Genomic DNA, 60,948 nt, shown 5'->3' on the forward strand with positions numbered 1-60,948 from the left:
AAGGCAATTTTAGTACCAGGAAAAGTTTTTAGCAAACAGCTTTAGACTTTTGTGTCCTCTGCTGGCAGCATTAGGACTGATGACTGTCTTGCTGTCCTCTGTGTCTTTCTATCCACAAGCCTCCTGAAGGCTACCCTAGATGAGGGTTAGAGGGAAATCCAGGGACTGGGTGTCTGATCTTGGGAGATTTTGTCGTTCAGACTTAGGAAAACACACCAGATACATGTCCACTGTCAGCAGTGAGCTGGAGTGAATTACATTATAGGACACTCACCATGCAAAATGGTAGGCTCACTCGTATGCAAAACCCTCTATGGTGTGGACATAGATGGGGGATAAACAGAAAGAGAAAACAGGGCAACTATTCTAGGAGTATGTGGCACGTTTGACAAATCTCTCTCTCTCTCTCTCTCTCTCTCTCTCTCTCTCACACACACACACACACACACACACACACACACAAACACACAAACACACATGCACATGTATAATAGAGGCCACAAAACATTTAAAGGGAGAAGGATATAAGATACTATAACACCAAAGACAGAGATGAGGGGACAGAGTCACGGAGGTGGGAATGTGGGGGAATAAGACCATTCTGAGCAGAGCTCTGAGACAGAGTTGAGAGACAGATGGATAAAGTAGAAGAAAAACTGGTCAAAAAGAAGGAGAAGCTTAGATGAGAAACCCTATCCTGAGGAGCACAGTAGTCAGGTGGGCTTGGCTGGACTGAACACTCTGTGAGGAGAAATGATGAGAAGCTAAGAAAGTCAAATACAAGAAGGAGGATGTTTTGTGGAATTTTAATCTTATTCAAACTCAGGTTTGAGGCCACAGGAACTTCATAGGTAGGATTATTACTACAGGTTTGGCTATTGGAGAGTCTGACCCAGAAGTTGGTTAGTTACCCAAGTGCCAGGTTAGCACAGGACTCTTCTGTTCTAGAAAGTGGCATAGATGGAAAACTAAGGAGCTATCAGGGCTGTGACAGTTAACTTTATGTGTCAACTTGTCTAGGCCATTATACCTAGTATTAGGTCAAATATTATCTTAACTGTTTCTGTGAAGGTATTTTTTTAGATGTTGATGGACCTTTATTTTATTCATTTATTTAATGTGATGCTGAGAATCAAACCCAGTGCCTCACACATGCTAGGCAAGCACCCTACCACTGAGCCACAACCCCAGTCCCTTGTGAAGGTATTTTTAAGACAAGATATTTAATTTATTAAAATAATTTTAGTTATAGTTGGGCACAATACCTTTATTTTATTTGTTTTATTTTTATGTGATGATGAGGATTGAACCCAGCGCCTCTACTGCTAAGCCACAACCTCAGCCCCCAAGATAAGATATTTAAATCAGTAGACGTTGAGTGAATTGGATCACCCTCCAAAATGTGGATAGACATCATTCAATCAGTTGAAAGCATTGAGAAAAAAAAAGACTGACCTGTCCTAAAGAAGAGATACTCCAGAGAGTAGACCTCTGGACTCCAACTAGAGCTCCCCTCTGAATTTCCAGGGAACTCTTCTGTTGGCCTACCCTGAAGATTTTGTACTTGCCAAGTCTCCATAATCACGTGTGTGTTATAGGCTGATTTGTGTCCCTCTGAAGGTCATATGTAGAAGTCCTAACCCCTAGTACCTCAGAATATGGTTGTATATGGAGATGAGGCCTTGAAAGAAGTAATAAGATTCCATGGAGATGCTGGGCATGGTGACACACACCTGTAATCCCAGCAGCTTGGGAGCCTGAGGCAGGAGGATCATAGTTCAAAGTCAGCCTCAGCAACTTAGTGAGATCCTAAAGCAACTCTGTAAGACCTGTCTCTACATAAAATATTTAAAAGGGCAGGATATGTGGCTCAGTGGTTAAGCACCACTGGGTTCAATTCCTGGTATCAAAAAAAAAAAAAAAGTGACATGGAGGCAACCGAATGGGCCCTGCTCCGATATGACTGGTGTCCTTACAAAGAAGAGGAAATTTAGCAGGGTGTTGTGTCATACTCTTATCCCAGCTACTCAGGAGGCTGAAGCAAGAAGATCACAAGTTTGAAGCCAGCCTGGGCAACTTAGCAAGACCCTGTCTGAAAACAGAAAATAAAAAGTGGGCTGAGGAAGTAGCTCAGTGGTAGAGCATGTGCCTAGTGTGCACAGGCTCTGGTTCAATCCCAGCACAGGAAAAAAAAAGATAAAATTTGAACACAGACATATACATGCACAGAGGAAGGACCACATGTAGACACAGGAAAAAGTGACCGTCTACAGAAGAGGTTGCAGAAGAAACCTTCCAGCCTCCAGAATGGTGAGAAAATAAATCTTTGTGCTTTCAAGCTGCTGCCCACTCTGTAATACTTTATTCAGGCAGCCCTAACTGACTAATAGAAGGACTATAGAGTATAAATCCCTTGAATTACCAGGTATGATGGCACATGCCAGGAATACCAGCAATTTGGGAATCTAAGGCAGGAGGATCACAAGTTCAAGGTCAACCTGAGCAACTTAGTGAGACTCCGTCTCAAAATAAAGAAAAAAGATGGGCTGGGGATGTAGCTCGGTGGTAGAGCACCCCTAGTTTCTACCCCCAGTGCCACTAAATAAATAAATTCCTTGACTCCAGGGAGCATGGGTTAGACATATGTCGCAGCTCATGCCTTACACATGGTGTGTGCTCACTAAATGTTGTGCTAGATGGGCTAGGAAACCTTGGCACTTGGGATCTCCAAGGCACAAGAAGACAGAGGAAGGGATTTAGCTGCAATAGTGGAAACATAAGCTTCAGAAAGATGCAAATATGGTGAGAGTTTTGTGTTCTGGTTGGTTCAGAGTTGACCATAGGAATCCAATCAAGAATGTTCTCTGTGACTGACTTCATATTCTCTGGTGTTCCTAACATAATGTCTAGGACTTAAACAACACTCAATAAAGGTTTTGTTGAATAAATGAAAACAACTAACCAAGTCAGAACTGAGAGATGGAGTGATCTTACATTTAAAAAAAAACTGTTTAAACACAAATATATGCATGTATGTGCTTTTCAGATCTCTTTCTGAGAAGGCTAACAGTGGTTACTGGGGAATGAAGGCTTGTTTGGTGGCTTGTTTGTTCTGTTTATACATTTTCATCATAAATATAGTGGTGCTGGGTCCTTCAGTAACCCATAGGCTGTGTGTACCTCGACTCAATGAAAAGAGGCAATGGCGGGTGGGAATCATTTAGACCCACTGTTCCTCCCCTTTTGATCTCCTCACAGCTTTCCTTAAGTGTGATAGTGCATTGATTGAGACCAGAGATTCCAATTTTCACAAGCCACTCCACAGTGCCCAGAGAGAGCACAGGGTGACAGCATAGAGCCCCAGCATGACAAGGTAGCTTCGGAAGAGCAGTTGGTCAAAGCGGTACAGGAGCGCCAGCCACTCAACTTCCTGTTGGTCCACCTGATCCTGAGTTTGGAGGTAGTTGTTGATGGATCGAATCTGGAACCAGACTTCCTTCAGGGTTTCTGACTGGATCTGGTGTTCTTGACAGACTGGGGATTCTGCATGATAGAGGAAAATACTTGAGGTGAGCCAAGGGCTACCAAGGCCCACTGGAACTTTCTTTTGAATCTGACAGCTTCATCCTTCAAGGAAAGTTGTGGGCAAAACTAGGAAGAGAGTTGGGTGGGGTTGTGGACTGTCACCCTACTTGCTTGTTGAGGCATGGCTGTGCTGCAGGACAGAGACCATGGCAGAGCTATATCGTGAAAGTAGGGTATGTGTAGTGACCAGATCAACTCAATTGGAACTTTAGGGGCTGGGATGATTCTTTTACTTTCCTTTTTCTTTTTCTTTTAGGTTGGGGGAAGTAAATCCAAGTAGCTCACATGCTAGAGCTTTACTATTCTAGGGTGGATGAGTCACTGTGGGTAATTGAAAAATTAAACAAGCTAAAGCAACTTCCCCCAGCAGAAGGTGGACTTCAGTCCCCTGAGAGGTAATATAAATGTGGTGCAGGGACTATGAAGCAGGTGCTTCAGATTCTCCACAAAGTGCAACAAAAGGCCTGGTGCTTTGCTGATGGGCACTGGTGCTGAGGGGGACCCAGAAAGATGGGAAAGGGATCTCTAGACTTCTCACAAACCTGTTACTCCAGCATCCTGGGTCCTAGGGTCCATTCTAGACCCATCGGTGCCAGCATCGCCTTGAAGGCACAAGAGGGGTAGTTCCTGGCCACTTCTCCACTCATCATGGAGGAATCTGACCAACAGAATAGACTTTGATAAGCTGAGAACCAAGAAGGCCATGCAGACTGTGAAGAAGACCCCTGGGAGAAGGCACCAGAGCAGAGAAGTTAGTTGTAGTCTCTAAGGTTTTTCCCTCCTCCAGTTTGAAATGCGTCACCAGATCTTTGGCAGGAATAAAATAACACTGGCATCAGGTGACCCTGAGGATGCTTACCAATCAAAGAGGCGCTCCCTGAGCTCCTAGGTACCTCGTTAGACATGTTGACTCTGAAGACTGTATAGCCCACCAGCACACTGGTCTTGAACACAATCCTCGCCCGGCAGTTGGGTGGCAGGTAGAAGCTCCCCAGATCCACAAGCATTAGGAAGATGCTGGGAATCAGCAAATTCACAACATAGGCCAATGGGCATCTGCGAATCACCACCTGGCCAGGAACAAGGAGTTTGTTGAATCTAAGCCCATGGACTAACATTTGACCAAATCCATAGCCAGGAATACTCACGTAAGTCCCAACATGCAAAGCCTTCATATGCCATGTGAAGTCTGTGTAGTTTATCTTAGAAGTATGTTTGAGGTTATTTTGTGGTTTAGAAATGAAGGAGAAAAATCCTTTAAACTTTTACATAGCCAATATTAATATTATTGATAGTTATAAGAAGAAGAAGTTAGCATTTATTTCCCACTTGCTGTGTGCCATACACTAGACTGTTTCATATGCTTATCATAGTCAATCCTCAAAACTTTAAGGGCTAGATATTTTCATCTCCATTTTACAAACTAGGAAAGTAAGGTTCAAAGAGGTCGAATTATTTTTCCAAATTCACATATCTGGTAAGAAACTGTCTTAAAATGAAAACCCTCCTTCTCTTAAGCCACTTATACAATATTGGGTATTATTTTCAGCCTCTCTTCTTACATGGAATGTGAGCCTCTTAACACCTGAGGATCTATAAATATCTTGGCAAGAACAAAGAGAACTATAAAATGGGGAAATTGCAAGAGGGCTCAACAGACTGTTTGCAAGGTGCGGGCAGGGTATAAAGAAACTACAAGGTTTGTGATCCCAGTGACTCAGGAAGCAGAGACAGGAGGATCACAAGTTTGAGGCCAGCCCCAGCAACTTGGTGAGACCCTGTCTCAAAATAAGGAATAAAAGGGACTGGGGAGGGACTGGGGCTGTGGCTCAGTGGTAGAGCACTTGCCTCTCACATGTGAGGCACTGGGTTCAATCCTCAGCACCACATAAAAATAAAATAAAGGTATTATGTTCACCTATAATATATATATTAAAAAGGGACTGGAGAAGGGCTTGAGTGGTGGCTCACTGATAGAGCACTTGCCTAGCTTGTGTGAGGCACTGGGTTCAATTCTCAGCACCGCATATAAATAAATAAGTAATAAAGGTCCATCAACAACTAAAGAAATATTTTTTAAAAAGGTAGGGGGGACTGGGGGAAAAAGAAAAGAGAAACCACAAAGAGGAGGTCCATGTAGGGATTTCTGGGGACTGAGCTGATACAACCCTTATGCCTGAAGGGCCCAAGTGCTAGGGATGGTGGCCAAACCTGAGGAAAGAGAAAGCTATGCAGAGCAGGAACTGTAGCTTTCTCCTAGGAACACAGCAATCTAGCAATGATTTCACCAGAAGCAAATGAAGAGGTAAGTACCCCCTCCCTCTCCTCCCCTCCCTCCCTCCAATCTCCTGTCGCTGCCCCTGCCCTACCTCCCATTGGCCCAACATGACAAGGGATCCCATCTCTGCAGGCCTCAGCTTAGTCTCCAGGAGCACAAAGAAAGGGGAAGAAGTGGAAAGTGGGGCCCCCTGGAGCGGGGACCAGCTGAAGCTACTCAGCTCCGCCTGTGTTGTGGAAGCCAAGTGGATTTTGTAGTTTGGAATTTGAATCTCACAAAATCACTACTGTTGTTGCCATTCTGTACTGGGATTGTGATGTCTTTAAGAAACATATATTCTATTCTAATCTTTTCTGAAAGAGAAACCAAAGAATGGCAAGGTTGCCTCCCTCACTCCACTGTGATCTCTCATCTCATCCCATCTCTGGCTGGTGAAAATCCCCCCAAAAAACAAAATAAGACTTGTCTTAAAAATGGGTGTTCAATAAATGTTTGTTGAACAAATGAACATCCTTGGCCCTTTGCTATTGGACTTGGACAGAAATAATGCCTAGAATCTCTTTATTTTTTGCATTTGCCAAACAATAGAAGGTTTTCTGTGCTTTTATTCGTATGATATAATTTATTTAATCCTTACTGCCAAGTCGTTAGTAGGTAATACCCTCCATTTTATAAATTTTCAAAATTAAAGCTCGATCCTCTTAAGTGATTTAAGTGGCACCACTGGGATGTGTCCCCACATCTTCTGATGCCCAGCTCTTTTCCACCACAGCATAGCTACAACTGTTGATCAGATTGGACCTCTGACCAGAGTGCAGGGCTCTTCTCCCTCATCTCCAACTCCTGCTCTGCAAAAGAATCACAAAGAAGTCTGCAAAAGCCTCTCCTCCTGCACTTTGGTAGAAATGTGTTTTCTACCAAAAAAGGTAGAAAAGGCCAGGGATGGAGCAGAAGGTGGCAGGGAACAACGTGGCTGGGGGAGTCCAGATGCTGCCCTGGTGGTGAAAGTGGGGGCTCCCCTGCAGCTGGATCCAGAAGCATGTCCCAACTCAGTGGAGCTTCGCAGGCCAGAGCCGTTGGCGGATTATAGTCTGGCTGTTCTCTTTCACATTAAACATAATTGGCTGCAAATATCTAAACCAGAGCAACACTCACTGCTTTGCAATAATTTGGTTAAAACACATTTCTACCAAAGTGCAGGCAACAAGAGAAACAACAACAGAATTAATCGTCATCAACCTGCACCTTTCAGCTCCCCTCCTCATGCTGTGACTAAGATGGCAAAGGCAGGGAGAGGAGAAAGGGGGTCAAGTGGTTGGGGTCCATGAGGGTTTTGTGTTGTAACCTAGCCTGGGCTATTGGTGATCCGGCCTCATGAGGTAAGGGGTGGCAACCACACCTGCTGTCTCTGGAGGGTAGAGATGTGAATACCCCCTAGAGATGCTGTGGCAGAGATTACATGAAAGAGAAGAAGTCTAACAATATCACTCTAAGGAAAAGCACAAGTAGGCATGTTGGTTTAGTGAAAAGAGCCTAGACGTGAAAGCCAAGGGCACAGAGTCCCATAGTGCCTCCACTGTAGCCTAGATAAGCAAGTGTAAGTGACCTTGCGTGAGGGAGCCAACCTCTCTATGGCTCAATTCACTCACTCCCTCCCCACAATTTTTTTAAAAGTAGTTTAATTTTGCCTTGCCATACATCTTAGTACAATTGAGATGAGCTATTGTACTCTTTAAATAAAGTTTGTATGTAAAAAGCACAAGCGGCAATGATTCCTCTCTACCCAGAGGCTGATGCAGACAGTGAATGTAAATCTAAGCCAGAACCAAAGATGGGTAGTGTGGCTCCTCAAAGCCCCTGATGTCTGAGAAAGTGCTGTTTTATCAGCCCAAATGATCCCTGAGATGTCAGGGGAGAGGCATGGGAAGAGCTAAGAAGTTACGTGGCTTCTGATGCATGCAACCTAGGCAAGCACATATGATTCTGAACTTGGTTTAATGCTCTGTAGGTGCCATTTAGAAATTCTTAATAATTTTTAATAGGGGGTTTGCATTGTCATTTCCCACTGAGCCCTACAAATTAGGTAGCTGATCCTGTCAGAGGTCATTCCTCGCTGTACATCAACAGAAGCTTAAAGCAGAAGGGAAAGACCTAGGTACAAGGAGAGACAATTAGCTTTTACTATGACATAACAGAACTTCCTTGTCTTAACTAGCATGAACAGGTTGCCAGGCCCTATCATACAGTCTGGAGTTAGGACAGGTCTCTGCCCTTGTCCCCTCCACATGGTTTCAGGAACCAGACTTGGGTGGTTGGGTGTTTTATTAAGTCTGTGATCAAAGAGGAATTTTGCCCCAGAATAGTCATAACCAGATTCTATACCTGATCAAGATGATGAGCCTTGGGACTTTCTAGTTTATATTTAGATGATATTTTGGATTTAGAGTCAATGCTAGAAAGGGCTAACTTTAGGGCATATTGGGAAGGGCAATTGTATTTTGCATACAAGGCAGATGCCACTATTCTACTGGGTTGAATACTGTCCCCAAGATATCATTCCTGGGGCTGGGATTGTGGCTCAGCGGTAGAGTTCTCGCCTAGCGCAAACGGGACCCGGGTTCAATCCTCAGCACCACATAAAAACAAAGGCATTGTGTTGTGTCCATCTACACCTAAAAAATTAAAAAAATAAAAAATTAAAAAGATATCATTCCTTCCTGGAGCCCCAGAATGTTTCCTTATTTGGAAACAGGATCAATTAGTTGCAATTAGTTAAGATGAGGGGTCCGGAATTTGTCTTAGTACAGCATTCACCAGTTATACTGTGCGAGGCCCAGGGTTCCATGCCCAACACCCATAAGACAAGGTCATACTAGGTAGGATTGGTGTCCTCAGAAGAGAAGAAACATGCAAAAAGAAGACCATGTAAAGATGGATGTAGAGGTTCAAAAAATACATCTACAAGCCAAGTAACACCAGTGATTGCTGGCAACCAGCAGATATTAGGTTGATTTTTTTTTTTTTTTTTTTTTTGGTGGCACTGGGGTTTGAACCCAGGGCCTTGGGTGTGCTAGGAAAACATTCTACCAACTAAGCTATAGTCTCAGCCCTAACAGCAGATATTAGGTGAGGCATAGAACAGATTCTGCCTTGGAGGGCCCAGAAGTTTGGGTCATTCTTGATTTCAGACTTCTACTCTCCAGAACAACAGAATAAATTTCTGTTGTTTAAAACCACTCAGTTTGGGGTACTTTGTTGGGGCAGCGTTGTGAGACAAATAAAGGTGACTTTCCCAGTAATATATACTGTGTAGATAGCAAAGAACAGTCTGAGATGTACTGCATTACATTTAGTTGTATGTCAGCATGATGTAGGATTAGGACATGGTTTCTGGAGTCAGGCTGCCTGGTTCAATCCAGGCTCCACTAGTCATCCAGAAGCTTTCAGTAAGTTACATAACTTCTCTGCATCTCAATCTATCCATTTGTAAAAGTGCAGATACTAGGAGCACCCATCTGATGAATATAAACTCTTTTTTATTCTATTTTTTGGTACTGGGAATTCAACCCATGGGGTACTTTACCACTGAGCCACATTCCCAGACTTTTTTATTTTTTATTTTGAGACAGGATCCAACTAAGTAGTTTAGGGCTTCGCTAAGTGGCTGAGGCTGGACTCAGGCTCTCTTGTCTCAGCCTCCTGAGCCAGTGGGATTACAGGTGTGTGCTACCATGCCTGGCACCAACTCTTAAAATGGTGCCTGACATGAAGTGTTCCATTTTGAGATTATTCTTATGTCTTCCCGTGCAGATTTTTAGGTTTATGATAGATATAAAGAACCTTTTTATTTACCATGGTGTCTTAAGTGTTTACCATTGAGGGTGGCACATGCTAACAGCTAAAAAGATGTTTGTTGAATTGTATTAGAGTCTTTTAATAATGCTACATTTAGTTACAAAAGGAGTGTGAAGTTAGCTCAAATGGGGGCCAATCTATTGAGGTCAGTTTTTCTGAGGGCTGCCTTCATAGTAACCCCTGCCTCTGCCAGTGTGTCCCAGGCTCTCTACAAAACTGCCCCTACCTAAAACCCAATCATTTCTAATGGACTAAAGAAGCTGGTGCCTTTAAATTCCACAGAAAGGGAAGAAAAAGCACTTTAGTTTCAGTCCGTGTTCTCCATTAGACACCCTTCAGGTGTTAGCAATATTATGCCACAATTTCATTATCCATTAAAGCCAGGTAATAATAAGTACACAAAGGTATTTGGAGCCTATTGATGTTAATGAAAGAGATCAATCTAATTCAGAATGTGTGTGTGGAGAGCTCCTTGGAGATGGAATAGGCCCCAAGGTTAGCCTCTAATTGCCTCCTTGATGGTAGACCCCACCAGTACTCAATTTTGCATGACCGTCTTTATGACATAGTTGGAATTTTGACGCCCAGACTCACGCTTCATACAGAAGCCCATTTTCCTCCTTTCTGAGGCCCCTCCCAACATTCCCAGTTCAGAAAAAAATGGGAAAGTTGCTGCCATTTAAGCAAGTTCCTCGTGCCAGACTGAGAGCTTCTTGGATCTGGACTGTGGATTGGGCTATATTAACAGGAAGTCTATGATTCTCACATTACTTGAGAATTTCTAGGATTTTAAATTCTCATTCTCTCTCTCTCTCTCTCTCTCTCTCTCTCTCTCTCTCATGCGCGTACGCGCGTGGTGCTGAAAAGAATCTTCTATCAAGTTTACAGTATGAATTCAATGGACATCTCAACAAAATTACCCTAATCTAGAAAGGAAAATTATGATGGAAAAAGAGGTTAGGGGGTGCTAGGGTTGTGGCTCGGCAGTAAAGCACTTGCGTAGTACATGAGAGGCACTGAGTTCAATCCTCAACACCATATAAAACTAATAAATAAAATAAAGGCATTGTGTTCATCTACAACTAAAAAAAAATTTTTTTAACTTTTTTCTCAGATACCCCTAATTCATTTTTGTAGGACTGCTCTAAGGGTACCCCAATTCCTGCCTGAATGAACACTTTGCTCAGTGTGAGAGTATCTGTGGTTGGGCTGGTTTAGTTCCCACAGCTGTCCACCTTTTCCATCCAACATGAATTTCTAAATTGTATCCCTACCTACTCCCACTCTACTCTCATTTCTTTAAAAAAAAAAAATCGCTGCCTTACAGAAATCAAATGCTTACCCTGCTGTTTCTGGGAACCAGCCCCTCCATTCGTGTATTGGAAGAAATCTCCCCTCCCAAGGCCGCTGGATCAGGTCCCAGGCTGCACACAGATTCCTTGTAGGGAGAAGTGCATTGCTCTGGGCCCCCTGTGGAATGAAGCCCGACTCCAAAATATCAGTGGTGCCCTCTGATAAACCGTACGTGTCCCAGAGCCAGCAGCTATGATTGTACATTAGCTGGAACTAAAGGGGCATCTGGAGAATGTGATTTAGTATAAATGGCAGCAGTGTACATCAGCCTAGGATGATAATGTATTTAGAATAGATGATTGTTTTTTCTGCCCACCCCACCTGTCCCTGACCTCCTGCTGAGCAGCCTGGGCTGAGATACCAGGTGATTAGATTAAGAGAGAGATGGCCCTTTGTGTCAGGACCTTGGCAGGCCTAACATTGGCATGGAACTACTGGCCAATGGTTGCTGAAGGACATCCAGATGCCTTGGATGGTGGATTCATAATGGGATATATGGTACAGAGAAAGATAACTATGAATCCAGGCATGGTACACATGGCAAGAATGGAAGGCATGGAGGCAAGAGAGGTTGAGAGAGACAGAAAACTGATAGATGTGGAGCCTAAGTTAAGTCATAACCAGAGCTGCAGAATCACTCCTGAGTCTGGCTAATATGATCTGTGACTACTCAGGATTCTTTCCCCACTCTGTTTCTGAGGAGCAGGTGGAAGCCAGTTCTGCTATATACCCACCTTAGCCTCCATGGCAAAGAACCAGGGAAAAGGTTCAAGGGCAGGAAATCAAATGCCTGCCTGCCTGCCTCCAGCCTGCCTCTGTGGCCGTGAACGGAGCAAAGGAACTGAACCACAGTTTCGAGACCCAGAGAAGACCCCAGTCACACACGGTGACGCAAACTTTTACCATCTCTGTTCAGCACATTCGAAATGGTGGTAGTTTGAAGGAAAACTTCAGCTGCTGCTGAGAAAACAAATTAATATTTAAGGTGAAGGGTGACACATAAGTATAAGCAGTCACTTTGTGAAGAGAAGGGGATGGGGGGGATGAGAACGCCTGCGCATGTGCATATGTGTACTCTGATCGAGTTACCTGCCCCATCTCTTGCCTGTTTGTCTCCTCCGTGCAGCGTAGGTAATGGTGTGTGCAGCTTTCTCTGGAGCACTTGGTAGGTGACTATGTTCCACCTTGTACATGCTACTCCCTCACATTTCCTTTAATGTTCTCCATTATTTGGGCTGCATTAATAATGTTTGCAGGCTGATATCTTTAAAATTAATGAGGTGTTTACTCTTAGCCAAGAAGCTCATTGAAATTAAAAAAAAAAAAGAAGAAGAAGAAGAAGAAGGCTTCTTTTTTCCCCTCCCTTTCTCTCTCTTTCACACACACAAAGTGGACAAGCAGACCACAGCACAAGCTTTGCTAAAAAACAAGCAAAATTCCAGGCAAGAACCCAAACCCCACCCCACTGCTAAGAAGTATAGGAAGGCATGATTGCAATCAGCTGCTAGCCAGTGTTATACATTACTTAGGTTCAAACTCCAATGGTATCTTAGAGGCCCTGGTTTAACTAGTTTTGCCAGAATGCTGCAGGAAACACCTTTTAACCAAACAAGGAATATCTGTGCCCTCAATTATAGCCTATCTTACCACCACCACCCTTAGCATATCCATCATAACTATAGTTCCTAGTGTAGTCTAAATGTACCTTTCTATTCCAAAGCTGCATTTCTAGGAGAATTTATCTCGTGGCAGTCCTGACTTGCCAGTTAGTCTCTATTTTTCTATTGGATCCATTTCTTGGCATGAAGGCCCCTAGCCCCAAACCACTCCTACTAACCAACTTTGTGCAGAAAAACAGAGCACACTGTAGCATATTAACACTGAGTCTGCTGGTTATGTGAACCGGCTGCTGACCATATGTCAGGATGGTTTGCCAGGAAAACCAGAGAAGAGAGAAGGGCTACCTCTGGGGCACAAAGCAGTAGGTTTCATTGTCTTGTATCCATCACTCCCTAATCCCCCACAGACAGAATAAAGGAGCCAAGAGCAGTCTCAGGGATACATCAGAGGAATGTGGGTCCTTTGGGGCAGTTGTTCCCTCTGATCCAGAAGCCACCAGTGGTTTCTGTGGGTCCTGCAGGTGACCGCTGGATAATTCCTTCAGATATTCAAGTTAATAATATGATCATTTTATGCATCTGCATCTGGAATTAATGAATAATTTACTCAGTTAAAAACAGGACAATAAGATTGATGAGACAGTCTTCCCAATTTGTTGTAGTGACAGGGTAGGGGGTTTTGTTGTTGTTTTCAGTAGCAATTAGAAGTGATAATGTTAGTATGTGCTGAAAGGTTTGAGGACTCCTGCTGTAGTTGTTGATTCAGGCCTCTGATGCCTGAATATCATTCTTTCTACATTTCCTTATGGAATCTCTACAGCATGAGCCCAATATCTCTCCCTGGACCTCTGCCCCCTGTCATAGCAAAATGCAAGTAGATGTTCGGAGCCATCTGAACCAACTGCTCCTGAGTGATAATGAATGAGAATGTGCAGTGGGAGTAAAGATTCCTCAGCCCAGTAAAAAAGGCCAAGGACTGCAGAGAAGTGGGCAACAGGGGCAGGAAGGAGAAGAACCTACATTAAACTGAATCTGTGCAAAATCTCCAGTGTTGCTCTGCAGGATGCTGTATGTTGAGGACACAGAAAGAACTTCCCACTCGCTGTCATTCAAAAATGTTTTTTTGTCATGCTTAATGTCTTCTCTGTTCCTCAGGAAGCCCAGGTCTACATCTTCCACTGAAAAGAACAGAAACAATTGACTTCCCAGGAGAGAAAGAGGTGCCAACATCATCCCACTTTTCCACTCCCAATTCAAATCTTTTCTCCTGCCACAACATGCAAAGTCTAATTGGTCTTATTTGAATTAGGTGGTAGAAGTGGGGAATAAAATCTTTCTAGTCATTAAAAAAAAACTATGAATTTAGGGTTTGGAGTCAACTCTCTACAAAATGGTGGAGCTTGTCCTGCAATTTCTATAACATTCTCAGTGGTGGTAGAGTCCTAATGTAATCACAATTTAACAGCAGCAGTGGACTCTAACATTGTACCTGATCTGAAGTATAGCAGGAGCCACATAACTATAGGAAAGAGATTTAGATTTTTAAATAGACAATTATATTATATGCAAGAATGACATAAGACATGAAATTATAGTTTCACCTATGTATTCTAACCCAGCATAGTTGGATTTTCCAACTAATGGACTATTTCTCTCATGGTTTACCTGTGTGCAGAATGCTATTGAAGGTTAAGCTGCAATTCTGGATGTCAAAAGGAAAAGCATATGTCTGTAAACTGCAAGCAGAAACCACCTGGATGGGCTTAAAGTTCTTAATGCTCCCAGATGAGGTCACGTAAACGTAGGAAATGTCAGGGGATCTTTCAATGTCCACACTATATAAAACACAAGAGAACTTGTTACAGAGAGGGCATTAGTCATTTCAAAACATACACAGAACTGACTAAAGGATGGTAATGACCATGAGACATAGGACTAGCCTAGCACTGCAGAGGCAGAATCCCATTTCCTATGAGATGATTTACTGAGGCAAAAATGGGCTTAGCAGTTGTAGTCTCATAAGTTAACTCATTTCCTAGTGTCATGGACCTGGACATGAAAAGTAATCTGAAAGCCAGGTGTGGTGGCGCACGCCTATAATCCTGGCTCAGGAGGCTGAGACAGGAGGACTGCAAGTTCAAAGAAGCCTTGGCACCTTAGTGAGGCCCTAAGCAACTCAATGAGACCCTGTCTCTATATAAAATATAAAAGGGGCTGGGGATATGGCTCAGTGGCAAATAACCCCTGGGTTCAACCCGTGGTTCCCAAAACAACAATAACAAAAAGTAACCTGAAGTACCAGCAATCAAATATTATCTTAAATGTCAAATCATGGCATTTCAAATTCCCAACAATATGCCTCCCTTCCACTTAAAAAATAAAAAATAGCAACAATGACTAAAAGTAAACAGCCACTGGCATGAATAGTGTCAGCAGTCTAAAACCCCACATAAGTATAACCCTGCACACTTACAACTCATTGATGATGATATCAGGGGCCCAGATGGCACTGAGAGGTAGAGAGATCTCTCTAATCTCATCAAACATGCTGGAGTTCCAGGATAAAAACTCATCATCCCAAACCTGTTAGGAGTAGTCAAAAAGGGAACTTATCAAAGTGGGACAAGATCCACCCCACTAAAGAAATGACGAGAAATTTGAATTAATGATCCAATTTATCAGCCCCTTGGTACTCTCTGTTAGGGAAAAGGACTTAAGAAATCACGGCCATTCAAGAAACCATGGCCATTCATCTTGCAGGGATTCTAATAATTTATGTCTGCTGCATATCTAAGGAAGTATAAATGCAAAGATAATATCTATTCCTTAGAATAATTACATTTTGAAGCAGATGCAGATCAGAAATCCAGCATGCATAGAAGGAAACAATCATTTACCTCACGGTACCATACACTTGTCTTTAACTTTTGATTCTGTATATCCTGCAAAGCAAAAAGGAAATGTACACCAAACCATAGGATGTCAATAAGCCAAAGGCACATTCAACAATATGACAATTCAGGTAAATAAAATCCAATCTAACCAAATAATGCTGATTTTAAGAACATTACCTAGAGTCTTCAATACTTGGTAGTCTCTGTTCCTATTTATTATGTACACCTGTCGCTTTGAGCTTACTAAATTATCGATGACAAAATTACACTTTGACTGCACTTGACATCTTGAATGATTTGCTAATCTCTTTTCCACTCTAATTAGTTACTCTTTCATTAATCAAACTAAAAAATGATATAAAGTCTTAGTCAATTCCTAGCTAAAAAGATGAGACCAAGCTTTTATTTGTAATCAAGATATTATTCATAATCATTCAGTGAGTGTTATCTCAACTGATGTTGTAAACCATTTCTGTTAACTTACCTTGTGTTTAAATTTCTCTGCTTATAAAAAAGACTGAATGGGCTTAATATAAGTGAGGTATGTTTTACATGATATATAATAGGTGTGATTTCCTATATCTGCTGTGATTTGGTGATTTTTGTTAAAGATCTCCAAAAACAGCAAACAACAAAACAAAACAACAACAGCAACAACTCCCTTACCAATTTGTTTTGTAGTTAATCTAGTAAAGAACATTCCAAAACTAGGATGTTCCTGGGGATTAAAAGAAAAGAAATATCTCACATCATATACAAATATTAGCTCAAAAGGGATCGTGCCTGGCTATTAAGAGGTAAGACAATGCAACTCTAAGGCGAAACCAGAGTTGAATCTTAATGAATTTGAAGTGGGCAATGTTTTCTTAGATATAACAACCAAAGCACAGAAATAAAAGAAAAAAAAACAAATGGGGTTTCATCAAAATTAAAAACTTTTGTGCTTTAAAGGACAACATCAGGAAATGAAATGCTAACTCACAGAATGGGAGAAAATATTTACAAGTCATATATCTGTAATGGGCTTGTACACAGATTATATAAAGAATTTCTACAACTCAACAACAAAAAATGAAGAACCCTATTTAACAATTGGCAAGGGACTTAAATAGATATATTTCCAAAGTGGATACATGGGTTCCCAATAAACACATGAATAGATGCCTAAAATCACTGCTATCAGCCAAATTGTGTGCCCCCAGCCCCATTTAAAAAACACTTTTACTTCAGCAGCTTGAAAGGCTGAGACAGAAGGATTTCAAGTTCAAAGCCAGCCTCGGCAAAAGTGAGGCACTAAACAACTCAGAGTGACCCTGTCTCTAAATAAAATACAAAATAGGGTTGAGGATATGGCTCAGTGGTTTTGAGTGCCCCTGAGTTCAATCCCTGGTACCAAAAAAAAGTTGTTTTTCTCAGGTATTTGTCACTGCAATGGATAGCTGACTAACAATAAAGAATATATAAAACAACCATGAGAAAATCAAAAGAATGACAGGATTATGTCTTTGCTTATCAGTTAACCCAACCTTGAATGTAAATGGATTAGATTCAGGTTAAAATATCTAGATCAACTAAATAGATTAAGGAAAAAATTTTTAAAAACTGCACCCAACATCATGCTGCCTACAAGAAACTCACTTTACCAGTGGAGACACACATGGACTAAAAGTGAAGAGAAGGAAAAAGCTATACCATGCAGATGGAAACCAAAAGTGAGCAGGTGAGCAGGAGTGGTTATATTTATATAGGATAAAATAGATGTTGAAGTAAAAAATCTATAAAACGAGATAAAGAAGGTATATAATTATAGAAGGATCAATTCAACAAAAGGAAAATAAAGACCACATATATATGATATACATTCATCCAGTACTAGAGCACCCAATTATATAAAGCAAATACTGTTAGACCTAAAAGTAGACATAGACAAATCCAATAATAGCTGGGGACTTCAACACCCTACCTTTATCAATGGACAGATCATCAAGACAAAAAATCAACACAGAAATATCAGAATTAAATTATTCTATAAATCAAATTGACCTAACAAAACTTACGAGACATTTCATACATGCATATATGATTACATGACCCATGTAACTCTACATCATGTACAACCAGATGAATGAGAAGTTATAGTCCATTTATGTACGATGTGTCAAAGTGCATTCTATTGTCATACGTAACTAATTAGAACAAAAAAAGCTATTTCATCAAATAGCGGCAGTATTCATATTCTTCTAAAGAGCACATGGAATGTGTTCTGGGACATATATATATTTAGCTATAAGACAAGTTTCAAAAAATTAATGAAATTAATTAATTGCATGTATCTTATCTGACCACAGTGGAATAACATTAGAAATCAACTTCAAGAGAAACTAGAAAAATGGTACAAATATGGGGCTGGGGTTGTGGCTTGGTGGTAGAGTGCTTGCCTAGCAAATGGGAGGCACTGGAATCAATCCTCAGCACCACAAAAAAAAATAAAGGTATTGTGTCCATCTACAACTAAAAATATTTTTTTAATTTGGTACAAATACATGGAAATTAAACAACATTCTCTTGAATGACCAATGTGTCAATAAAGAAATCAAAAGAGAAATTGAAAAATATCTTGAAACAAGCTGGGGTGGTGATGCATGCCTATAATCTCAGTAACTCAGAAGGCTGAGACAGGAGGATTGCAAGTTCATGGCCAGCCTCAGCAACTTAGTGAGACCCTCAGCAATTTAGTGAGAACTGTCTCAAAATAAAAAAAAGGATGGGGATAGTTACCTTAGATTGGGTAGAGGGAAGTGAAAGGACGGGAAGGCAGGGGATGTAGGGATAAGAAAGATAGTAGAATAAAACAGACATTATTACTGTATGCATGTATGTGACTGTATGACCAATGTGATTCTACAATATGTATAATCAGAAAAATGAGAAATTATATCCCATCTATGTATGATATATCAAAGTATATAAGTGCATTCTACTGTCATGTATAACTAATTAAAACAAATTTTTTTTTTAAAAAAAAGGGCTGGGGATGTGACTCAGGGGTAAAGCATCCCTGAATTCAATTCCTGATACCAAGAGGGTAAAAGTAATAATAATAATAATAGAATTATTAAATTGTTCCTAATATTTTGTCTTGTTTTTTGTATCTGTGATCATGTTTGAGTTTGTAATATTTTTTTTCTTACTGTCATTGACAGATTTTTATGTGTACTGTTATGTACTGCTATTCTAACTTCCTAAAATGAGTTGAATACGTTCTCCATTCTGTAGTTAGTGACTGAAAATCTGTTCCTTGAATGTTTTATTTTGATCAAATTTTTTAGGATAATAGAGACTATACTGTTTAACTTACAGGTGTGGGGTTTATTTTTCAACAAACTTATGGAGGCCCCAAGCAACTCAGTGAGACCCTGTCTAAAATTTTTTTAAAAATAAAAAGGGCTAGGGATGTGGCTCAGTGGTTAACCACTCCTGGTACAAAACAAAACAGCAAACAAGCAAAAATAAAGACCTCCCATGTTCTTAGATAGGAAGATTTAATTGTCAAAATAGCCATATTACAAAAAGCACTATACAGATTCAATACAATAATCCCATCAAAATTCCAATAACATTCTTCACAGAATTAGGAAAAAGCAGTTATGAAACTTATTTGGAAAAATAAGAGACCCAGAATGGCCAAAGCAATCCTTAGCAAAAAAGAGCAAAGCAGGAAGTATCATAATACTAGACCTCAAATTATACTACAGATCGATAGTAACAAAAACATCATGGTACTGGCACCAAAACAGGCATGAATAGAAGACAGAGACAAAAACCACATAAATATAGTTACCTGGTATACTAGATTAAGATGCCAAAAACTACATTGGAAAAAAGACAGACCTTTTAACAAATGGTTCTGGGAAAACTGTAAATTCATATGTAGTGGAATGAAATTTAACCCCTATCTTTCACCCTGCACAAAACTCAACTCAAAGTGGATCAGAGACTTAGGAATTAGACCAGAAATCCTGTATATGCTAGAAGAAAATGTAGGCCCAACACTCCAACATATTGGCTCAGGAACTGACTTCCTTAAGAAGGCTCCTAAAGTGCAAGAAGTAAAATTAAAAATCAATAAATGGGTTGGCATCAAACTAAAAAGCTTCTCCACAGGATAGGAAACAATCAGAAGCAGGAAGAGAAAGCCTATAAAATGGGAGAAGATTTTTACCACTTGCTCCTCAGACAGGACATGAATATCCAGGTTATTAATTAAGAATATTAAGAACTCAAAAAACTTAACTCAAAAAAAATAAAACAAAAACAAAACAAATAACCCAATTAATAAATGGGCAAAGAAACTAAACAAACACTTTAAAAAAAGAAGAAGAATACACCTGTATTCCCAGCAGCTCTGGAGGTTGAGACAGGAGGATTGTGAGTTCAAAGCCAGCCTCAGCAACAGCAAGGCACTAAGCAACTCAGTGAGACCCTGCCTCTAAATAAAAATTACAAAATAGGGCTGGGGATGTGGCTCAGTGGTCAAATGCCCCTGAGTTCAATCCCTGGTACCAAAATAAATGAATAAATACAAATGGTCAAGAAATATATGAAAAAATGTTCAACATCTCTAGCAATTAAAGAAATGCAAATTAAAACCACACTGAGATTTCATCTCACTTCAGTTAGAATGGCAATTATCAAGAATACAAGTAACAATAAATATTGGTAAGGATATGGGAGGCGGGGTACATTCATACATTGCTGGTGGGACTGCAAATTAGTGCAACCACTCTGGAAAGTAGTATGAAGATTCCTCAAAACACTAGGAGTGGAACCACCATTTAACCCAGCTATTCCACTTTCTCAATATATGTCCAGAAAATTTACAATCAGCAGCCACATCAATGTTTAGAGAAGCACAATTCACAATAGCCAAGCTATGGAGCCAAACTAGGTGCCAAACAGATGAATGGATAAAGAAAATGTGGTATAAGGGCTGGAGTTGTGGCTCAGTAGTAGAGCACTTGCCTAGCATGTGTGAGGCACTGGGTTCAATTCTTAGCACTGCATTTAAATAAATGAATAAAATAAAGATCCATCAGCATCTAAAAAAATTACAAAAAGAAAATGTGGTATAAATACACAATGGAGTTTTCTCAGCCATGAAGAAGAATGATTTTCTGGCATTTGCCAGTTAATGGATGGATCTGGAAACTATCATGCTAAGTGATCTAAGTCAGTCCCCAAATAGTCAAAGATAGAATGTTTTCTCTGATACGCAGACCTTAATTCAAAATAAGAGGGTGCAGCCAGGTGTGGTGTGCAGGCCTGTAATCCCAGCAGTTAGGGAAGCTGAGGCAGGAGGATCTCAAGGTCAAAGCCAGCCTCAGCAATTTAGCAAGGCCCTAAGCAACTCAGTGAGACCCTGTCTCTAAATAAAATACAAAATAGGGCTGGGGGTGTGGCTCAGTGGTTGAGTTCCCCTGAATTCAAACCTGAGTAACCCCAAAAAACAAAAACAAAATAAGAGGAGAGAGGGGTTGCCATTGTGGCTCAGTGGTAGAGTCTTGCCTAGCCCACATGAGGCACTGAGTTCAGTGCCTCATGTGGGCTAGGCAATAGCCTAATATCAAAAAATAAAGATATTGTGTCCTCCTACAACTAAATATATATATAAATAAGAGGGAGGATAAGAAAAGAATAGATGAAAGATCAAGGGAGTAGACAAAGGGGAATGAAGGAAAGAGAGTAGGGTTGGAATAGGGAAAGATGGTGCAATGAATCTGACCTAACTTCTAACCTAACTTTCCTGTGTACATATATGAATATATCACAATGAATGTCATTATCGTGTACATCCATTAGACACTAATTTTTAAAAAAACCTCTAAGTAAATAGCAGAAAGACCAGTAGAGTAAAGGGAAGAGAACAGGGGGAAGGAGGAAGGAAGGGGAAGGAGAAGTAGTGGGACCTAAATTAGAACAAATTATATTCCATGCTTTTATAATTATGTCAAAATTAATTCTATTGTCATGTATATCTAAAAAGAACCAATAAAAAATAAATTGCTTGTTCCTCTAGAAATTAAAAAAAAATGCTGGTGAGGGATACTCTCGTACACTGTTGGTAGGAATGAAAATTAGTTCAGTCATTATGGAAAACTGATGGAGGTGTCTCAAAAAAATAATTACTTTATGATCTGGCAATCTCACACTGGGTATGTATCAAAAGTTATTGAAATCAGTATAGTTGAAGAGATATCTGTACTCGTATGTTTATTGTAGCACTATTAACAGTAGCCAAGATATGGAATGGACTTAGATGCCTACTGACAGATCAATGGATAAAGAAATTATGGTACATATCCATATGGAATGCTATCCACCTAAAACAAGAATGAAATGTCATCATTTGCTATTACACAGGTGAGCCTGGAGGACATTAAGGTAAATTAAATAAATCAGCCAAAGAAAAGAAAGAGAAGTGCTATTTGTTCTCATTTATATGTGGAAGCTAAAAAAGTTGATATTGAAGTAGAGGTTAGAACTGGGAAGGGTGTGGGGGAGGGAGAGATGGAGAGGATGGTTAGAGGGTGACGAGGGTGGTGAGTGTGTACTAAGGAACATCTGGATAGGAAGAATCATCTAATGTTCTACAGCATAGTAGAAGGACTATGGTTGACAACAATTAATTGAATATTTCAAAATAGCTAGCAAAGAGGATCCGAATATTCCCCTCTCCACACGCACACACAAAATAAATGTCTGAGGTAAAGAAATACCAATTACCCTGATCTGATCATTACACCTGGCATACACGTATTGAAATATCACACTACATCCCATAAATACATGTAATTACTCTGACTCAAAAAATATATGTCTTAAAGAAGAAGAATAGAGAAAGATATCTCTTGGCCATATGAGAATACAGTGAAAAAGTGCCCATCTATAAGCCAGGAAGAGGGCCCTCACCAGGACCAAATCAGTCAGTACCCTGATCTTGGACTTCCAGCCTCCAGAACTGTGAGAAATAAATTTCTGCTGTTTAAGTTATTCAGCCTGTAGCATTTATTATGGAAGCCTGGATCGACTAAAATAACCCCTAGTAAGGAAATGCAAGTCAAAACCATAATGAGATACCACCTAACAATCATCAGGATGACTACTATTTTAAAAAGACATAAAATAACAAGTGTTGGCAAGAATGTGGAAAAATTTGAACCCCTGTACATTATTGGTGGAAATATAAAATGGTACATCTGCTGTGGAAAACAGTATGGTGTTCTTTAAAAAAATTAGAATAGAACTACTATATGACCCAGCAATTCCACTTCTGAGCATATACCCAAAGAAATAAAACAAATTCAGACAAATGTGTTTGCACACTCCTGTTATAATTTGGATGTGTGGTGTCCCCCAAAAGCTCATGTACAAGACAACACAAGAAGGTTCAGAGAAGAAATGATTGGGCTTTGAGAGCCTTGACCCAATTGGTGAAGTGATACCTGACAGGACTGAGTGGTATCTGAAGGCAGGTGGGGTGTGGCTGGAGGAGGTGGGGTAATGGCGGTGCAGCTTTTGGGTATATATTTGTACCTGGTGAGTAAAGTCTCTCTCTCTCTCTGCTTCCTGATCATCACATGAGCTGCTTCCCTCTGCCACACTCTTCCACCATGATGTTCAGCCTCACCTGGAGCCCTGAGGAATGGAGCCAGTTGCCTATGGACTGAGACCTCTAAAACTTCGATCTCTCAAGTAAACTTTCCTCCTCTACAATTGTTCTAGTCAGGACTTTTAGTCGCAGCAGCAAAAAGGCTGACAACAATTCCTGTTCACTGCAGCATTAATCACAATAGCCAAGGAGTGGAAAAAGCTAGAGTGTCCATCAATGAATAAATAAACACGATTTATATACATAAATTGGGATATCATTCAACCCTAGGAAGAAAATTCCAAGCTGGGCATAGTGGCACAAGCCTGTAATCCCAATAACTCGGGAGGCTGAGATAGGAGGTTCACAAGTTTGAGGCCAGCCTCAGCAACTTAGAGAAACTGTGTCTTAAAATAAAAAATAAAAATGACTGGGAATGTAGCTCACTGTCTGCACCCCAAATTAAGAAAAAGTAATGAAATATTGATATAACATGTATGAGCCTGAAGACATTATGATAAGTGAACAGTTATGTATATGAAAGCAAATAACAATTCTTGTTTCCTTTCCTGGAACTAGGTTTACTAAATTAATTGTATATCAATTCCCTATCAATATTTAAAATATATATTCTTTGTGCACAGGGTCAAGACTGACACTCTGAAGAATTCAGATTGGGTATGGGATATAGAAGATTTTAGTCCATGACAATGGTGTATCTGAAATTGTACAGTTCATGGACTAGATGGACATGTTTAGGGGCTCTTCGCAGGGTGGCAGCATTTGGAAGAAAACCCATAAACTTTTCAGATTAAAATTTCCCTGTTTTACAATCTAGAAAGGAAATTGCAGCCAAGTGTAGTAGCATGCACCTATAATCCCAGCTACTCAGGAGGCTGAGGCAGGAGGATCACAAGATTGGGGCCAGCCTGGGCAACTTACTGAAAACCTACCTCAAAACAAAAAAATATAAAGGATTGGAGATGTATCTCAGCAGGAAAGCATCCAGTATTTCACCCCTAGCACAACAAAAATAAAAATAAAAAAGAAGCAAATTGCTGCCCGCTACTGTATATGGCATTTCTAGGTTCCTTGAGAAAGAAAAAGAAATGGTGAGCAGATGTGAAGTGACCCTGCTTTGGCGCCTCAGCAAAAGGAGGTTCCAATGAACTTGTTCTACAGATTTTTATGGACATTTAGCAGATACTTGGGAAAGGCAGGTTTTAAAGTGATATGCAAAGTGAAAAGATTGAGTTCACAAGTATTTCCCTAAGGAACAGTTTGGAGGGGGACCAGAAGAGACTCCCAGTCAAGAGTGGCTCAGCAGGGGTCCTGGTGGTGGAAAAAAAAAAAGTTCTCTATTGGAAGTTTAAGATTAGGGGACACCCTAATTTTCTTTGCAAATTTTACTAGCCAACAGGTCATGAAATATATATCATGTTACTCAAGCACAAAGGCTCAGTTTTTGGCTTAGTTATCATCTTTGAGAATTCCTGCAAATAGGGGGGAAAATGGGTCCAAAATGCAGTTTACATTACTTGGAAATCTAGCAGTTATCTATGCTTAAGAATTAAACCTTTAACCTGGGCATGATGGTATGCGCCTGTAATCCCAGTAATACAAGAGGCTGAGACAGGAGAATCTCAAATTCTAGAACAGCCTCAGCAATTTAGTGAGACCCTGCCTCAAAATTTAAAAAGGGCTGGGTATATAGTTCAGTGGTAAAGTGCTCCTGGGTTCAATCCCTAGCACCAAAAAGGAAAAAAAAAAAAAGAAAGAAAGAAATATACCTTTAAATTGCCGTATTGATGCCTTTCTCTGCTCACCAATTCTTTGTCATATCATATATAACAATAACATTAAAAAATTTTTCCCCTAAAATCTTATTGGGGCGGCTGAGGGAATTCGTCATTCAGCCCTAAAGAACACGGTGTCAAAAAGTAGTTTGAGGCAAAAACTAAAATCTTTTTTTGTCAAAGGAAACAAGTTTCTCAATGCCAGCTGGTGAACATAATTGGTTCTCTGGTGGCATTATTCACAGCTTTTCCCTCTGTGTATCTCTCTCTCTCTCTCTTTTTCTTTAGATACCTTCCATCTTGCTTGTTAAAAGCAAAGGATATTTCAGAGAATTGGAATTCATTAGTCTTCCTAACAGAGGGAGTCTATTTAGATCTAAATTGGTGGTTAGCAAATATACAGATAATTCCCCCACATTCTTATTTATCTCTCCCAGTTCCGGAGACTATAGAAACAGATGCCTCAACGTCTGGCTGGGAGGCTCTAGTCAATGGACTGGAATACAAAGGTATCTGGGATTCGGAATTGACAAAACTCAATAGAAACAAATTGAAACTCTTCACTGTTGAGTAGATTATCTCTATAATCAGATTTCCCTAAGGTACTCATAATACCCAGAAATTCTAAGACTAGACTGTAGTCTTTTATATAAACAAAACAGGAGGCAAAAGATTATAATGGAAGAGAGGTGCAGAGATGAGAGCGGGCCTGGAAGCTCTTCATTCCAAATACAAGTTGCCAGCAGCTCAGCGGTTGGCAGATGCATCCAACAAGTTCTCTATTTACATGGGGAGTGTCCTTGTCTGTGCAGAATCTGTGAGCGATTTTGTCAAGTCCTTCAAAACTGTCCCTGCCTCTGGAGTTCACTTTAGGCTTAGCTCACCTAAATGAAATTGAGAATTCTGCAATGCCTGTGACAAAAATAATACTGGGATTCAAAGTAAACTAGCCTGTGACAAAAAATAATACTAGGATTGATATTTTATTTTTAAATTCATTTGTTCATGTAACCAGTATTGATCCAGTGTCTTGGGAGTAAAATATACTGGACTGCAATGTTTTGGGAAATATGAATATCAGTAGCCAGGATGGTGGAACATGCCTGAAATCCCAGCAATCTAGGAGAGTGAGGCGGGAGGATTGCAAGTTTGAGGCCATCCTCGGCAATTTACTGAGACTCTGTCTCAAAATAAGAAATAAAAAAGGCTGGAGATGTGTCTCAGTGGTTAAGCACCCCTAGGTTCAAGCCCCAGTAACCCTCCAAAAAAAAGTCTTCAAGTAGTTTATAATAAATTAGGAAATATGACATTTTTAACAAGTAACTATGTGCATTCAATACTCACCATCAAACAGAAAGAAAGAAAAAAACAGATTTTTAAAAGCCGAGCACTGTAGTACATGTCCATATCCCAGTGACTCAGGAGGCTGAGGCAGGAGGATCATAAATTTGAATTTGCAAGTTCAAGGCCAGCCTCAGGAACGTAATGAGATTCTGTCTCAAAAAAATAAAAAGGGCTGGGGATGTAGTTCAGAGGTAAAGTACTCCTGAGTTCAATTCCCAGTACAACAAATCAACAACAACAACAAAAAGATTTCAGCCAACTATCTTGGAGAAATTTCTTTTAGGAGCTGAGATTTGGAGGACTATGATATTGCACAGATGAAGAATGAAGAGGAGAATGTTCATTGGAGGAAATGGAATGAAAGCATACAGGCAAGACACAACAAGGGGTCCAGGTTCCTTGTAATATTGAGTATATGTAGATAAGACAGTAGAGAGGAATAAAACTAGAGGGATAGGACACAGAATATTCCAGGGCGTGCTGGGGATGTGGTCAAGTGGTAGTACGCTCTCCTGGCATGCGTGAGGCACTGGGTTCAATGCTCAGCACCACATAAAATAAAACAAAGGCAAAAAAAAAAAAAAAAACAAATACAATATTTAAGGGGGAAAAGAAGCCCTCTGTTAAAAAAAAGAATATTCCAGGGACTGGGGATGTAGCTCAGTAGTAGAGCACTTGCCTAGTGTATACCCTGAATTCAATCCCCAGTCCCTAGCACTGCACAAAAAAAAGGAAGAAATATTAAAAATATACTTCAATAATATCTAACATATTGTAGTAACAAGCATATTCTATAATGGAAGAAAAACCTCATTCTTGAAAAAAATAATAGTGTTCTCCTTACCTACCATACAGAATCAGATTTTGCTTTCTTTTATCAAGATAGGAAGAAAGAGATAAAAATTTTTCAATTTGATACACTTCTTCCAAGGAAAAACATTAATATAAAGACTCTACTTCTTTCCCATATTTATCTCCAAATAAGCTCTAAAGGAAAGCCTAAGCAATTCTATTTTATCTTAATCAACATGAAGCAGAAAGTAGAAGGATAAGGAGAGCCCTATAGGTCGTCTGCATCACTAGCTCAAGGCTGACTGCCCCTCAGCCCTGGGGTTTCATATGACACACTTCATATTGTATATCTACTCAAAATGTCTTCACCACTTGACAACCTCTGGTGAGCAGAACAGTCATGATAACCCACTGGCAACTAGATGACAAGGAATAATATCTCTTTTAGCCAGGTGAAGAATCAGCCCCAGGAAACTGAATCTCAAAAATTCTAGTTCAGTATTCAATTAAAAAGAGAATAAAGGAATTTTCTATTAAAATTTGAGAGACTAGGCCTTTTAGCGTGGGGGTATTTCCTGGCATTAAATTAAATAATATTTTCTAAGGTCTTTTGGCTTTTACTAGCAAGGGTGGTAAAATATAAATAAGAAAGACACAATTTGTTGTTAAAAGGAAGAATTTGGTGTGTATCTCTTAAATATTCCGGTTTACTAAGAAACAATTGAATAGGTATTTATCTAAGCTGGAGGAAAATTATACTAAAGCAATCTGCATCAGTTAAAAGAAAATGTAAACCCTATACTCTGTTTCAAATTTATTTTTCATCAATTGCAAGGCCTAATTGTCAGCTGAAGAATCCAGATGCTATTACTCACCATATAGCACTAAAATATTAACACAAAAAACCCATTAAAACAAAGAGGAATCATTAAATTATTTTAACAAAGTACATTAAAATACTAACATGATATTGTGAGGTATATTATGCATGTGAATATAAAATTGAAGATAAAAGTAGCAATGAGAATGCAACAGGTTGATAGATTATTATTATAAGTTTCATATATTTTATGAAAAGTATCATAATGTTAAATCTAAGTACACTGGAATAAAATAATGATAAATATGAAACTCCCAAAGGCAAACTCTTAAAACAACAAAGATGGAAAAAATAATAATATGAAAAAGGAAAGCTTAAAAAGCCAATAGGTAAACTAAAATAAAATGTTAAAAACATTTTTTAAATATTTTGTTATTTTTAATATTTGTTAATAATTTTAAATCTACCCAAAATAAGGTGGGATATAAGGAATAGAAGTACAAAAAACACATAGAATAATTACAAAACAAACAGCAAGATGGTGTTGGCAAATGGACTAAACACTTCAATTAAAATGCATAGATTTTTCAGACCAGTTAAGTGAAGCAAAAACCAGGAATCCTACTCAGCAATAAAAGGGAATGAACTACTGCTATGCACACCAACATGAAAGAACTAAAAAACTAGGCTAAATGAAAGATGTCAATCTCAAAGGTAATATATTATATGCTTCTATTTACACAACATTCTTGAAAAAGCAAAAAGATTGAGATGAATTGTTGCTATAGGTTAGAGATTAGTGGGGAGAAAGTGATGTAGCTAGCTACCAAAGAGTAGAGTTGTATAACTTGATTATGGTGGTGGTTACACCAAGTTAGACTGCTGTACTTTGGAGGTTGAAGAGCCCCCACAGGTACATGTGTTAAAGGCTCAGTCCCCAGGGCAGCCCAATTGGGAAATGATGGAACCTTTAAAAGGTGGGGCCTAATGGAAGGTCCTTAGGTCACTGGAAGCATGCCCTTAAGGGGGATTATGGGGCCCCCGGCTCCCTCCTCAGTCTCTGCTTCCCACTCATGAAGCAAGTGGTTTTGCTCCATTATGTGCTCCTACATGATGTGCTGCCTTGCCACAGGTCCAAAGAAATGGGGCCATATAATCATGGCCTGGAACCTCCAAAACTGTAAGCCAAAATAAACCTTTTCTCTTTATAAGTTAATTATCTCAGGTATTGTGAATAGTAATAAAAAGATGCTCAACACATATACTCATGTAATAAATGTACCTAGAACTAAATATAGAAATGTACATAGGTATACATCAACTGGAGAAATCTGAACAATCCCAAATGGAAATAACTTACATGTCCAGAAATTGGGAAATACATAAACAATTATAGCACAACTACTGAAATATGAAAAAATGTGTTTGAAACTCAAAGGCATTATGCTAAGTGAAAGGAGCCACATTCAAAAGATAAAATACTATATTATTCAATTTGTGTGACATTCTGGAACTCAAAACTATAGGGGGAAAAAAAATAAGACCAGTGGTTGCCAGGACAGGGATTAGAGAAAAGGAATCAGCTTTAGAAAGATGAATTTCATCCTATGTGATTTATACTTAACTTTTAAAATGTATCAAAGTTTATAGGGTGCAACTAAAATAATGTTTAGAGTGAAATTTATAGCTTTAAATGCTTATATTAGAAAATTTAAATGTCTAAAATTATTTATTCAAGATTTCGCTTTAAGAAACTACATAAAAGGGACAGATTAAATCTAAAGTGAGTCGAAGAAAATAAATAAAGATAGCTGGGGATGTAGCTCAGTTGGTAGAGTGTTTGCCTCCCATGCACAAGGCCCTGGGTTCAATCCCCAGCACAATAAATAAATAAATAGATAGATAGATAGATAGATATCAGTGAATTGGAAAAAATAATGAGAGAAATGCAAAGCCCATTTGGTTATATTAAAAAAAATTTTTTAAACCTGATAAACTTTAGGCAAGATTGGTCAAGGGAAAATAAGAGAAAATACAAGTTACTAATATGAAGCATGAAGAGCCATATCACCATAAATCCTATGGACATTAAAAAGTAATGAAAAGAGAAAAATATGAGTAACTTTAAGTCAATAAATATGACGAACTGGATGAGACGATCAAATTCCTTTAACAACAACAACAACAAAAACAAAATTGCTGGACTGGAAACATATGTCACCAGGTAGTGTTTGCCTGGCATGAGCGGGGCTCTGGGTTCAATCCTCAGCCTCCCTTCCCCTAAATAAGAGTCTACCAAGAAAAAAATTTAAAACTAAACATGGGTCCTATGACGGACGTTCTAGAACTGACAAAGTTAATCACTGATGAAAGAAATTAGAACAATATTTGTGTGGGATGGACTCGGAAAGGAATGAGAGGTCTTTCTGAGATGATAGGAATCTTTGCTATCTTAATGGAAGTATGGATTATATGAATATGTAATTATCAAACCATCGATCAGACTCTACACCTAAGATCTGTACATTTCAATACAAGCATGTTATACCTCTCAACTTTTAAAAAGTGGATTAGAGATGTACTCAGTGGCACAGTGCCTGCTGAGCATGCACAAGGCCCTTGGTTTGATTCCCAGCACCACATAAATGAAGGAAGAAAGGACAGATATAAGTTTTTGAAGTAAATTGAAAAACAATATTAAACCACTTTAACCAAGCTTTGTAACGTCTAGGATTTTTTGTAGGGAGATGGGGCAGGGTGTGGGGGGCACTCATACCAGGGGTTAAACTCAGAAGTACTCAGCTTCTGAGCCACATCTCCAGTCCTGTTTTGTATGTTTTTTTATTTAGAGAAAGAGTCTCACTGAGTTGCCTAGCACCTCACTTTTGCTGAGGCTGGCTTTGAACTCGCAATCCTCCTGCCTCAGCCTCTGGAGCTGCTAGGATTACAGGCGTGCACCAAGGCACCGGGCTTGTAAAGTCTATTTTTTAAGAGGAAATCTAGCCAGGTGCAATGGCGCATGCCTGTGATCCCAACCACTTAGGAGGCTGAAGCAGAAGGATTGAAAGTTCAAGGACAGTCTCAGCAACTTAATGATACCCTTTGTCAAAATAAAAACTAAAAAGGACTGGGATTTAGCTGCGTGGTAGAGCACTCCTAGGTTCCATCCCCAGGACCTAAATAAATAAATAAATTTATTTTATAGCACAACATTTTGATACATTTTAAAAGTTAAGTATAAATCACATAGGATGAAATATTCTCTTGGTATTGAAAACTTTGTAATTAGGGAAGACAAAGGAAATGAGAGGATCGTCAGAGCCAGTTCTTACTGAGAACTCTGCTAACTGCTTTACATGCATGTTCTCATTTCATTCCCATGACCCATCTCTCAGAAACAGGAAGAAAAGAATGCATTAATAAGCAAGTCCTCCCTACCATCCTTAGCAAACACTTTACATATAAAAGCCCTCTTATAAACTCATGATACCAAGGCATTTCCCCCCTCCCAACTTTCAAATTTTAGGTAATAAGTAGTGAATCTTTTCTTTTCTTTTTTTTTTTTTTGTTTTGTTTTTTGTTTTTGTTTGTTTGTTTTTGGATCTTTTCTTAAATCTACTATTATTACTAACAAACATGAGCATAGGGCTGGGGATATAGGTCAATTGGTAGAGTGTTTGCCTCTCATGTACAAGACCCTGAGTTCGATCCCCAACACCACCAAAAAATAAAAAATAAAATAAAATGTGAACTGCAGGAAGATACCTGTTACCATTTTTAGTGTCAGCAATAAATCTGTACTGTGACCTATGACCACAATTCCTAAACTATCTTAATTCCATGAAACTTGTATTTCTAGCCTATTTGCCTAAATAGAGGTCTAGAAAGCACAATTTACCAAATAAATATTTTACCTCATGCTAACAGCTAATATGAATCTAGCAAATTTCCCAAATAGTTGAGTCATACTCTCAAGAATAGGGCCTCATCTAAGCTCCTGCATAAATCACAGATAGTTTTCCAAGAGGGAAACAAAAATTAGAAATGGCAAGATGGTCCTTACCACATCCAATACAGCTTGGACAAATAGGTCCAGGTAGACGGTGGTGGCATCATGCCAGTTGTGAACAGGTCTCACTTCCTTGTGATATTGCTCTAGTAGATGTTGGGTGAGATGATGCAGAGTAGAATTCCTGGGATGAGGTGTATCTGTAGCTAGAATTCCTGGGGGGTTAAAAAAAAAAAAAACAATCACTGTGAAAATGAAATTAAGAAGCATCTTTAGGAGATTTCAGATTGTTCCGAACTTGGCTATTAGTGGAATAGCCCACAGCTAGCTGGTGAGCTCTTTGGCAGAAACTTATTTAATAAGTAAGTGGATTGCCTAAGTGCCCAATAGAGAAATAGAATAAAGATAAATAAATCAAACCCATCTCCAAGAATGCAAACTGTACCCACAATTCCATTTTATAGCAATCATGCATCTTGGAGACAGAATTCTTTCTTTATTCCTGTATCACTGGCTCCTATCATAGCAGATACCCACCTATATATATAGCCAAAATTTAACTACCACCTTGGTTTCTTTCTTTTGATTTTCCATTTATAATAGACAGACCACTGAGCCCTAAAAAATCTGTATGAGTTTTCAGATAATGGAATGAGTGAGATTTCAATTCATACTTTTATCCCCAAAAAAATCTCTTCTCCTCACACTATCTGTCTTTAAATAAAATGCACTTGTCAGAAAATGAGATCTTTGTTTTGGGAAAATTCTTTCTGGTTCCAGGAAACAACCATTTCCTCTGGCCCAGGAATCTTGATTTGTAGAGGAGCAGTGATTGGTGGTGAGGCAAGAGAAGCCAGGGGACAGAAAGCAAGAGAAATGAACACCAACAATTGGAAGTGACAAATTTGTGAGGGCTCTCTCTGAATTGCAAAAAGATATTTTGTTCACAAGCTTCACCAGCCCTTAGGGAATTCAAACCTTCGCTAAGTCATTGGACTGAAGCAAATTGCACACCTCATGACACAGTGCGTGATGAAATCTATCTGCAGTGTCCTGCGTGTGAATTTGCCTGGGCTCTCAGTGGTTTTGATGGTTATTTTGATGAGCTGCTGAAAGTATAAGGGATCCAACAGGAAACTGTAAATGAGATCGCTTCTCCCTGTGCGACAATCCTGTTTATGCCCATTTCTTTATGAATGATGTCGTGTCACTTGCCGCCACAGGCAGCAATTTCTATGATTTATCAGTGTCAATGTGACCAAAATGCTAACAACGATGCTGGAGGTGCAATCCCAGACTCACTGTGGGCAGTGGAATATTCACTTTCATTACCATCAGAACTGAGAATCTAATGAGCATTTTAACTTCTTAACTATCCACCCAAGAAGATGCCTAAAATGGCATCAGCCATTGAGGCATGCAGGACTAAGGTGGGTGGCTTGCATCAGGCTTCGGTTTTAAGGTTTTTGTGAATGGTTATTGTCAAAAAGTGTGCTGCTAATCTCTCTACCTGAGAACATTTCTCACTGGCGTACCCCAGGGGAGGGAAGTCAGGAACATAAAGCAAAGCTGGCCCGATGCTCTTCCTACAAACTTTGCTTTGGGCAGCTTCATTTTTACCTCGCTTGGAAGCTCCCAATTCAAGTCTCAGTTGGGGAAATGCTGAAATGTTCATGATTCAATACAGGAAACTATCAGAAACAGAGTTAAAACATAATTCTGAGAAATGAATGTGTATGGGTTCCCTCTACTCTCTGCTCATAAAGACTCAAAATTTCCTTCTGCTGTCTTTTCTAGGAAACAATCCATGCGTCCCCTGTGGATAAACATATTTTCAAAAATGTGTCAAAATCTTTGGGTAAAAAGAGAAAGTTCTGGAAGCTAGGACTCAGAACAAAAGAGAAACAGTAATGAAATGAGAAAAATAATAAGCATGGAAGTGTGCTTAAATAAACCAAAAGGGAAAGAGTTCTTTGTTTAAGATGGGAAGAAATAATAAATTACATTTCTACTATGAATGCAAATGTGCCTGAGGAGAAAGATCAATTACAGGAGAAAGATTAAGGATTTAAGTGACCATTAATTAACAGTAAATGATGCCCCTTGAAAGCTAATGTGACATTCACACAAGCACTAAATGACTCACAGTTCAGTGATGTTTCAACAGACACTGATGGAAGCTATCAACAGACCCAGGAAAGATTCCTCGCTAACACTGAATGCTAATAATCACTTTAAATATTTCACTTGTATGATTTATAGAAAGTATAATGTGTTGGGGATTGAGCTGTGAAGCACTTGTAGTAAGAGATTTAAAAAGAAGATAAGAATACAATAGAATTATTCCTTTGTGGGTTTTTTTGTTTGTTTGTTTTAATGAGTTACTCCCTCACATACACTCATGTTAAAATGTCTGGGGTACTTTAAGGGAAAGAGCTATTCTTGACTTAGTATATTCTTTAGAATACTGAGAGTAATATACACAACTGAAAGTTTACAAGGAAATAAGAGTTTCAGGTGTATGGTTCCAGCATCTTCCAAGTACTAACTGAATACTTACTGTATGCCAGGCAGTAGGCTAAATCTCATGAATGTTCTCATTTAACATCCCCAATAATCTTGACCTAGGAATTCCACAGTCTGTAGGAGTGCACAATTACTCTAAGTGAGAAACTACAGGCTTGAGGTTGGTACTGTCCAAGGTCAGATAGCTCTCACAAACGAGGGGGCTGGAATTTAAACACGGCTGGTCTGGATCCAAAGCCCAAACTCTTTCAGCATGACAGTATACAGCCAGTATTATTTTCTGCGTAGTATTTTGAGGTAAATAATATCTTATAATTGTTTTGCACTTCATAATTTCACATTTTATTTATCTTCATGAATATCAAAAATTAAAGTTAATCTTGGAAACAGAATGTGTAAGAGATTTGCCCAGATTATATGGTGAGTGAGTAGGGAAGTTGGAGCTAAATCCCTCTCCTCATCCAGTCCTCCTCCTGCCCTGCACACCCTCCACATGCAGAGAGCAGCCAGGCAGTGGTGATCAGGTCAGCATTCGGATATTTACTGTCTTGATAATTAACAGTTAAAATCCCAAATGCAGATCCCTTTGCCACAAATATCTTCAATGTAATTTATGGTAAAACACTGGTTTTTAGACATTGTTAAAACACCTTTCTGTTATATTTAGAACAAAAATTAAGCATAAAAACAAAGAGATAGATTAGAAAGAGGTATCAAGAAGAATTTCTTCTTATTTCTTTATTTTCTATTTTTCTTTCTTAATTGTGACAGTTATTTTTGCTAAGAAACCCATTTGGCATCCAGTAAAATTTTTTTTAATTAAGATATGCTTTTAACCTTTAAGTTAAACATCCAGGCTTTTCATACTTTCATAAGAGATTATTTTTCTTCTCTATCTAACAGAAAAATTATTTCCAGATTTTTAAAAAAATTTCCAGCTTCATGAATACCAAATTCCTTACTCACCTCTGTAATTGACTCATTTCACTTTCAGTTATGTGTTAAAACTTGAAAATTTGGATACAGGCTCTAGAAAAACCCTCAAGAAAGTGGGATGCTGGGAAACACCAGCATAAACATAAATTCTTGGGTTTGTGTGCATATACAAAGACTCTATTGTATTATAACTTAAATAATTCAATACAGTAGAGTTAATGTCACCAGGGAAGTATAATTTGAGAAATTTAGAAAAGATATACTAGTTTGTAAAGTGCTTTTTCAAAGGAATTGTATACTCAGAACTTGCAAATTTTAGTACAATCTTTAGAAATAAACTCATCTCTATGTACATTTTATAAGACTAGATGTTTACTTACATACTATAATACTGAAATGATACACAAGCATCTGTAGCCATGACAAATCCGTGGAACTAAAAGCTTATAATGAACATAAAACATTTTGGATAATAAAAATATATTATTATACATAAAGGTGAATCTGAAAAAGAATGCCACAAACAGTATAAATTGCTGCAGAGAGCTTGATTTCTAGAAAAGGAGAGATTTATCAAACACTCATAACATTTTGGAGCATACTTTCATCTATGTGTAAAAAGTCCTATCATGTGACACTATACACATGTGTATGATTGTAGGAACAAAGTTAGAAACAAATCATTGGTCTCCCTGTAGCTTCACACGACTGACATTTTATGGTGAATGAATTAAAACAAAAAATTGTAAGACGTTTACAGCACACTGTATCCCTTATCTTTAGCTTCTAATCATTAATACTCAGTGCGCAGTAAAATCATTAATAGGACTCACCTGTGGCAGCCACCAGGATGCAGGGCCACAGAAGAGCCATCACACTTGCCAATGTTCTTGGGCAAATCCCCAAAAGGTTAAAGAAACTTGACTACTGGATAAAATACTCCTCGATTTTTCGTGACAGAGGTCTCTGTTCTTCTCTGTTTGCCAGTGTGTACTATCCTTCCTGATGCTATTTTATAAACATTCAATTGGACGAAGGCGATATCAGCACCACACTAAGATTTTGGAATTGATGACACCAGAAATCTTGCAACTTCTCCATTTGGTTCTGCCCCAAAATCAAATGATGGCCAACAATTCCATCTCCCTGACGAGAGATAGCTAAGTGAATAATGTAATATAGGAGGAGCCCCTAAGGAGAGGAAATTCCACACTAATATGATTTCCTTTGCAGCCTCAACCTAAGGCAATGCTCTTGCTGACATCCAGGACACTAATTTCATTAATAATTGAGATCCAAATAGCTGTCCTAAATCAGACTTATGCAGTAACATCTTCAGCATTTGACAGTGGTTATTAGACTCCTGAATTACACAAAGCTAATGGAAACCTGGTATTGTCTAATGAAGAACAACTGCAAACAATACAATGGTAAAAGTGCTTTTTGTTTTCCCAAGCCCCTTTAATTAAAAGAAACATTGATTTTTGATAAATAGGAGTGCTTTTTATATTTTCACTGACCACAATTCAGAGAGAAACAACCTAGAAGAGAATGCTTCTAGGCCTATTGAAAATGAGAACTATTAAGATTTAGCATCATTCAATAAAAAGGGTTTTTTTTAATAGAATATTCATTGACTCTTCATTTTAAGGAAAAGAATGCATAATTCTATATAATAGCTCTGTCTTCCATTAGACTTACTTAATGCTATAGAAACAAAAAAACAAATTTCATACTATTTCCAACATCTGCCAGTTTTGTATTTTAAGTGGCATTATAGAAGCACAGATTTGAGTTAAATTATTATAGAGCAAAGTGAGGGGTGAGGCAGAATATATTGGGCTCCTGTTCTTCTAATTACTCAGTCCCTTTGTTTAGAATCCATGAAGTTATCCTCCTAATTTTATCTACCAATAAAATATAGCCTGATTGGCTTCCTATTGTTGATAGAGGAAGTTACAAATATGAAAGGGAATAAAGGAGAGGATTATGGGGTTGAGTTGGTTTTGGAAGTGTCAGTGTGAACTGATGATTTTCAGTGTATTATATTTGGCTAAACACAGAAATAAATACAAATATAAATGTATGTACACATTTTCATACATACATATATATTCCCTAGCTCTGTACACTAGAGGCCCTGGGAGCAGTGAGACCCCAAGAGTAATGAGCACACTTGGTACCCAGATCTTAGTTTCTAAATACCATACTCACAAGAAAAAAAAATGGAGAAATTACTGCTGCCCAAACTGATGCAGGGAGAGTATAACGGAACCCAGAACATCTTATGTACTAGAAAGCAAAAAGGTACTAAAAGAATGATGGGGCAAAAAAAAAAAAAAAATGATGGGGACATAATAAAATGACAGGGACTCCCAGTGGCCAAATCTGGTACAATTTGAGCATAAAAATTAATAATGATAATAACAAATTGTAACCCACTAGATAAAACTAAATCCACAAATCCACACTGATTTAAATAAGCAAGTGAATAGGAAGAAGAGAAAGAACTCCATTAGATGAAAACGCCGACTAATAAATGTAGAAGGCATAATGGAATCTTCATAATAACAATTAGTTCACCCAACAAACTTCCATGGATGCTAAAACTGACTAAAAAACAGCTATGGGCAACATGTGATTCTGGATTGGATCTTGTTGTTACAAGGAACACTATGGGAGGAAATGATGAAGCTTGAATGGGGCATATGAATTAGACAGTATAAAGTTTGATGAGGAATGGCACATTTGTACACTTATTAATTACAAAGATTAAAAAACAACACCCTTCAGTGGAGAAAGCTAGCAGACAACACCTTAATCAAATGATGAAATGATCATGTGTGGCATGAGACAGAATGAATTGAGTCGACACAGGAGCTCTTCTGTTGCAATCTTGCCCAAAATTCTTAACTTGAATCTACTCAGGAGAAAACACGAGTCAACAAAATACTATGGGGCATTCTAAAAAAAAAAAAAAAAAAAATCAGGCATGAAATATTCAAAAAATTAAGGTTATGAAATTTAAGAAAAGACCGAAGAATTGTATCAAACAAAGGGAGACCAAAGAGTCATGACAATTATTATGGTTTGGATATGAGATGTCCCCCAAAAGCTCACATGTGAGACAACACAAGGTTTGGAGGGGAAATGATTGGGTTATAGCTTTAACCTAATCTGTTCATTGATCCGTGATGGAATGAACTGAGTGGTAACTGGAGGCAGGTGGGATGTGGCTGGAAGAAGTGGTACAATGGGGGCATACAAATTTCGTATCTGGAGAGTGTGTCTTTTCTGTTTCCTAATCACCATGATGGGAGCTGCTTCCCTCTGCCCCACTCTTCCACCATGATGTTCATCCTCACCTTGAGCCCTGAGGAATGGAGACCGCTTTCTGTGGATTTAGACCCCTGAAACCATGAGCCCCCAAATAAATTTCCCTCCTCTATAGTTGTGCTGGTTGGGTCCTTTAGTCTCAGCAATGAAAAATCTGACTAAAAAACAACTATGGGCAACATGTGATTCTGGATTGGATCTTGTTGTTACAAGGAACACTATGGGAGGAAATGATGAAGCTTGAATGGGGCATATGAATTAGATAGTATAATGTGGCAATGTTGACTTCCTGATTTTGATTGTGTTGAGATTATGTGAAAGAATGTCCTTCTTTGGAAAAACAATACTCTGTATTCAAGTGTGATGATGTTGTCACGTGGGCCATACTCTCAAATGGTTGTATGAGGAGGAACAGGAGGCAGGAGTTCTTTCTACTGTCCTTTCCATTTTGCTGTACATTTGAAAATATTTCAGATGAAAAAAAAAAGAAATTTAAATGTAACCTGGTAGAGGAACTTCAACACAAAGTTATGAGAAATTTATTTGAGAAATTTCCTTTAGAGATAGTGGGCAGATAAATGGGCCTTCATCAAGAGATAAGCTCACAAAGGATTGATCTGGTCCCCAACGTCCCAGCACTGGTATCAGTTCTCCAAATTGTCAGCATCTATCTATGAGATGAATCAAGACAAGAGAAAGGAAAACTCAGACATCATAGCCATGTAGGCAGTGCTTTTATGGAAAAGGAATGCAGAAGCTTCTCTTTATACAAAAGTTTAATTGAAACGATGATCAACATCGTATTCTTGACACGAATTTTTGTAAGCTATGACTCTAAGTCAAACCTTCCGGGACATGCTTCCCCTCCCTTTTCTTCATACTTTCTCATATGCCCATCTGCTACTGGAAGGCCATTGCTAATGATGTGTAATATAGGTACATTACAACCTTCATTAGCTAATTTAACAACAGTCTGGTGATCCTGCCCATTACAGCTCATGGATGATTAATCCTGCCCTGATGGAAAAGGTTTTGTGTGACTTGCCTTCAGATGCTTCCTGGTCTTCTCTTAATGGCCCTGCTCTGTACCATCTCCTGGCTCAGCTCTCTTTTCCTAACCTTATTGTCCTGTCTGGATTTAGTTTGTTTATTCAACACGTTTTGATTTGGTATTGTCCCTCATCAAAACCTTTAACTTTTCATGAAAGCTGTCTCTTCTCCCTCTCCTTAAATGCAGCACTTTTCATCCAGAGAAAGTTTTTTATTCACATTGTGTCTGATCATTCCCTTGCACATCTTTTTAGGAAGGATGAATATTGGGGTGAATCTCATTCAGGCCTTACAAGCAGATGAGTATATTTAGACAAAAACTTGGAGTCATGAGGGACTATGCTTTCAGGCCCTTTAAGGAATATCACTTGGGCGAAATAAACAGAGACTTCATCTGAGGGTTGAATCTGCATTCTCTAACAGCAGCCCAGGCCAAGCCTATAGCTAAGAGTACCTAGAAGTGTAGTTCTCTCAGAAGCTTCTTTCCACAGTTCTGTGAGCTTGTGTACTATGTTTCTTCATTATTTTCAAGTAAGATATGGCATCACTTAGATGCACCAATGTCTTCTGGAAGAAGCAGGGGGAAAGGGTTTATTATGCAAACATAATAAGGAAGTGTTTATTATGCAAACAGCAACTGAGTTATGTGTCCTTTAAGACTACTAAATAGTTTTTAATTACTGCTATATCAGTAAATCCCATAAATATGCAAATGCAATTAGTTCACAAAATAGGCCTTAAATATCTTTATTCCTCTCCAACAAAGTTCTTTGAAGTTAATCGCTAACTCTCTTTGTTCACTCCCTTGGCACTCGTGCTGAAATTGACAGGAGTTTTGACAGATGTACATATTCAGGGAGAACTGAATTTTCTAAGCACATCTGGTCAGGCTGGAGGAGAAAAGCAGAAATGGACACTCTAGCCAAACTCAAACATTTAATGAGTAGAGTCCCATATGTAATTTCTGTTACTCTATAGCATTGTCCTCTGAAATAAATATCAAGCTAACCACTGAAGTGGCACTTCAAAGTTCAAATCCACACTCAACATTTGATTTTCCTCTAGATCAGAATTTCATGTTTAATAATAATGCTCATTATTTTCTGGTCCCAAATAAATAATAAATAAATGCATGCATGAATGAAGAGTCTCCCATGGTTCTGACTCTTCATGGCTTTCTACAGGGAGTCATGGGCCAATGGAGCTTAGTCCCAAGTCTTGAAATCAGACACACCTCATTTTGTTTCTCAGGTCCACCACTTGCCCGATGTTCATGGCCTTGACCAAATTCCTTACTTCCTCTAAGCCTTAGTTTTCACATCTGTAAAAGGAGTTTAATCAGCACTGGGTTCATTTTCTATTAGTGTAGGGCAAACTACAAGAAACTTAAGTGACTTAAAACAGAACCTACTTCTTGGCTCACAGCTGTGTAGGTGAGAAGTCCAGGCACAACGTGGGTGGATTCTCTGCTCAGGGATGCAGAAGGCCAATATCATGGGGATGTGCTGTTATGGCAACAAAAGAGCCAGCCATGTACATTCCTTCCCAACTCAATGGGTTAAAATTGGCCATGATGGGAGAATTTGCTACATGGGAATCAGCAAACACTGTAAATCAGGGTGATTCCCACTAGGTGGTTACTAAACATCAAATAACATACCACAGCCACTCCCTTGATCTTACAAGGCTGATCTATGCCTCCATTATCACACTTATTCAATGGTATTGTGGACATTTTTTCACTTTTTTGTCTCCTCTAGAATTCTGTGAATACCATGAATAAAACACTGTTGTTGTGTTCATCTTTATATTTCTGGCACAGAGCTTGGCACCCATTGAATGTTAGTAAATGTTTCAGAAGGAAACATTTATGAAATTCTGATCTAGAGGAAAATCAAATAATGGAAGGAAGAGAGAGAAGGAACAGTCAAAATAATTTTGGCTTATGCAAGAAGGAGGACACCAAAGGGGGCCCAACTTTCTTACAACCACATCTCACGTACCATCCTTTCACCACCTACCTCACCAAAGATGGGCGAGAATGACATCCTGGGCTCAGAGTAGGATGGCTTCTGCTTGGTTGACCCCAGGACCACTGAGCAAGCATTGCAAAGGACAATCCCAAGACACACGCAGGTGGATCCTGTTTCCCATTGATTTTCTCAGAGGATGCCCTAAGTTTAGGGGTCTTGCAGTCCCTGGAAGTAAGATGTCTGCCATTATGTTAAGTGAAATAAAGCAGGCACAGACAGACAAATACAGTATGAACTCACTCATATGGGAAATTTTGAAAAGGTAAACTCACAGAAGCTGAAGAGTGGAATTGTGATTACCAGGGACTGAGTGGCTGCAGGGGAAGTTGGGGAGATGTTGGTCAAAGGGTATATATTTTACTTAGACAGCAGGAATAAATTCAAGAGATCTATTATATAAATATAGTTAATAACAGTGTATTATATTCTTGCAAATTGCCAAGAGAGTAGATTTTAATTGTTTTTACTACACACAAAAAAATTACATGAAGTAATGCACATGTTAATTAGCTTAATTTAGCCATTCCACAATGTTACATACTTCAAACATTATGTTGTGCACCAAAAATAGACAATTTTAATTTTTCAATTAAAGTAAATTTAAAATAAACACATCACCGCCAGGAACAGTGGTGCATACCTGAAACCCCAGCTACTTGGGAGGGTGAGGCAGGAAGATTGCAAGTTCAAGGCCAGCCTTGGCAATTTAGTGAGATCCTGTCTCAAAATAAAAATTCAAAAGGGCTGAGGATACAGCTCAGTGATAGTGTGCCCCTAGGTTCAATTCCCAGTATTACAAAAACAAAGAAACAAAAACCACATTATTACATGAAAAGGAGGAGGAGGAGGAGGAGGAGGAGGAGGAGGAGGAGGAGGAGACATCCTTGAATCCTGCCGTGGATTCAAGAAGGAGAAGGAGGAAGAGGAAAGATGTCAGATGTCCCCCACAAAGCCAGAGGAAGACAGAACATAGAAGAAATTAGGAGGAACTCCGAAGTTTGTCATTTCTGTTTGTATTCCCAATTATTTCCATTCTAAGAAACTGTTTGACTACAGTGTATGGAAGATAATCTCACTTAGTAAGCCATGTTGTTCAGACCTTCCATGCAGTTTGGGGGCTATGGAGTCTTGATGTACCAGCACTGGGGAATCTCTCCTGATCTGTGGCTCACTGTAAGGCCTGGACTTTTCCATTTAGGCCCATTTAGGAGTTTTCTAAGGTGAGATCTAGATACAGTCAATCACAACAGCTAGTAAGACATTTTGGTTTTCGAGTCTCAATGTCTGAATGTTTCCATCTCTGCTGTGGATTCAAGATGGGACAAGGTCTTTGATCTTTCAGAATTTGTTTTATTTATTCATTCATCCACCCACTCACTCTGTGGGGGGGATTGTGGTATACACTGGAGATATAAAGATAAGAAAGCTCAAGGGACTTGGAGTGGAGGGGGCAGATAAAAAAAAAAACAACACTTAGAATGTATGAGAAAAATGCCAACATATGGATGAACTGGAGAAGCTGAAGGTAAATAAAGAAGCCCAGACTTGAAGCAGGAGTAGGGAGAGCCTTTTCTCGAATGGCATTTGTGCAGAGCACGGTCAGTGGGGTGAGAAGGGTTGCCAAAAGAAGGAATGGCAGAACAGTGAGATGAGAGCATGGTGCCTCCTGGGGGAGTAAAGCTCACTTTGTAAAACTGGGGGCAGATAATTCCTGACTCCCATGTGTTAAATAGATTCACAAGTTCATGATACAGAGTGTTGAGGGAGATTAAAATAGGAAAGTGAAATATTGTATAAGTCTGTATAAGAGCTGTGATTATAACGCTGTCTCCAAATGGTCTGTGGCAATTATTCTAAAATGCACAACAGCTGTATTTGTCCCCTTTCTGCCATTGCTGAAATTTACACTGTCATTGCTCCAGGAGGAAGGCTTGGCACTAATGATAGGCTGGCTGACTATGGCTGGAGTGTGACAGACCTCTAGTTAGAGCCCTTTAAAGACTGAGTGCCGGAGTGGGGAACTGCAAAGCTCCCAGAATGTCAGTTTGTGGCTGTAAATGCAGTTAGAGCGCCACCTTGTGGTGTAGTCACGCCTGCCTTCACAAATTCTATGCAGCCAGAAAACTATGTAACTGCCTGTCTCAAATTGTATTATATAGTGCACTTTTGTATGTGTGTGGTACTGGGAATTGAAACCAGGGAGCTCTTCCACCGAAATGCTCCTCCTCTCCACCCCTGCCCCACTTACCACTTTACACTTTCTCCTCAAAACTCTAGCTCCCTTGGGGTTCCCAAGTTTCCAGAGAAACAGACTCAGTAATTTATTAAGGGGTGACTTCTTTGCTCTCTTCCTAAGAGTGACATTCCACTCCGGAAAAGTTATCAAACAGTGTTATCAAAAAGCTATTTTGAGGGGGTTTTTTAAATTTTTTTAATCAGTTGTCAATAGACTTTTATTTTATTATTTATATATATATGTGGTGCGAAGAATCAAACCCAGTGCCTCACACATTTGAGGAAAGCACTATACTACTGAACTACAACCCCAGCCCCAAATTGAGTTTTATTTTCATTTTATTTATGAACCCAGGATCTTGAGCATGTTAGGCAAGTGCTCTACTACTGAGCTACATCCCCAGGCATTTTTTGTTTGTTTGTTTTATTTTATTTTGAAACAGAGTCTGGCTTTATAGCCCAAGCTGACCTTGAACTTGTGATCTTCCTACCTCAGCCTCCGGAATAGCTGGGATAACAGGTGCATGTCGAATTTTAATATAGAGAGAAGGAATAAAATTATAAAAAGATGACTATCTCCCTGAAGCATACCTGTGATCAGGATTTATATAGAACTATCTTTCTTTGTTTCTGATTTTTTATTGATATATTTTAATTATACATAATACTTGGGTTCATTGTCATACATTTGTACATGCATACAAGTGATTTATTTTATAAGTAGGGTAGAAATCCAGAAGGACAAAGGATGGTTTCAGCCTGAACCTGCAGGGAAACCTGACAGTGGGACCCACTTGGGGAGCCTGGCTCCCATAATCTCCTGCTAGTCTAAGGGGTAAGGTGGAGTGGGGTGGGGCCTCAGGGAGTGAACTCCTATATATTTCCGGCTCTTCTGGGCAAACAAAGTTTTAGTGGCTTAAGGGAAGTATCCAGCAAAAATCCCAGCTATGGGCTTTGGAAGCAATAGCACACAGAAGCCCAGAGGAAAGCACAGAAATAGTACTAGGAGCTGAAAAGATGGCAGAGACCATGAACGGTTTCTACTGCAGAGACTGCATGGATGTATGGAGGGCACTAAGTTTCTTTATTATTATTATTTTTTGGCACTTCATTCCTTATTCCAGAAGACAGTTAAGTTCCAAGCGACCTGATGATATACTTGTTCAGAGCCCAACCATACAGAAATATTATTAGCTATTTTCAAATTAATACAATCTTCCTGGAGGAAACTCTTCTCTCCCCAAAATACTTGATAATGATTTTTGCCATAAAATTTAGCAGAAGCACGTCCTTTAAGAATAAAATATGAAATCATAAAGTCTGAAGTTATACTACTATGACATCTGGACAAGTAATTTGGGCCAGGCAGAGTGGCACACACCTATTATCCCAATGACTCCAGAGGCTGAGGTGGAAGCACTGCAGGTTCAAGGCCAGCCTTTGCAACTTAGCAAGACCCTGTCTCAAAATACAGAATAAAAGGGTTGAGGATGTAGCTCAGTGAGAGAGCACCCTTGGGTTCAATCCCTAGTACCGAAAAACAAATAAATAAATAAATAAACCGACAGACAAGTAATTCACAACCCTGGCAGCACATTAGGATATATGACTGTTTAAAAACTTTAAAAATGCCTACACCCCACCTCTACAGATTTTTTTAAATACCTTTATTTTAATTTTACGTGATGCTAAGGATCGAACCCCATGCCTCACGCATGCCAGGCGAGTGCTCTACCACTGAGCCACAGCCAAGCCCCCTCAACAGATTTTGGCATTATAGTATGAGGTGGGAACAAGGTTCTGTCATGTAATTGAAACTCCACAGATGACTTTCCTGTGAAGCTAGGTCTGAGAACCACAAGTTTAAACCAAAACAAATATACTCATTTGTGGATGAACCAAATTATTTCTCATTATTCAATTATTATTAAATTCCATTTGATGCTATGAAAGGAAGTTTTTTGGGATATTGGCCCTATCTACACTACCTTTCTGGAAGATTTTTTTTCTTCTTCTTTTTTTGCAGTTCCAGTGGTCATGTGTGAATGAATATAACCCTACCCTCTCTAACCAAAGCCAATAAAATAAGCAGTGGACATCTGGTCTAAGTGGACCACTCTACTCTCTCTCAAACCTGGAACCCGGACAATGTCACTAGCCAGTTGGCTAGTGCTTCTGTGTCTGGGAAGTAAGAAATGTTGAAGACCAGGGCTGGGTGATGTCAATTTCCACAGACAAACAAAGAATGTGGGCTACAGAAAACAGACCTGTAGGTAGATCAAGGGTGGGTGGCCCTAGTCAAAGACAGGAGTGGTTTTGATTCCTGATGACTCTCCAGGAACTGGTTTCAGTGTTTCTGTAGTCAAGCTGTACTCCCATAAGGTTTCCACAAAACAAACAAAAAGCTTCCTTTTCTTCAAATTTTACTTGTGCTGGTTTCTGTTACTTGAAATTTAAAAGTCTTTGTTAAAGCAATGGTCATTCAGTCAGGTACAAAGATTGTGTCAAAATCTTTTTTCCTGTTAAGTATGGAAAGAAGTATACCCTAATGGTGCATAAACATTGCCAAGACTCTGCAGAGTAAAGTATGGAGAGGAATATATCTCAATGGTGCATACAGTTGGCTAAGCTTCTGCAGAACCAGTCCTTACCACCATGTGTAGCTAACTAAAGTAGAGGCCATTGAAGGACAAGAGGTTATGCTTTAATCAGTTAGCCAGCATCAGGAGTTGAGGGCTATATAGGTTGTCCAATAAAGTGTTGTTAAATTCAACTATTAGGCTTATTGAATTGAATATGTGCATATTAATTTGCTAGGGTTGCCATAACAAAATACCACTGATGGAGGACTTGAACACAAAAATCTGTTTTCTCAACAGTTCTGGAGGCTGGGAGTTCACGATCGAGATGTTGACAGTACAATAAATAATAGATAAATAAATTAATGTAATTATTGATATATTTGTATTTAGCTGTCCCATTTTATTATTTGTTCTTTTTTTTTCATATGGGGATTAAACTCGGGGGCACTCAGCCACTGAACCACATTCCCAGCCCTATTTTGTATTTTATTTAGAGACAGGTCTCACTGAGTTGCTAAGCACCTCAGTTTTGCTAAGGCTGGCTTTGAACACGCGATCCTCCTGCCTCAGCCTCCTGAGTGGCTGAGATTACAGGCATGCACCACCATACCTGGCTTTTATTTGTTCTCTTTCCTTTTTATTTTTCCCTGTGGTGCTGGGGATTTAACCCAGAGACTTGTGCATGTGAGGCAAGCACTCTACCAACTGAGGTATATCCCTAGTCCTTATATGTTCTCTTATTGATTTTCTTTTTTATTTTTCTTTTTTTTTCTTTTTTGGTACTGGGGATTGAACTCAGGGACACTCAACCACTGAGCCACATCCCCAGCCCTATTTTGTATTTTATTTAGAGACAGGGTCTCACTGAGTTGCTTAGCACCTTGCTTTTGCTGAGGCTTGCTTTGAACTTGCAAGCCTCCTGCCTTAGCCTGGGAAGCTGCTGGGATTACAAGCGGGTGCCACTAAGCCCTGCTTGATTTTGTTTTTATGCTCCTTTTTTTCTACCTTTTAAGGATTAATAAAAAAATTTTAAACCTATTTTAAATCACCTATTTATTTGTTTTCCAGTGTTGGGGATTGAACCCAGGGTTTGGCACATACTGGGCAAGCTCTCTACCACTAAGCTATACCCCCAGCCCTATAAAACAATGTTATAATTTTTTTTTCTTTTTTGGGGGGGAGGGAGAGTGGGATACCAGGGATTGAACTCAGGGGCACTCAACCACTGAGCCACATCTCCAGCTCTATTTTGTAATTTATTCAGAGACATGGTCTCACTGAGTTGTTTAGCGAGTGCCTTGCTTTTGCTGAGGCTGGTTTTGAACTCAGGATCCTCCTGTCTCAGCCTCCCAAACTGCTGGGATTACAGGTGTACGCCAACAAATATTTCTTTATGTAGAAATATGCAGCCTTCTATTAAGTCAATTCCCTCCCTCAATTTTTGGTGTCTGTCTCTGTCCCAAGTTCTGGTTTAGGTTGTTTCCTAAGCCTGATTGGTTTTCTGTTAGAGTTTCAACCACTCTGTGTCATGCTGTGTCTGTGCCTCTTGTCTGAATAAAGCTGCAAAAATGGACACACACCCTTTGCCAGGACTTTGGTGCACATTTTCATTCTTTTAATTTCTGCTCAATCTCAGACTCTTCGGGTAGATTTTGTTGTTGTTGTTCAGGGTTTATGATTGCTATCTAGGATCTTGTTCTTCCATAACAAAAGCAGTACTATTTCTTCACTTAGTTGTTTTAAATTATTTTTTTAGTTGTAGATGGACACAACACCTTTATTTTATTTATTTTTATGTGGTGCAGAAGATTGAACCCAGTGCCTCCTCACACATGCGCAATGAGTACTCTACCGCTGAGCCACAACCCCAGCCCCTTCATTCACTTCTTAAGCTTTATTTATTTATTTATAGCAGTACTAGAAACTGAACTTAGGGGCACTCTACCTCTGAGCCAAACCCCAAGTCTTTTTTATTTTTTTATTTTGACACAGGTTCTTGCTAAGTTGCTCAGGCTGGTCTCCAACTTCCAATCATCCTATCTCAGCCTCCTGAGTTGCTGGTATTACAGATGTGCACCATAACAACTGCTTAAACGTTATTTTAAAAGGCAATACAAAGATCCAAGATGGTGGAATAGAGGAGGTCATATTCCTGGCTGCTCCATGGTGTGAAACCAATAAAGCAGACAGGCAGCTTCTCTGCAAGGTGGGTGAACCAAAACAAAAGGGAGGGACTTTACTGGAACTTAAAATTGGACATCCAAGCAGTCTGGGGACTCAGGAGGTTGAATATAATAAGGAAAAAAATCCCCAGTGGCACAGCCACTACCACAGCTGGGCCAGAGTTCCAACCAGAGGGGTCCTTCTGTGAACATAGTAGAGGGTATAGGGTCCTTGCTTAGCATCTGGATGGCCATCTTAAGTGATGGCTGCCATTTTAGGGAAAAAGTTTCACTTTCCCATCCAAGGGCCTTTCTGAGAAAGGCTCACTACTCCCTCATACCAACCTAACCCTTAACTGCCCCGCATTGCCTCCCCCATAAAAGTCCCAGAACTCAAGGTCGATTTGCCTCTCTCTCCTATAGAGAGATGGCCTTTATTTGTCAGCTCTGACAAATAAACTCTCGTGTGTATCTCTGTCTGGCCTCCGTCTTTCATTTCTGGCTTACCTGTCTCTCATTGCTTGCTTTCCATTCAGAGGGATGAGGAGCCCACATTTTTGGGAGGCCTGAGATGTGTCTGGGTACAGAGCAGAGCATTTAGAGACCAAGGACATTGTCTAACAAACCCAAAGAACTTGTTGCACCATATCCACATGTGGGGAAAGAAGCTGCCATCTCTCCAGGCAGCATGTGGAGGATAAAGGAAGAAAACATTTTGCAGCTTTGGCTAGGGTTGGGGGCTGGCAACAGAGAAAGCCAATTCCTGGAAAACCCAAGCCTGGCCCAAAATATAAGCCCAGTGAACACATGTTGCAGGACATACGAGTGTGCTTAAAATCAAACATGGAAAGAGATTTACACTGTGGACAACTGGTCATGGAAACCTACCCAGCTCTTTCCCTCCCCCTCCAATCCAACTGTTTGCAGGACTGGCTGGGAGAGAGGCATCTGGATGAGGGAAGGTCTGGGGTGGGAGAGATTGTTTGGAGACTGAAGCCAAGACCAGGAAATGTAGGGTCTTCACGTGATGTAGGGGAGAAAGAATTGGCTCCCCCATCACATAAGTGCAACCCAAGGGAGATTTCTGGAGTAAAGTCTTCCAGCGTGGACCAGCGAGTACTGGGCCCTGGAGGTGCATTGATTTAAAATCTCCAGACCAATTAGCATTCAGTGAAGAGCCTGGATCCCCCTAAACCTAAACATTGCCTCCAGGAATTCCACTATGGTATTATTTCTCCCATGCCAGCAATCCAGAGGGTGGAGCACCACACTCCAGAAGACCCCACCTAAAACTGCTGAGAAGAGAAACTAAGAATATTTTGAACTCCAATGGAAAGAATTCTTTAACTTTTCATCAAGATTTTTTTCTTTTCTTTTCTTTTTTTTAAAATTCTTTTTCACTGCTTAATTGTGATGTTAATGGTACATGGACATTTATACAGTTTCCTATTTTTTTTTCTTCTTATCTCTAGCATTTTTGAAGCCAGTTATTTTACATGGATTAGTATTTTCTGAGCTAGGATGTTTGAGTAGTATATTTTAGTTTTGTTTTGTATTCTTTAATTTTTCAAAAAAAAAATTGCTTTATCTATTTCTTTCTCTTACCTGTCCCTTGATTCTCTGCTAACAACCAATGTCTATTGTTCTCTCTTTTACTCTTCCTTTAATCTTTTACTTCTGTCTTCTCCTTTTCCCCCATAATCATCACATCCTGTGTCAATTCTGTTCTCTTCCTGTCCTCCATTTGAAAATGCAAACCCTTTTGCAAACTTGCTACTTTTTATAGGCAATATCTGATCATATCATTTCTGTTTATTGTGATAGTTAACATTGTAGACATCATAGTGGGAACTATTTGGATTAATGCTAAAATTGTTTGCATTAGTCATTGTTATTATTTGTCTCTGCTTAAACAGTGAGGTACTGTAAATCTTCAGGGACACTATAAGTCCACAGGGTAGAAACTATACTGCTTCAGATTCATACTGTTAGATGATGAGACAAACAAACAACATGAAAAAGCAAGGGAACAAATTGCCCAAGCAAACCAAGATACTCTAATAACAGAATCCATTGACACTACAGTGGAAGAAATGTCAGAGAAAGAGTTTAGAATGTTAGAATGTACATAGTTAAACTGATCTATGAAGTAAAGGATGATGTAAAGAGAGCAAATACAGGTGGCAAAAGTTCACTTCAATAAAGAGATAGAGATTCTGGAAAAAAAAAAAAAAACACCAGAAATCCTTGAAACGAAGGAAACAATAAACCAAATTAAAAATTTAATAGAAAGCATCACCAACAGACTAGGCCACTTGGAAGACAGTTTTAGGCAATGAAGACAAAATATATAATCTTGAATATAGAGTTAACAATGGAGAGATGTTAAGAAACCATGAACAGAACTTCCAAGAAATATGGGATAACATGAAGTGACCAAATTTAAGTTTTATCAGGATAGATGAATGTGTGGAGATACAAACCAAAGGAATGCACAATCTTCTTCAATGAAATAATATCAGAAATTTTCCCAAATCTAAAGAATGAAATAGAAAATCAAATACAAGAGACATATAGGATCCCAAATTACAAAATTACAACAGACACACATCAAGGAACATAATAATAAAAATGCCTAGCATACAGAAAAAGGATAGGAAAAACATCAGATCACATACAGTGGGAAACTCATATGAATCTCAACTGATTTCTCAACCCAGACCCTCAAAGCTAGAAGGTCCTGGAATAACACACACCAAGAAAATGAATGCCAACCAAGAATCCTGTATTCAACAAAATTTAGTATCAGATTTGAGGATGAAATAAAAACCTTCCATGATAAACAAAAATAAAAATAATTCACAATCAGAAGGCCTGCATTTCAGAATATTCTCAACAAAATATTCCATGAAGATGAAAAAAAAAAAAGTAAAAATCAGCAAAGAGAGACCAAAGAGAACGGTCAAAGAGAAACTAATTCAAATTTAAAACCAGAAATAAACCGAAATGACCACAAACAAAATCATATCTCAATAATAACCTTGAACGTTAATGACCTAAACTCATCAGTCAAAAGACATAGACTGACTGATTGAATTAAAAACAAGACCCAACAACATATTCTCTCCAAGAGACTCACCTCATAGGCAAAGACATCCACAGACTTAAGGTGAAACGATGGGGAAAACATCACTCACATGGATCTTGTAAACAAGCAGGAGTTTCTTTCCTTATATCAGATAAAGTAGACATTAAGCCAAAGTTAATCAGAAGGGACCAAGAAGGACATTTCATACTGCTTAAGGGAATTATACATCAACAAGACATAACAATCAAATATTTATGCCCCAAACAATGGAGTATCTACATACATCAAAAAAACTCTTCTCAACTTCAAGAATCAAATAGACCACAACACAATAATACTGGGTTTGAATATATATATATATATATATATATATATATTTTTTTTTTTTTTTTTTGGTGCTGGAGACTGAACCCAGGGCCTTGTACATGCGAGGTAAGCACTCTACCAACTGAGTTATATCCCCAACCCCTGGGTTTGAACATTTTTAACCATATTTAACCATATATATAAATAAAAATGTGAATATATATAAATATACATGAAACTATTTACATGGATATGGATTTGTATATACTTATTTTTCTTTTGAGATGAATGTTTACAGTTTTGGTAAGATATAGGATATGATTATGTAACTGAATATATATGAAAATATATGGGTAGGATTTGGGTTTCTATTAAGGTACATGAATGTATGCAAACGTATACAGAAAATATATATGAAAGTACATATGGACATTTAGTAACTTATAATTTTTGTTTAAAAGGCTCACAATTATGGATTATGGATAGGATTAGGTTTAATTCTGAGTTACAACTTTGGCTTAGGGGACAGGTTACTTTGGGAACATATATATCAATATATATGAATATGAATATAGAAGTAATATATATCAAAATTTATATGTGGGGTGGGGTTGTGGCTCAGTGGTAGCATGCTTGCCTAGCATTCGTGAGGCACTGGGTTTGATTCTCAGCACCACATGCAAATAAATAAAATAAAGGTTCATCAACAACTAATTTAAAAAAAAATATATATATATATATATATATATATATACACACACACACACACACTTTTATCTATGGATATTTTTAAGGTAAGCAATATTGTTACCTTACATGTGAAATCTAGGTTGTGCCTATGGAAATATGTATCTATATAAAATATCTATGGGTTTTTATGTGAATTTATGGACTTATATCCCCAAATACATATGTACATTCATGTAAAATGTTATGGTTTATATATAGAGAGGTTTCTCTGAGGTGTATTGGTAGGTATAAGACTAACATAGAAAAATAATTAGGGCTAGTTTAGGGATTGAACATTTTTAACCATATATAGGAATACAATATGAATATATATGTAAAAATACACATGAAAGTATTTAAATGGATATAAACTTGTATATAGTTATTTTTCTTTTGAGATGAATGTTTACAATTTGTTTTAGTATAGTTTATGATTATGTAATTGAATATATATGAAAATGTATGAGCAGAAATTTGGTTGCCATTAGGGTATATTCATATATATATATATGTGTGTGTGTGTGTGTGTGTGTGTGTGTGCGTGTGAATGTATATAAACATATATAGGAATATATATGTGAAAATATTATGAATAATCCATGCTTCATGTTGACAAAAAATAACTTACATGAAAATATTTTATATTTTCTATACAAGCAATACTGATAAAGAATTAAAAAATACATTAAACAGATTTCAATTATCTATACCAAAAAAAAGAAAAAAGAAAAAAAATATATATAGATACTCAAACTAAAAATAAATAAAAAGATAATATATTTTATAAAAAAGTAAAAGGCAATACAATTTCAGTGATACAAGGGATAGTAAGTATTACTTGTTATAGACTAAACATAATCATAAAAATAGAAATTTTTTTCCAAAATTGAAAGTAAAAAATAACAAACTATGAAATAAATACATGTATAAAATAAAATGTGAGTTCTTTTGTGAGAAGGAAACTGTTTTGTCTGTCATTTGTGAAAAGGAAAGTTAGCCCTAAGTAACTTAGTTTAAGATGAAGATGCAGTGATTAAATGGTTCAGGCTTTAAGTTTTTATAATAACCAACATGTAGATTCACAACTATCATGTATATGGGTATAAAAAGCAAAATCTATATCATAGCTTTTCTCATATGCAGCAAAAATATAATCTTCAATGGTCGTGGTGGCCCACACCTGGAATCCTGCAGCTCAGCAGGCTGAGGCAGGAGGACCGTGAGTTCAAATCCAGCCTCAGCAAAAGTGAGGCACTAAGTAACTCAGTGAGACCCTGTCTCTAAATAAAATACAAAATAGGGCTGAGGATGTGGCTCATTGGCCGAGTGCCCCTGAGTTCAATCCCTAATACAAAAAAAAAAAAAAAAGAAAAGAATGAAAAAAAAAATCACCTTTGAAGTCTGAGGATATAGTTCAGTGGTAGAGCACTTACCTAGAATGTGCAAGGCCCTCAAAAAAAGGAAAAAAAAAATCACCATTGTTAAACAAATTTCTGTTTCAAAAAATGTTTTACTAACAATTTCTAGAATTTGCTGTGAATGTATAGGCTTCTTTTAGGAGTGTCCACACAGTAATAGAAAGGGGGCATTTTAACTACCATCTCCAGTTTGAGCAATGCATGTTTAATTTTTGTAAAAAATTAAAACTTACTCAACTGTGAACTTATAATGTTCAAAATATTTTTATCATGTTCTTCAGATAAGACAGATCATTCATACCCTGAAGGACCCACTCATTGACAAGTCAGATAGGGTTGCTTTTGCCATCATCCCATTCTCTTTGTCTTGACAATGAAATAATAAGATACAGCATAATATGTTAATTGTTGGTCGCTACTCAAATTTTCACAGATGAAGGAACAAAAGTTGAGAAACCTTCACTTAAAGTGATATGACTAATAATTTTGAGCTAAAAACTTTGCTAAACCTTCCCATTTCGAAGTAAGAGAGTGCTTTCATTTGCACAGAGCAGCTCTCTGATTGGCTAGCTCCAGGACCGAACACTTGCTTGTACTCATTAAAGTAACTGATACTCTTCAGGTTTGCAACTCCTCACAAAAGTGGCTCAAGTGTTCAGACAGCCTATTTAGCATCCTGTTCCTTACCTTTGGTTTTCTTTTCTTTTCTTTTTTTTTTGGGGGGGGGGGTACCAGAAATTGAACCTAGGGTGCTGTATCGCTGAGCTACATTCCCCAGCCCCTTTTATTTATTTTTAAAATCCTTTCAACAACTTGTTTTCTCTACCTCTAAATTGCTAAATTGCCCATGCTGGCCTCAAACTTGTGCTTCTCCTGTCTCAGCCTCTGGAGCAGCTAGAATTATAGGCACTTACTACTGCAGTTAGTGGATTTAAATTTGTTGCTATGAATTACTCTGGAGAAATTAGAAGGCAACAAACACTACAAAAAAAAAAAAAAAAAAAAAAACTAAGAAACAATAGCTCCAGGACTTCACAGGTTTTTGTAGTACTGGGGATTTGAATCTAGGGGGTGCTATATCCCATTAAGCTATATCCACAGCCCTTTTTATTTTGAGATAGGGTCTGGCTAAATTGTCTAGGATGGCTTTGAATTTGTGATCCTCCCACCTTCCCAAGTCCCTGAGATTACAGAACAGCACCATTGTGCCCTGCTCTGATAATTCTAAACTCTTAAATGGGAACAGAAAGGGCCAGTCCAATTTGGCCCTTGGCTTTTACCCTGTGGCAGGGACTATCAAATGCTTTTTCCTTCCTTTCAACAACTCGTTTTCTCTATATCTTCAGGGTTGGCCCTCAGTTACCTTGGCTTTAAGTGATAATAGAAGTTGTCTTAAATTGCTTAAGAAAATGGAACTCCAGGCTATGATTCCACTTACTGTCAGTAAGGTGCCCTCCATTCTTCCGCTTGTGTTCATTATAAACAGAGTAACTAGTGCTTGTTAATGATGCAAGCATATCAATGTTGGCTGGGGATGTGTGTTTTAGCTATATTTGTAAGGATTTGGGAAATACTATTGTAGTATTCCCTGGGACTATTGGTCAAGTTTAAAATGAAACTGTTCCACCATCTAAATTTGAAGTTTGAGAAAGGAGGCGTTACTGATAATCATTTAACAATGGTCCATTTTATGCTTTGAATGTAGCACTTGCTGTCTGGCACTGAAACTTTTTTTTGTTGTTGTTGTAAATGGGCACAATACCTCTATTTATATGTGGTGCTTACACAGGCTAGACAAGCACTCTACCACTGAGCCACAACCCCAGCCCACTGCAACTTTATTTTAAAATGGACATGTTTCTTTCTCTTCCTCTCTCCTTCCTCCTCTCTATCCCCTTTCCTAATCTCAGGGGAAACAGGATTAACTTTCTTCCCTATCCTTGGCAGAGTTATCTGTCCTTGAGCACATACCCACCACAGGAATGAAATAATTCAGACTTTGGAAATGGCACTAGAATACTTCAGAAATGATTATCACCCAAATTAATAAGTGAATTAAAACTCCAACAGAGAACGCATGGAATGGAGTCTTTGATTGCCTCTTTAAAAGCTCCCCAACACTCTCTAATGGGCAGAATCACAGCCTCTGGAACAGGGGTTCTAGGTACTTCTCCTTTACTAGCAAAGCAATAAACTTTCTTTTTCCTTTGACTCAGAACTGTGTCCTTCCCTGAAGACCTTAAAAGAGCGTACTACAGGGATACTGCTACATCGATGTTCATAGCAGCACAATTCACAATTGCTAGACTGTGGAACCAACCCAGATGCCCTTCAATAGATGAATGGATAAAAAAAATGTGGCATTTATACACCATGGAGTATTACGCAGCACTAAAAAATGACAAAATCATAGAATTTGCAGGGAAATGGATGGCACTAGAGCAGATTATGCTTAGTGAAGCTAGCCAATCCCTAAAAAACAAATACCAAATGTCTTCTTTGATATAATGAGAGCAACTAAGAACAGAGCAGGGAGGAAGAGCAGGAAGAAAAGATTAACATTAAACAGATACATGAGGTGGGATGGAAAGGGAGAGAAAAGGGAAATTGCATGGTAATGGAGGGAGACCCTCATTGTTATACAAAATTACATATAAGAGGTTGTGAGGGGAATGGGAAAATAAACAAGGAGAGATATGAATTACAGTGGATGGGGTAGAGAGAGAAGATGGGAGGGGAGGGAGGGGGGATGGTAGAGGATAGGAAAGGTAGCAGAATACAACAGTTACTAATAGGGCATTATGTAAAAATGTGGATGTGTAACCGATGTGATTCTGCAATCTGTATTTGGGGTAAAATTGGGAGTTCATAACCAACTTGAATCTAATGTATGAAATATGATATGTCAAGAGCTTTATAATGTTTTGAACAACCAATAAAAAAAAGAACTGTGTCCTTGTTATTGGATTGGCATCGGGAATAAGGACTGAGCTTTTGGTAATAAGACCTTGGGTAAATTACTTTCGTGGTGGTTTCTTCATTTGTAAAACAGATAGAAATAATAATAGCACTTACTTCATAATATATTCTGAGGATAAAATGAGTTCGTATATGCAAAGCTCCTAGAACACTGGTGTATAAACTCAGTAATGTTAGCTATTACTTCCTCTAAAAATGATACTTTTTCTTTCAGAACTAGTAAAAACAATGGCATTTCTAAAGATAAATTAGTACTAATTATTATTATTATTATTATTTTGACTGAAGATAGGACCCAGGGGTGCTTTTCCACTGAACTACATCCCCAGCCCTTGTTTGGTGCTGGGAATTGACCTCAGAGGTATTCTACCACTGAGCCACATCCCTCAGTCCTTTTTAAATTTTTATTTTGAGACAGGCTCTCACTAAATTGCTGAGAATCTTGCTTAATTGCCAAGGTTGGCCTCAAAAATGTGATACCCCTGACACAGCCGCCTGAGTCACTGGGTTTACAGGTATGTGCCACTAAGCCCAGCTCTTTGTTATTTTTTTATACCAGGGATTGAACCCAGGGGCACTTAACCACAGAGGGACATCCCCAACTGTTGGCAGCAGGTCCACCCTGGCCCCTGGAGCCCTACCTCCACTAGTTTGTTCTGCATGCCAGTGTGGCCAGCTCACAAGGCCATGGCGAACTTGCGGTTTTTCTGTTCCTGCTTATCCGTCTGAGACATATGTATCCCACGGGAATGCCTTGACCTTTTCTGGTCTGATGGACTTATTGTTAAGGGAGGTTTCGGTACCTGACAATAATAGATGTTGAAACTAAATTTCTCCCCCCTCCCTCCTGCTTTTGGGTAGTTTTCCACTTCTGCTGCTTGGGGTATAAAAAAAGGTGTGTTAGCAATAAAGATTATTGACTCCTGGATGAAGAACCTTGGTGTCCTGTGTGTCTTTTAACCTCGCCGTCCCTCGCCGGACTCGGCTCCCTTGGCCGGACGCGGCAATTGGAGGTTCCCACCGAGATCCGGAAAGCAGGGGTAAGCGGACGGGGCTCACCTTCTAAGAAAGAAGGGGGAGGATTGGTTTAAAGATAATTTAAAGAGACAGGGTACGTACCATGGGTAACTCAACAGCGAAGGTTCGTCTGGCCAACGAACTGAAAGAGCTGTTAAATACACAAGGAACAGGAATAAAAACTAAGACTGCAACCGAATTCGTTGAAATTATTGCCCAGGCTTGTCCTTGGTTTCTGACAGGAGGATTTCTTAATAATAGTGACTGGGACCTGGTGAGACATGACCTTCAGAAATTATTGAGGGACCGGGGCTCGGACAGTGTCCCAGTTGCCACCTTTTCCTTATGGAGGTTGGTAAAGGATGCTTTATTAACAGATAAAGTAAAGATCAAGGATCAGCTTGCTGAATGTGAACAGGCCCTTAATCAGGTGCAGGAAGAGCAAATGGCAGAATCCTTAAAGGATGAGGGTCCTCTTGAGGACTCGGGCTCAGGGGGTAAGAAACACCTCCAGATTTCTAAGCCCAAAAAGGATCCTGAGGACCTCAGTTCTCTCTCTGAGGAAGAGGAGGGATTAGAAAGGGAGATAGAGGAACTAGAACATCGCCTTAAAAGGGCAAATGTGAGGGTGCCTAGGGCCCCCTCAATTGCCGCACCTCCTCCCTATAATCCTGATTGGAATGAGGACGCCCCTACTAGACGGGCGGGGGTCCACTGGGGTTCTAGAGTGGCTCAGGTTTTTCCAATGATTGAAAACACCGATGCTGATGGACAGCCGGCCAGAGCCCATGTCCCCCTAGCCTTCAAGGACATAAAACAGCTTAAGGAGGCGGTCATTAATTATGGACCTCATGCCCCTTTCACATTGACCCTCTTCGAGTCTTTCTCAGCCAGTCAACTGATACCTAATGATTGGCAGCAACTTTGCAGGGCTGTGTTATCTGGAGGGGATTTCTTATTGTGGAAAAGTGAATATCATGAAAGGTGCCGCGAGCTGGCTCAGATTAACCTGAATGCGGGCCATCAACAGCGAAATGCCGAAATGTTGACAGGAACTGGGCAGTATGCCACCATAGGCCAACAAATTAATTATGACCCAGGTGTTTATGCTCAAATAGCCTCAGCTGCAGTCCATGCCTGGAAAGCCCTGCCCGTTTCTAAGACTGAAGCAAAAATTTCCAAGATCTCTCAAGGACCCTCTGAACCTTATTCGGACTTTATAGCCCGCCTAATGCAGGCTGCAGGAAAAATATTCCCTAATCTAGAACAGGCTATGCCACTTATTAGACAACTGGCATATGAAAACGCTAACACTTACTGCCAAAATGCTATTAAGTCCTCCCGGGCCAAAAGTATAGATGACATGATTCGAGCATGCAAAGATATAGATGGGCCTCATATTACTGGTCAGGTTTTGGCTGCTGCCCTTAAGACTGGAATGCAAAAATCTGATAACAGGGGAACCCGCTCTAAGGGGTGTTTTAAGTGTGGGAAAGAGGGACATATAAGGAGAAACTGCCCGGAAAGGAGCGAGGGTGCTGGCAGAGGGATGCCTAGAATTTGTCCTCGGTGTCATAAAGGAAATCATTGGAGCAGTGAGTGCAGGTCAAAATTTGACATCCAGGGTAACCCAATACCGTCGGGAAACGGGAGCAGGGGCCTGCCCCGGGGCAGTGCAGGGACAGAACAGTGCCCCAGGGAGTGGGCGTCTCCGCCGCCTCCCACTGACCAACCCCTTTCTATCTGGGAACTCCCCAGGGGAACAACAGGAAGCGCAGGACTGGACCTCAGTTCCACCTCCCGAGCGGTATTAACTCCCCAAATGGGACCTCAGACGCTGCCTACTGGGGTTTTTGGACCCCTGCCAGAGGGGACGGTGGGACTAGTGTTGGGACGAGGTAGCACAACTCAGTGGGGCTGGAAGATTCTTATGGGGGTTGTTGATGCTGATTATCAGGGAGAAATAAAAATAGTAGTAGAAGCTACCCAAGGAATTGTTATTCTTCCCCCCGGGGAGCGTATAGCTCAATTGCTGCTGCTACCCTTAGCTTCCATTCCTGGGCACACCCTCCGTGGGTCCCGGGGCAACGGCAGCTTTGGCTCCACTGGAACTCCCCAGGCCTTTTGGGTAGCTCATTTGGATTCGCGTCCCAACCTGACCATTGAGATACAGGACAAGGCTTTCAAGGAAATACTAGATACGGGGGCGGATGTCTCTGTCATTTCTAAAAAACAATGGCCACCTGCCTGGCCCCTCCAGAGTCCCTCGGCCATATTACAGGGGATAGGACAGACCCAACCAAAAAGAAGTGCCTCCTTTTTAAAATGGAGAGATGGCGAAGGACATAGTGGCCATTTCCAGCCTTATGTGGTGACTGGACTCCCCACAAACCTTTGGGGGAGGGACTTGCTTCATCAAATGGGGGCTATTCTCACTACCCAGACTTTGAAAGAAAATAATAACTTTGTTAATGATGCAATGCTAGACATGGGATGGATCCCTGGAAGGGGACTAGGAAAGAGACATGAGGGCAGAATATCACCCGTGGATCCAGCAG

At 39.3% G+C, this 60,948-nt stretch overlaps 1 protein-coding gene and 1 non-coding gene across 2 annotated transcripts; one reads left to right on the forward strand and one right to left on the reverse strand.

Annotated features, from left to right (window-relative positions):
• Nucleotides 1-792: 792 nt before the first annotated feature.
• On the reverse strand, nt 793-36,334 carry Htr3b (5-hydroxytryptamine receptor 3B). Its single transcript, XM_046467032.2, has 9 exons — nt 36,289-36,334; nt 32,048-32,208; nt 15,588-15,632; nt 15,164-15,273; nt 14,356-14,525; nt 13,711-13,868; nt 4,445-4,655; nt 4,128-4,310; nt 793-3,543 (listed from the first exon to the last, which is right to left on the reverse strand). Exons 1-9 carry the CDS (start codon nt 36,326-36,328, stop codon nt 3,308-3,310), a joined length of 1,314 nt encoding a protein of 437 aa, XP_046322988.1. The 5' UTR covers nt 36,329-36,334; the 3' UTR covers nt 793-3,307.
• On the forward strand, nt 29,800-29,866 carry Trnag-ccc (transfer RNA glycine (anticodon CCC)). Its single transcript has one exon. It is a non-coding gene; the product is annotated as a tRNA-Gly (tRNA).
• Nucleotides 36,335-60,948: the final 24,614 nt, after the last annotated feature.

The sequence above is a fragment of the Marmota monax genome, unplaced genomic scaffold, assembly GCF_021218885.2.
Source record: "Marmota monax isolate L192 unplaced genomic scaffold, Marmota_monax_Labrador192_F-V1.1 WCK01_AAM20220418_F8-fsc00045, whole genome shotgun sequence".
Classification (NCBI taxonomy): Eukaryota; Metazoa; Chordata; class Mammalia; order Rodentia; family Sciuridae; genus Marmota; species Marmota monax.

Bases quoted from the DNA above. Each gene is read 5' to 3' on its own strand.
- Htr3b (XM_046467032.2), bottom strand. From the start codon at position 36,328: ATGGCTCTTCTGTGGCCCTGCATCCTGGTGGCTGCCACAG. The intron at 32,209-36,288 runs GTGAGTCCTATT...TTAACCCCCCAG, and splicing joins CATCCTGGTGGCTGCCACAG to GAATTCTAGCTACAGATACA. The intron at 3,544-4,127 runs GTTTGTGAGAAG...TCTATCATGCAG, and splicing joins CCAGGATGCTGGAGTAACAG to AATCCCCAGTCTGTCAAGAA.